Raw genomic sequence first — 72,089 nt, forward strand, 5'->3', positions numbered from 1 at the left:
CGTGGTCTGTGCATCGAAGCTGTTGTGTATGTCGGCGATCTTGCGGTGGAAGAACGAGGCGAGTGAGTTGCAGAGGTCTTGCGAGGGAGTGATGTCGTTGTTTCCGGCGCTGGGGTTGGAGAACTCTTTGACGATGCTGAAGAGTTCCTTGCTGTCGTGGGTGTTGTTGTCCAGTCGTTCTTTGAGTGCCGTCTTCTTGGTGGCGCGGATCAGCTGATGGTGTTTGCGGATGGCGTGCTTGAGGGCGGTCCTGTTGTCCGTGGTGTGGTTGGGCCGCCAGGCTTTCTCGAGGGTGGGGCAGTTCTTCTTGGATTCCTTGAGTTCATCGGTGAACCAGGGGGTTTTCTTGCTGCCATGTCTGCTGGGAGGGTTCTTTAGTGGTGCGAGATCATCGGCGCAGGCGGTCAGCCACTTGGTGAGGTTGCTGGCTGCTTCGTTGGGGTCCGTTGTGCTGGTGGGAGTGTTCTGGCTGAGGGAGGCGGTGAGCTGCTCGGCGGTGATCTTGCTCCAGCATCGGCGGGGGACCTGTTGCAGGTGGTGGTGGGTCGTAGTTTTTTTGAAGCTGAAGTGGACGCAGCTGTGGTCGGTCCAGTGGAGTCCGGTGGCGTGGCTGAAGGAGATGTGCTTGCTGGATGAGAAGACTGGGTCAAGCGTGTGGCCGGCGTAGTGGGTGGGGGTGTTCACTAGTTGCTTGAGTCCGAGGTTGGCGAGGTTGCCCAGCAGGGCGGTGGTGTTTCTGTCGTTGGTGTTCTCCAGGTGAAAGTTGAGGTCTCCTAGGAAGATGTAGTTGGCGGAGGGAAGGGCGTGTGGGCTGATGAAGTCTGCGATGTCTTCGCTGAATTGTGTGCGTGGTCCCGGTAGTATGTAGATGAGGGTGCCGCAGAGGGTGGTTTTGGGGTCAGTGTATATCTGGAAGTGCAGGTGTTCGGCGGCGGTGAAGGTTTCGTCGGAGTTGGTTGAGATGCGGATGGTGTTCTTGTGTATGATGGCGATGCCTCCTCCCGTCTGGTTGATGCGGTCCTTCCGGATGATCTTGTATCCGCCCGGGATGGCTATGGCGATGTCGGGCGCTGAGGAGGCGTTCATCCAGGTTTCGGTGAGAAAGGCGACGTCCAGTGCTGTCGTGTCGAGCAGGTCCCAGAGTTCCACGGCGTGCCTGTGGTTGGAGCGGGTGTTGAGCAGGATGCACTTCAGGTGGTTGCTGCTGGTGCAGGGCTTGGCGGTGGCCGTGCAGGTCCGGTAGCAGGCTTGGCAGGCGATGGGTCCGTGGGTGCGTCTCGGGGTGGCTTGGTAGCAGGCAGGGTTACGGCCAGTGTTGAGTGCGTTGAGTGTTGCGGTGTCGTAGGTCTGTCGGGTCATCTTGCTTCGGCGGGGGCCAGGGGTCCTGGCACTGGGCGCGGTCCAGGCGCGGACGGGCGCAGACCGGCTTACCTTTGGCGCACCTTTGGCGCTCAATCGTTGCTCCCGCTGCGCGGGTCCACTGCGCGGTCGCTCAGGGGGCGTCATAAGTAAGGAGCCGGGAGGGAGGAGCAGCTGGGTGACGGGAGCGGGGCGGCAAATGGAGTCGCAAGGGGGCGGGGCTGCAGGGAGGCAGCGGCGGGAAATCCAAGGGTCTGAGGGCAGCGGGTATCCCAGGAGCTGCAGGCGGCGCTCGAGGGAAACTGCAGGCAGGAGGCGGCAAGGCAAGGCAGGCAGGAGCGGCAGCAGAGGGTGGAGCAACCAAGCCCTGAGGAGAGCTGAGCGGTTAGTAGAGCAGTTTCCATGGAATGGCCTGCCCGAAATCCCGATTGAGAGGGGTGTAGCGTCTTCCAAATGAGTCATAAGTTGTTTATTGACCACCTTCTCTGCAACCTTAGCCAGATATGGTAGAAGCGAGATGGGTCACAGATTTTTTAGGATGTCCTGACTTACATTTGGTTTCTTCCTAATAGGCAGAACAACAGCTCTTTTCCACTTATCTAGCAGCGTATGTGAGGAGAATGAGATATCAAGGACATGTCTGATATAGGCTCAAGAATCTCCAAGCTTTCCCCCATTACCTTAGGTGGAGCAGGGTCTCTGGGACACTCCTTAGGTTCTCAGGAGGGGGGACTGTGAAGCCCCGTCTTGCTATCTCCCACCTGTTCCTCAAAATCAGCCCCACTCGTTGGGTTTCCAGAAAAAGATGAGTAAATATTCCACCTTCTGTGAGAAGTATTTTGCCACCCTATTACATTCTTCCACCGAGTCATTGCTAGATGCTGTCATGCTAGCAAGTGTGGTAATTTCCTTATAGATTTTAAAGAGTTCTTTTGTGGAATTCTCAGCTTTCCCAATTCTGGCCTTACAGTGTGTGGCTTTAGCCCCTCTAAGAAGGCTTTGATATTTCCTCTGTCCCTCCCTATGTAACAGTCTGTCCTGGGCCCGAAATCCCTTTCTCCATTGCCTCTCCAATCGCTTACAGCCTGCCTTGGCCTGCTGTAAGGTGGGGATAAACCAGGGAGCGGATTTATGCTCTCTATTCCTAGTTTTATTCAGCAGCAATGGTGCCACTTTATTAAGGGCATTAAGGCTACGCCTCTCTAGATTCTCACTAGCAGTCTCACTGTCGGAACCTCCTGGGGGGCCACCTACACTCAGCTCTCTATTACAGTTGTCCTGTGCAAAGTTTTTCCACTTCCTACATGGAAAGCTACTCATTGCCCCCTTCTGACTCTCATCTAAGAACGTATCTATAACAAAAGGCACCAAAAAGTGGTCCGACCAAGGGACTGGTAGTGGAGTCAATACCTCCACATTCTCCCAGCTTGCAAACACCAGATCTAGCAGGTGTCCTTGCTGGTGTGTGGGGGAGCAAGATTTCAAATCCAGATGCACTGACTGTAAGTCCTGGCGTAACTCAGCAGCCTCCTTGTGCGTGGGGTCCTTAAAATGGACATTGAGGTTGCCCAAAACCAAGAGTTTGTCAGGTCTAACAGCAAGGTGGGCAATGCCCTCCAGCAAACTCAGCCGGAATTGTCTGAGGGTCCTGGAGGCCTATAGATCAGGATACCTGTCACTGAGGAATTTGTGCCTAACTTTAATACAAAAGGACCAGGCCCGCTGTCACTCACCGAGATGGGATCCATGGTACATTCAAATTGAGCTCTCGTGATCACTGCAATCCCTCCACCCCTACCCACTGCCTTGTCAATTCTGGTTATCGTTTAGCCAAGGGGAAGTGCCTCTATGATGTAAGGATCTGAATTTGCCCCCAGCCAAGTCTCGGTAAGGAACAGGAGGTCGAGCTTTCCATCAACGATAAGCTCCAAGATTTCAATGTTATGTTTGCTGAGGGACCCGCAATTTAGTAAACCACCCGAAAGAAGCCTCCTTTCCCACCCGACTGTGATGGCCCCGACTCAAGTAAAGGAGCAATGATGACACATGCTCACTTAAGTGGCCACCATGCTATATCTACAAGCATCCTTCATTGGGGGACATAAATTCAACAGTTCCGCCCCACCATACTGAATTACCCCCTTAAATCGGCCAGGGGTTCTGGCCCCGGCCCCCGTACGGCCGCAGATGGGCGCAGACAGGCTTGCCTTTGGTGCACCCGCTGCGCGCGCCCGCTGTGCGCACGTTTGAGCATCCGCCTTATATCCCTAATGATTTTTCGGGGATGGCGACTAGAGCGCTAACCGTCCCCACCGGAAGTGCCTGTCTCTACCCTTCCGCGCCCTCCGCGCAACGGTGCTATCACCACGCCGGAACAGGGCGGAGGGAGGCTTCTCGGACCCCCTGACGATCTCCCAGAGCAGGTAGGTACACTAATGAAGTAACGTGATGACATGCGTTAAAAAAAGAAGTAGCATTTTTAAAAACAATATCGTGCTCAGAGTAAAAACAATTGCGTTCTTGTTCTCATTGCCCAAACAAAGATTAGCACACCGGCAGTAAGTGGCCCTGCCACAGCCCACTCACCACTGTAAGCGGTGTAAGTAATTGTACCATATACAGACAGTCAAGCACCTTAGTACTGGTTAGCAGAGGTAAAGTGCATAGAGTCCTTAACGCCAATTAAATTGGCTAAGAAAACAGGAAGGTAAAGGCAACATGTTTGGGAATGACCCTGCAGAGAGGGCAAACTCCAACAAGCATGAATTGGGGAAATTTGAATTCCTCCCCAATCAGACACTTTTGGTGCCTTTGCTTGGTCAAGATTTTTCCCATCAGAATTAGTCAATTTTTTGGAGCTTAGAATCATCCAGGGAGGCAAGGCGGCATGCTGTACCCAATGAGTGGTTCCACAAGACCGAATACCTTCACACCAAGGGTCATCTGAATTTTATCTGCTGGTCCTGAGAAGGATAAACTTGTTTTCGCAGCCCAGAGAATGTGTACCTTTGGCGAATAGGCTGGGGTGGTTCACTCTGGACCTTTGGCGGTCTGGAAGCCCATAAAGTCACAGTTTTTCAAGGGTGGTACGAGATGTCCAGTTAGGCAGAGCCCATGGTGACAGGCCTTTAGGACACACAATTGGAAGTCAAGATTCTAGCAAAGGCCACCATTAGGGTCCAGGACAGGTCCTGGTCAGCTGGGCACTTTAGGAAGAAAGCCTCTTGCATCTTGTTGTGAACCTGTAGTCAAAGAAGCCTTACAGTTCACTTCTTTGTCCTGAGTACAAAGGGGAGCGTGGAGAGGCCTTCAGGAATCATCGAATGTCACTGGCAGCAGGTCCAGTCTCTCCTGTGCTTGCACAGGTCCAAAAAGTGCTCTGATGAGAGTGCCTGGGGTGCAACATTTATGTCTGGCAAAACCTAGTTGGTGGGGGTGACTTCTGGGTCCTCTGTAGCTCCTCTGGGATAGGAGTTCCTAGTGGTAACCCTACCCCTTTTGCAGCAGACCCTGTTTTCCCTACTTCAAACAACCACACAGTGCCCCATACTTTAAAAGTGTAAGATCGTGCAGAGCCTGTGTGCCCACCATTAGAGGTCTGGTCATCGTAATGAGACGTCCCTTCCTCTGTGTTTACTTCAAACCAGTTCTGAGCACAGCTTTTCTACAACTGGGTTTGGTGCCAGCTAATTAGCAAGACAAAAGCCAAGGACTATGCTTTTGATAGTGACAATAAAGGTCCCCTTGAAGTAAATGATGCTCCTGGATGCACCACACCAGGTCACCTGACAGGGTAACAAACCACCTGAACACAAGCTATTGTCTCTGCTATGGAAACACTTTTCCCACCTCATCAGGGCTGGTGCTGGAGAGCTGATGTCAATTTAGCCTCCTGGAGCTTTGAGACGGTAGAAAGATAACTTTCAAAAAGTTTATCTTCCGTAATGTTTAAAAAAAATCTAATTCATCATTTAGATAGGCTTTTAAAAATTATTAAACAGAATGGTTTAATCATGTGTCTAGCTGGTTCCAAGCTATAGATGGCTGAATAATATTTATTCTTGCTTCCCGGTGTTTATGGGCCAGCCAGAGTCCCCTTATAGTGAAAATAGCCTTTAGGGCTTTGTCACTGTAGGGAAATGATGACATTGTTTTCTCTATGTTCCACTTTTACATGCAATGAACCCTACCTTTGTGGCTGTCCGATTTACATAGAAATTACTTACTAACATTTAATAATGTCAAAAAAGGTTATTTTAACAGGTTGCACTGCAGGCTTTACACTGCAGCTGCGAGGCTACACAGGGTAGGTACAAAGTCATGTTGGCCTTGCCATTGTAGGGGATGGCACAAACGGTGCTGCAGTCCCCAGGTGGCATTTTACTTCAAGGCTCTGTGTGCACTTTATGCAGCATGGGGTATGGACTCACAGGCAAAGTAAATGTGGCAAATATAAATGAGTCAATTTTAGCATGCTTAAAGATGAAGCACAAGCACTCTTCTCCTGTTTAGCAGGGAAAATTGCATAGAGTTCTAAAACCAGTAAATGCAGGGGGGGAGCAATAGAAGAATAATCTGTGGTGATCATGCAGAAAAGGCGGATTCCCTACACATACTATTCATAAGTGACATTTTTATTAAATTACTACTCCTGAGACCTCAGCCTACAAAACTACTGTAAACTGTCCCCATTCATTGATTTACTCACACACTTATTAACTTAAGCTCATTCTTTCATCAATCCCTCAATCTATTCAAGGACCTATTCAGGCCTTCCTCCGTGCATACACCTATCCATGCACTCAGTCAATATTTATCTTCCCATGCCCCCAGTCACTGATTCAATCAACAGTTGAATCCTATTTCAAGTTCATACACACTCACACACGCACACGCACACACACACACACACACACGCACACACACACACACACACAACGTCTCCAATCAATGAATGAGCACTTTCAATGATTAAAGAGCCAGGCTCACTGGCATTGCCACTGTTTTATAGTCATGTACTAATCCCTTCCCTTCAGCCATTCGAGTAAGAAGTTAAGAAATGTATTTCAGTAACCCCCATTAGGTTCATATCTTAAGAGAGTCTCATTTGTTGTCTATCCACAGTTCGTGGTATATAAAGGAGCATTCTAATTCCAACAATGCTGGCTTTGTTACAGAAGCAAGGTATAACCTAAAAGCTACACATGCAACGCCCGCCCTCAAAAAAGATAATGGAATAGCGAGTAGAAACTTCAGCTTTCACCCATGGAAGGATTTCATGCATTAGCACTAATGCTATGCAAAAGAGTTTAATGAAAAACATCTCAATGAGCTAGGCTTGCTTCAATTAGAATGGAACCAGCAGAAATTGTTCAATGAATTAGACAATGAATATTAATTAGTGAGTTTGTAGAACCTAATTAACCTCTTGATTGGCATCCGCTGCATGTATATGTTCCAATAATTTCTAACAGCAGTAGCTTGAGTGGAAACATTATGGAAATCATGTTCCAGATGAGTGTAGCCTCGAAAAAATTGGAAATGTTTCTACTCAACTATGTTTCTTAATGGATAGCATATTAGTCAAAAACGATTTCCTAATTGCCTATTCCAGTACTGTTAACGGATCATTAAAATAATGTCTATATATCGAATGGCCTTTCCGAATTGTAAAACCCCAAATATCCTGGAGTTTGTTTTTTAAAAGGATTTGCAGATGGTCTCAATCGATTGCAGTACTTTTTTTGTTCTTTGACGAAGCTAATGACGAACTTTCAGTATGTAAATTGCAGACATAATAACCTCTAAGTACTGGTTTAGGTTATTTTGAACGATGACTACAGGGACATTTTGAAAAAAAACAAGTGTTTTGTACTTCAAATGTACAGAATGTTTTACATTTAAAGATGAATAATATAAAGTTGGACATTGGAACATTGGAATATATTACTTATTAATGAACGTGTAATGTGATTCTACTGTTTGGTGTATGTGAACATGTTTCTGCCTCTACATCCTAAATAATTTGGTGACAGTTTGTCAGGTATTTTCTCGTCCGTAAACATGCATTGTGCATAATCATTTTTCTAAATTATGTTTCGTGGATATGAAAGGAACTCTGTGATCTTGTGACCATTTTTTCTTTCGTGATTCTTTAAAATTCTCAGTACATCAATTCTGAAACAGAATTGGCACTTCCCCTGGTCCATCCTCAAATCCATTAAACTATCTCATATACATATCTACACTCATCATTTCCTACCCCAGCGACCTTTTCTGCTAATCTCCATCCCTTACACCTCTCACCATGATGGTCACTCCACGTCTCTGGCTATTTCATGCTGCACGCCCTCTAAGCCCTGTCTTTAAAACATCGCCACCTTTTGTCTGTGTATGACAACTTGCAAAAATGGTACCAACGGTGAGTTTCTTGACACAATACCTGGGCATCTTGATACCGCGCCTGGGTAATGCCTGTATATGGTTTTGTGAATTGCCAAATGTATTTCCTGATACCTGCATCTATCAAAATAGTTACAAAGGTAAGTTATGTAAAATCGTTATCTCCACTAATACAGTTTCTGAATTTCTGACTTTGCATCTGCATCTGAGTAACTTCCCCTCTTCAGGCTATCCCAGTGCAAGTGTTGCATAAGACTTGCTGCCATACTGTGTCCTAGCTAAGCATGGAACACCACACACAAAAGTCCTATGTCTCTTAAGCAAAGGCTTTAAATAGAGGTTTCTGGATATCCATCAGAGTTGTTCAAATTCCATCAAACACTGACTATACTATGTTACAACTTCGACATCAAACAGATCATGCCAAAAGGGAGACTAGCAACAAGCCAAAACTCTCAAACTTGCAGAATAATTTGAGAACTCATCATTGAACCATTTCACATCCTTCAAAGACTCATTCAATCAACTCCTACGTATTAGAAAAATATATTTCTTAAAATTTGCCTACCATAAAACCACAAAGAATATCTAATAAAGCTTATCCTCAATGTCCTCGTGAACTTTCAAAACCTTCTCTTGCTCAATGAATCACTCTTCCATAGAACCAATGACGCTTCCAATAGTTGATTAAGTCTCCAATAATTGAATGTACCATTATGCACAAATTTTACAAAATCATATATTATGGCCTGCGGACCAAGGAATCAAATTATCTTCCTATTGGTAACCACTGTTTACAAAGCACTTACACTTTTTAATACTTGGGAGTAGGTCTGGCTGCCAATAGTTCTTGGGCGGATCATACTGTCCATTGTAGAAATAAATACTCTAAGTCTATTAACACAATGTTTAGTTTACCAGGACCAAGAGGGGAGGGGTTAATTTACCTATTTTTAAAACACAGTGTGCTCCTGTGACAGCTAAGGAACTAAAGTCTGGGGTTACTTGAATTACCATATTATACAAACTGAAGGAAATAGATTTGGCTACAAACTTTGGGGGGCCCTATTGCCTCGCCTATATATATTTTCCACAGTGAAATGAAGTTACTTTACATAGAAGATTACATTAGAGTTCGCCCACCCTTGTTTTGGTTAGCTGTTTGGAAAAACAAGGCGGCATCCCTTACAAGAGATATAATAGAAGATTGCCTTAGCCTTAACAAAGTGTTACAGCAAACAAATGATGGACGGAATTGTTCTTTTGCCCACTATGCCACCCCAATTTGGACCCAGCCATATGCAAATCAGTCTTGATCCCGTGCCTCATGGGAACACTCCAGACCAAACTGCCAGGCCAGGTCCTTCCTGGACCGGAAACAAGCACCATGTGACTGGTTTCAGGGTATGTCACCCTTCTTCCACCAGGCTAGCTTGAATCTGGTGGCACAGTGAGAACAGTTTGCTGTAACACTTAGCCTTAACAAAAGCAAGGGTATTCCATGCAGGAGTGAAAAGTAGTCTGTGCAGGGCCAGTTATGCTCATGTTTTTGATAGACCTAAGATCCTCGATACTGTAAGAATAAAGGAGATTTAGGCGGCTTTATCCAAGTGTTATCATGAGGAAAGATTATCTAATGAGGTTAGGAAATCAAGTGTGGCCCTGCATTTGTATTGTCACAAATGATAATTTAATAGCTGGGTATCTGTATAAATCCATGGGATTTTCCTGAGAGCTGGAACTGTTAAGTACTTATTATGCTTCCCCTTGCGTTTCAACCCAATTTTGACCCTTCTCCCTTTGCCATGTGATGGGAGATGCAGCTAATCTTTATTACATGTTATATTCTCTTATGGATATTGTATGATGTATACAAAGCTTTTCCTACTCTCCATTCTCAAGAGACAATGTATTATAGATTACAGGGAAGCATTTAGAGCACTTTTTAAATTGGGCGATGATGAGCTAATCTTCTCTGTAGGGCCATTTCTGAAATTTGCCATTCAAGCCCATAATTCGATGAGTACTGTATGATGTGCATGTGTATTTTGAATTGATTTGTTTCATACTGATGTTTTTATTTTATTTATTTCTCATCCTGCCTTTAAATGATGTGAATGCTTTAATGATGTTTGTATCTACACTTTTAAGGATATATTTTATCCAAATAAAGAATGTAAATGAAATTAAATGAAGTGATTTTACCCAGGCAATTATAACCACTTACTTGCCTTCTTACCTCATGTCTCAGCACTCTTCTCTCTCCATCACCCGCCTTTCCTTATCATCCCCTCACCCTTTTCTTTCCTTATGTCCTTCCTCCCCATTAGCTAACATACTCATCTTAATATTTGTATTGCATTTTCATGTTAGAATTTTTGTTTCCTATTTTTAAACAAAATGCTTATTTTCTATCAAAATTGTTATTTCATCTAGGAGCTAAACCCTTGGCATTTATTGATTGTTTTGTCACCCTCATCAAGCCATCTATCTCTTACATCCTTATTGTAACTCTAACTCTAGCCATTCCTACCACGTCTTCACCACCAAACCAGTGTTTTGTCACTTTTATCATTCCTTACTTTCTAGCACAGTCCCAACACAATCTAACCTTCTATCCTTCAACCTCATCTGCTCTATCTTACCATCTGACTTCTACTGCCTCACTCAGTCTATCCTTCCATTCCATCTTATAACTCTTTTTGGTATTCACAATTTATAAGTTAATAGTAAATTTATGATTGGAGAGACTTTGCAGTCGGGAGGAGAACTACATACATGAAAAGATAGATCAGGTCTATCTTTTTATGGGCAGAGTTCTCCACACTGACTGCATAGTCTCTACAATCATAGACTCCTTTGTGAATATCAAAAAAGTGTAAAATTACATAAATGTTTAAGTTTACCTTGGTGAATCAGGCCCTTAGTGTGACAATCTCTCAGAGGGGTAAATCTGTCCCACACCAGCTTGGTATATATCATAAAGTTGAAGTAAGCATCTGAATACACGTTCTCTCCTCTTGCCTTTCACTTCATCATGCACTGACGAACATACAGCTCTTACCAACTTTCCCTGTAATAAGTATAGAAGACTTGCTGTATAGTTTTATATATTGCCAATTCGACATACAATAAATAATAATGATGTCATCTTAACTATGTGTACTGAGTGTGAAATGTAAATTCAATACCACTGTTTCTTGTATGCAAAGACTGTGATAGTAAATGTACAACTTCAACAAACAAATAAATCACTGCTACAACCAGGAAGATATTAAAAACATTTGCTGTGATTTCCATACGTCATAAGATTTCTGTTGTATCTTAATGCATCCTCTTCAGTGTTCCATGTCTCCTCTGCTCAGCTAGAGTGTGAGGTTATCTAAAATCTAGCGAGTCTTAGTGGGATTAGAGTTTCAGTTGGAGATATGGGCTGCCCAGCAGGAGGCTCCTGGTGGGGCTTATTTAGCAGCTTACAAAAGAGCTTAGCTATCTACTTAGCTACTTGAAACTAAGATCTCATCTCTGTACAAATACCGGTTTTCTACCCGTTTCATAGGCCACCGATTATAGTTCTACATTATTTAATTTCACTCATTTTCATTTTCTATATATCTGTGATTGATTTTGTATTATAATTGCTGTATGTTTGTAAATGTTCTTGTAATTGTATTGCTAGCACTGGATCATACTCTTCGATTCTATTATTCTTGTGTAACTCCACCAATTTACAAACGTGTATGTATTATACCCTGTTTCATTTCTAAAAATGCTTATTGAAACTATTTGATCTTTGAAACTAAGATCTAATAAACCGTCTTATAATCTATACTACGGCCTCTGAACTTTGATTACAACAATTTCACATTAGTTGTATCATGTTTTCATCTTTATTGTGATTTTTCTAGCTGATATATCTGAATATGTTTCCCGTGTACTCATATTTTACGCCATCGTATAAATGCCACTATACCTTAGCTCACGCTCTCGTCATGCACTGCTAATTACCCCACATATATTTCAAGTGAAAGAGCAAGTGCCCTCCCTGATGCGTTTCGCTCCGCGAACGGAGCTTGGTCACATGACGCGTCAGGAGTAGGCGGTGAAATAAATGGTGATTAAAAGCCCAAGCGCCTAAAGAAACAGGACGCATGGGTTTACAATAAAGCAGACAAGCATTACATGAATATCGTGTCGACCATCAGTACTTAAATGCATCAAGTATACATAACTAGAGACACAAATTAAAGCATAGGGCTCAAATAGGGTGGAAAAGGCCAGGTGGTAAAAAGTGCAAACAATCAAATGCAAAACGAGTCCTTTATAGTAGAAATATACCATAACCAGCTTGTCATTAACGCTAGGAAACCCCAACATAAATCCTGTATAATCTCCCATAATTTCAACAGAGAAAATACCATACGAAATTGAATATCAATTGCTAGTGCAAAATGAGGTTCCTAAAACAAATACAAAATGCTCGGCCTAATACAAAACCACCGTATCAGAAATGCTTGAAAGCTAAAGTGCAAATGCTTGGATAGACCATATATTAAGATGTTAAATACATGGAATGTAATAGGCGGTAGGAAACTCATGTGAAAACCTGCGAAAACAATATAGATATACACATATATATGTACCATTTAGCAATAATAAATCCTCATCCAGAGAATTATACATCAAGGATAAAAATAATGTGTATGAATACATGTATCATAATCAGAGGGAACATAATTCATTATTCAAGGTTAAGAAAGGCAACATCTAATTACAGAAAGTGGTGTAATTCATCAAAAGCATTTAACCCATTGGGGGACCTGGTATCAAGCAGTAGAATAAAAAATGCTTCTCTTTGACGTAGAAGCTTTTCACAGTCACCACCCCTGCCTGGATTAGCTACAGAGCACAACAAAGTATACTTCAGATCTTTCAGTTTTTTGTCATGAACTGCTTTAAAGTGGCGGGCCACCGGATAATTCATGTCTGAATTGACTATGGCCCGGATGGGTTGCAAAATTCGTTGGTATGCTTGCAGTTTAGTGCTTCCAATATAAGAGAGGGAACATGTGCAGGTTAGTTGATAAACTACATAATCACTGCGACATGTAAGATGTTCTTTTATCGGAATGGCTCTCTCATTGAAAGGAGATGTATAATGCGTGCCGTTAACTGCAAAAGTGCAGGCACGGCACGAAGTACATCTATAAAAGCCAGGTTTGTTAAACCAAGTGGTTTTAGGTGAGAGCTCAGGCTGGGTTCTATCTAAAGAGTCTTTCATAGAAGGAGCCCTCCTAAAAGTGATGGCCGGTGATTTAGGCAAGAATAGACCAAGAATTACATCCGTTAATACTATAGGCCACTCAGATCTGATGATCTTACTTAGCTTAGAGGTTTGGGAACAGTACGTGGTGATAAATCGAGCAGTACCCAGACTAGACAAATCAGAAGTCATTTTGATTTTGGGAGTCAAAAGTCCCTCACGTGGATGGGCTAGTGCCTTACTAAGAGCCCGATCTAAATATATATATATATGTGTGATCAAAACTTTCACGTATAGGGAGGGTATAGAGAAGGAACAAAATATACGATAACAAACTCACACAGATTTATATTTACCTAAAATGGTGTGAAGACCAACTCTGGCCACGGGTCAGTTGAAGAACAGAAAACCCCAAAAGTTGCAGTTGCCAGTAGGCCAGCAGGTGCAGATCAGAATCAGGACAGGGAAAACCAGATTTGGATCAGGACAGGACCATCAAACGTTAAGACCGGCACCCACGTTCAGTTGCAACGCCTGCGCTACTCCCTCTCTGCAGCTAACAGCCAGAACCCCGATTGGGTTATCGAATTCACCGACAAAGTGCTTCGCCAGCACCTCAGCTTCCCGGACCCCGATTGGGTCAGCGAATCTTCTGACAGAGTGCTTCGCAGCCCCTCTGCTCTCGATCACCTATTGAGTGCGTTGGGTCAGTGACAGGTCAGCTATTCGGACAAGTCGGACAAATTAACTAACTAAACTTACCCTAGTTAAACCGTTTTCCAGGTCAGTTTACCACCCCCAATGTTGCAAGTGTAAGAATCCCCAAGTTTTATTGGACAAAAGAGGAGGAGAGGTCATCACACCATAGCAAAAGAAACTTTCTACGTCTAATATTTAAATTAATGTTCCCGCCCATCATTTTATTTTTCACATGACATCTTTATTCCAACCGACAATAAATGTTCTATTGGTAAATACATAGTAATAACTTTTGTACATTAGAGCTTCCTCTGACAGAGGTAAAGGGTCAGCTTCCCACGATTTTCGCAGTTCATTCTGATGTTGGCAGAGGTTCAATGCCATAGCGTGTAGACTCGGGTGGATTTCAGCACTTGTGCAGTACAGTCTTCCAATATGAAGTCACATATCATCCCAGGCCCAAAGATTACGATACATGAAAGTGAAAAAGAAACAATTTTAGAACACAGAATAAATGATTGTACTGTATACCACTTATTTCTACTCTATTCCCATTACTTTATTTTTATCTATTGCGTTATGATTAAGCAATACGAACAGCTTAGCAAAAGTAGCAGTGCAAGCTTCATGCATGCGGTTACACAAAGAAGCCATTTTAATTAATAGAACAAACATGTTGTTTGATACATTAAGGTTATAACCAGAGGGCTGAATCCAAGCAAGTCACGTTAAATGCGAATCCTTGCTCCATCAATGGAACAATGAAAGCCATTACAATAAAGGCTTTTAGTACGCCTACCTCATAACGGAACTTTATTTGTTGGAAAAACCTACGTTGTAATGCTTCTGTCGGGATTCGGACTTTGTTGTAAAGGATTGTCATTGTAAAGCACATTTCCCATCTCAGAGGCCTGCACTACATTCTCTTGATTCTGGAGCAGACCTGGAAGCCCTCCTTCTCCCCCAGCACTTGCAAGTATCTCCCTAGCCCTCCTTTCTCCCACGAGACTTTCCTCAGTGCAGAGAAGGATCTTGAATTCACCCAGGGAGTGATGCTGGGGTAGAAGGAAGCCAGGACAATACAGTGTCCTCCATGTCAAAAATGAGTGACAAGAAGAAAAGGATTAGGGATGCAAGCTGGTCCTTCTCAAGAGATTAGAAAACTACACAGAGGATACCAGCCAGCTTTTTGTCAGCCCATTTTCATGGATTTTAGGCCCATTGTTAGACCTTGTAGTTGAATAGAGAGACATTTCCTTACACTACTTAATTCAAGAAAGCATCTGCACTTCTACTTTTGTTTCTTGATTTGCTCATCTCTTCCAATGTGAAAATGCAATTCTCTACTCAGATAGCAGATGAGCTCTGCAACTGATACTCAAGACTTGCAAAGCATTTCTGGATGAAACACAGCAGCCCGACCCTTCGACATTTCCACTGTACTTCACTTCACACTGAGAAGGACTTGCAAGGCAATCACAGGCAATGACGAGTTGACAAAAAATGCTTTTTTTTTGTAAAAAGCACCCTGTGATAGCGCGCATGGTGGGCTTGAATGTTGCAACAAAGCCTGTAGGGGCATATTACCAACGTTTAGCGATATTTACCGCTAACGATGCTTACCAACGAATTTTTTAACGCTAAGCATCGCCGGAAATTATCGCAGAGATAACTTGCTATTAGCAAGGTTTATCTCAGTAGAGATAAAAATCCTCGCGCTAACTGCCAATTGAGAGATTATCTCTGGAAAACCAACGATAATCTCTCGAAGTTTGGCGTTAGCTTGATAATAGGGGCTCACAAACTTAGCCATGATATCCACCTTCCATAGGATATCATGGCTAAGTCAGGAAAATACCAGGTGTAATAAAAGCAGTGCTAACCGTGGTTAGCGCTGCTTTTTTTTTATCACTAACAAGGTTAGTGAAATCCTTGATAATAGGAGAAATGTCGCTTAACAACATTTCTCCCATTATTTTTCTCTGGAACGCCCCCTTTGCATCTCACTAGAGATGCAAGGGGAAGCTTAGAGAAAAAGGGTGCTAACATGTGAATTTGCGTGTTAGCACCCTGTTGCTAATAGGGAGATATTTTATCTCTGCTTACTTGGCTTTTAAAGCCATAAAAGCGGAGATAAATCCCTTGATAATATGCCCCGTAGTGCCTGCAGTAGGAGAAACCATTAAAGAACAGAGGGGCATATTATCAAGGGGGTTTATCTCTGCTTTTTTGGCTTTAAAAGTCAAGAAAGCGAAGATAAAATTATCTCCCTATTACCTAGCTGTCGCTAACACCAGTTAGCGACAGCTAGTAGGAGATAGCGACCATCTTGGGGCCCACTTTGCATGTCAGTGATATTTATCACTAATGACATGCAAAGTGAGCGTGCCAAGATGTTAGCGACTGAAAACAGTCGCTAACATCGCTATCTCCTATTACCAACTTTTGGAGATATTTGCGCTAAGCGCGAATATCTCCAAAAGCTAACACCTGCCCTGAGCAGTTCTTAGCCATGTTATCCAATGGGAGGTGGATAACATGGCTAAGAGCATTAGCTCGGTAATGCATGAATATCGCTGACTTTTCAGCGATATTCATGCATTGCGACGTGGACTCCCCCCCCTTTCCCCGCAAGGTTTATTTGCGGTAAAAATCACCGCAGCTCTGCTGTAAATTTTTGTCTCTAACCAAGCAATAGCGATAATTATCGCTATTGCTTGGTAATATGCCCCACAGTGCTTACAGACTAATTAAGATGTGCTGTCTAACAACCAAAGTAAAAGGGCCAGTCCTCATGAGAGGTTACAAATGAAGACAATGCGGTATTAAGGAGGGATTAATAAGCCTATTAACGATATGGAAGCCAGCATTTACTAAGGGCAATGACACAAGCCAATGACAAATATGGGCGGAGAGTGGGCTGGACTTAAAGTCCATTCTCAAATACAGCATGGCTCGCAGAGCACCACATGCGCTGCCCAGGCTCAACCTAAAAATGAGACAATAAATAAATAAGTATTTGTAAAGCACAAACTACTCACCTTTATAGGTCTTAAGGCACTGGAGGCCATCACAGAAATTAAGTGAGCTATTTCCCAGAGTCACATGGTGCTGAGCTGCGGATCGAACCGGAAACTCTGTAGTCAGCTGCCCTGGCCAGTGCACCACATCTCTCCACTGACAGCAAGACATCAAGAATGGATACTTACCACAGATTCCTCTGCTTCCGATGGGCTATCCTCAACTCACACTGATATGTTTTATTTTTTTGAATGGCTTTCCAAATTCTTATCTTGGCTGAGACAAGTTTGTTTTTGCCATTATGGATTACGGAGTTTGCAGTCTCTCAGGACATGCTTCACGAGGATGCGTACTCTTTCTGAGAATAAAGAAAACGTAAACACATTACTTTTCAATGATCTAAGTGTATTTATTCTTATGATTACCTCACTTTCGATGTATTTAATGGTTGCCCAGTTTGAAAGGATGAAAGGCTGTGCGCTCCGCTCCACTCACAGAAGTCCAGATCGAAATTCCTGAAATGTAATTCACTTAACGTTATTTTCCATTTAAAACCTCTTCAATCAGATTCTGCATGCCAGCATCCTTGTTGCTATTGATTTATTTCAATTAAGAGTCTCATGTTCAAGTAGTGCAATTAGCCCCTGTCAGCATTGATCTGTGTCTTTTCACATTTATAAATAGAATCACACTGCTTTTAAGTGTTCAGCATGCTCTCTCTTGTTTCAGCATACGATATAGCCGGCCATGAAAAGCAAGCAAACAATGACCATGATTTAGACATGTTCTTTATTGCGAAATCTTCCTATTCTAGAGGATGCTGTAAATCTGAATGCAGGATGATCGCTTTTGGCCAAAAGGACAAACGCTGTACTGTCGGATGTTGGCGGTAATTACACAGGAAATTATTCCATATGTGGTAATTCTACCAATGACATGAGGTCTCTGCCTGCTTCATTCATTGGGGCAGATTTATGATAACTGGCGCATCCCCAGGGATGCGCCAGTTATTTTGCGCCGCTGCTCCGCCACCCATGGTACACCGCATTTACAATGCGGCGCACCATGGTGCAAAAACGGCACAGATGCGTGACGCATCTGTGCCGTAAAGGTGGCGCATTGCTGGAGTTGCGTCGCAAGCACGACGCAGCTCCAGCAAGGCTCGGGGGTGACCCATCTTTACAATGCTGCGTCAAGACCTACACCTGCTTCAAGCAGGCGCAGGGTTTTGACGCAGCATTGGCCTGAAAGTGACTGAGTGAAATCTTATAGATTTCACTCAGCCACTTTTGCAAGGTGCATCTGCCCCGGAACGCCCAACCTGCGCCGGAACGCCCAAGGTGGTGCAGGGCTTTACAACGTGACGCATCTGCCTAGATGCATCACGTTGTAATGGGTCGTAGGGATGCGCCACGTTTACGCCGCAGTTGCGTGACGCAAACGTGGCGCATTCCCAACATAAATCTGTCCCATTGTGTTTTGGAATTTGGCCGCCTCTAATCAGTGTTCGCGTTTGACGTAGGTTACGTGTTTGCGTTTTGAGATTACGGAGCCCTTCTCAGACTGAAAAACTAGCTATGTAGCTTGAGTTCACGCTCTGTGCTACACGTATGGCCACGTTTCCCGTATTTCTATGAATACGTTTGCGCGATATGTTTCTACCTTGGGTATTCTCTGGTGTGTTTGTTTTCTTGTTTTCAAATCAATCATTCATAAACCATATACATGAATACAATGGAGTACATGAACAAAGTTCTGTTCAGAAGCAAGTAGGTTAATTTACTCTTCTTGTTTTCTGCGTTTCAATAACTGCCTACATTTTGCTGTCTTCAATATAAACATTTGTGTTCTTCTTACAGACTAACAAAATATGCTTCACCCTGGGCTTTCATGAGGGCCTGGGGTTTTCTCAAGGCTTTGGAGATAGCCTCTTAGTGTGTACGCTGCATAAACAAGCATGTGCAATGCAAAAGGTCTCTCATTTGTGAGAGTTTAAGCTATTGGCATTGTAAGTGACAATGCCTGTTTTTTTTAATCTGTTTTGCTAATTAACACATAAATAACAGGCATTTTCATTTACAATGTCAACAGCTAAAAGTCTTGTAAATGCAAGACCTATTCAAAGAAGCGGCCACCATTTTTCCCGGCTGCTCCGAAAGGGAAAACGTGCATGGTGTGCTGAATGTTGCAGGAAAGCATGTTGTTTCTGCAGTAGGAGCACGGCATTAAAGAAAATAGTGCTAACAGACTAAAAAAGACATACTGTGTAACAACTGAAGTAAAAGGGCCAGTCCTCATGGATGGTTACAAATGAAGACAAAGAGGAATAAGACAAATTTTATAAGACCCACTAAGTTATCTTACCAAAACACCTTACCTTCACAAAAGTAGATACAGAACATTCAAAGCACAGATATAAATGCCTGATATACAAAACAATTTGCAGGCGCAAACGTTGTGATTTTCAAAATCAGTGGGTTAGTGACCATAAAATCTTTTTTTCTATATGCTAAGACCCTTTTGCAATTCAGGAAATCCTTTCCAAACAGCTCAAAAGGGTTTGTGATTCTTTCCCAAAGCACAGTCAGGAGGGGATATGAAAGGGGCATCTCCTCCAATTTTTGATTCGCAATAACATATGCCAATACTTTGTAACTTTAACTGTGGTTGCAAACTATTGAAGAGCTATCGACCTCTCAAAGGAAGTGGGAACATTTTCACTAAGGAGAAGCTATCCCAGTTGAACAGTTTCCTTTCGGGAATGTGTTGGGAAGCCTTAGGTTGTAGGTCTTGGTCCACTGGACTACTTCATGGTTTCCCCATATGTCCTTCCAAACAGGAAACATTTTTACATTTTTTTTATAACAACACCTGTTCCTTTAACCTCTTAAGCGCTGCTGACGACCAACGGTCGTCACGAGCGCTACCTCCCCAGTGCTGCGCACGTCCATTGGACGTCCATTCAGCACTAGTTCAAATGGACAGCGCAGCACTGGGGAGGGATATTTACACGCAGCTAAGGTGCTAAGGTACACACACTGCCTTAAAAAATATATGTTGCCAGTTAGGGAGATAAAAATCAGGGATGATGGTCTTTTGTTTTTTGCTGGGAACCATCTCTGTATTAGTAACTAGCAGCCCGCCCCAGCGTTGCCTGGGGCAGAAAGGGGCTGGGGGCAGCATTTGATGCTTGCGTGCCATCCCTCTGTGCACACCCGCTTCCGACCCCCTCCCTCCTCGACTCCCTCCCGCCCCGACTCCTCCCGCCCGTTCCTCAGGGCACACCCGCTCCGACCCCCTCCCACCCGACTCCCTCCCGCCACCCTCCCGCCCGATGCCCTCCCGCCCTGACTCCCTCCCGCCCTGACTCCAATGTGCATTTACCTTACCTGAGCTGCTGCTTCTTTCCCGCGCTCCTCACTTCATCGCAGCTCCATGTCTGCCGCTCGTCATGACGCACCTGAGCCGCCACTTCTCCCCGCGCTCCTCACTTCTCCGCCGCTCGTCATCACGCACGTCGTGGCCAGCGCTACGTCGCGGCCAGCACAGCATCGCGGCCGGCGCTACTTTCAGGGCACTACTTTTTTAAAAAAGTTACATTTTTAAACTTACGTTTTTTGTTTATTTTTTATCGCCTATGTCCATCTGCACACCCTTACAATTTCTACAATGTATCGGGTGTGTGGATTGGTGCTGTGGTTCCCGAGTTTACCTGGCTCAAAGGTGTGTGTTCTCTCTTTATAATAGTAGTATAGATTATTCACAGGGGATTGCCAATTGCAACCTGCCTAATTAATATTTATTATGCAGATGATTTTGTGACCAACTACTGCTGGATATTTTCTGACATAACTTATTAGTACATAGAGTACATTGTGCATAAAAGGCAGGTCAAAAAATGTTGATGTGCAATTTGCATCCACTATTTGTGTCATGCTTTTCTTACACCAGGGCCATTGAGAGGCAAAGGGTGATATGGAAAAAGACAGGTTGAGGAAAAGACAGGCCAAGACTTTGAGATGTTTCAGTCAGTGATAATGTGGGTGCTAGAGGTGCTTGAGGAAAGAAAAATAGAGACTAGAGAAATAAAAGAGGAGGGAAGAGAAAATATATGAAAAAGGCATATTGAATGTGGACTGATACAAATAGAATGTTAGAAAAAGGGAAACATGAGGACGAAAGGGGAAGAAAAAAATAGCTAAAGGAAAGAGAAAATGAATGAATCAAGTGAATGGCTGAGAGGGGAAACAAAAGAGTATCGAGAAGTGTGTGTGTGAGAGAGAGAGGGAGAGAGTGCAGTGAAATAGAAAAGGGATTGCGAAAAGGCTGTACATTTATTGACATGTGTGATGACATTCATAGGTAAGGCTTTGTTGAAGCAAGAAGACAAAAAAAATGTCAATGGAAATTCTTACTAATGTTCCTTTGGCTATAAAATGCCAACAAAAATCAACCACATTATTTTTAGATATCACTGAGATTAATGAGATATAAAACTACTGCCTACATACAATATTTTGTCCATACTCATAGGTTCAGATTTGCAAAAATATTACAGTGCTATGTGAAAACCACGACTGAATTGTAGAAGGAACCAGCTACTGATCCTCACTGCTTGGTTCATGCCATGGTCTGTGCCTGAACCCGGTGAGTGTGCATGCGTAAGATTGAGAGCATTGACATAGAAAATAACACTGGAACAAAATACACATTGCAGCAAAGGCTATACCACGTTAATGGGAAGGTCTCCCGTATTTACAGCATGTGAAACTAAGCAATCGCAAATGAGCACAGATCCTGAAATAGAAGTTCGGTGACAACCCCCCCCTAACATGTTTACTACTCTCCCAACAAATCTCAACAGTCTCCAGCTGTGTCACTAAATGCTGTGTGTATGTTTACAAATCAATGGTGCACTAGACGCGAGCAGTTAATTTGGTTACTTATTGGCCTACTACCCCTGCTGCTTGATAATAGCAGGGCGCTGAATGAATTTGAATTTGAATTTACAAGAATTTATAAAGTGCGCATATACCCGGCGGTTTCATGGCGCTAGAAGATGCTTAACCCAGAGGCAGAAAGCGGGGGAAATACTGAGATGGGAAGGCATGTGAAAAAAGAAAAGTCTTAAAAGCCCTGCGAAATTCAAGGTAGGAGGGAATCGATCTAACGTGCAGGGGGGGGGAATTCCAGAAAGTGGGGGCTAAGACAGCAAATTTCAAACCCCCTGACCTGCTTTTTTTAAATCGGAGAACAGAAAGAAAAAATTTAGTAGAGGAGCGGAGTTCTCTATTGGGGCAATAAACATTAATGGCGGATGAAATGAATTCTGGGGCAGTCCCACCCCACAGCCTGAAAGGTATTGCAGCCCAACTTAAAGAGGGCCCGTTCTTTGATTGGCAACCAATGTAGAGATTTAAGTAGGGGGGTGGTATGGTGAAATCTAGGCAGCCCATAAATCAGGCAGGCAGCCTGATTTTGGACTAGCTGAAGGCGACGGAGGGCATATGCAGGGGGCGCCATTGTACACTATGTTCCCGTAGTCCAGCCGGGAAAGGACCATTGCCATTAAGATCAGTTTTAGGGCAAGGAGAGAAAAGAACCGGGAGATTTTCCTTATAGTGCAAAGGGGAATAAAACAGGAAGAGACAACTGAACTGATCTGAGAATGGGGAGTGAGGTGTTGATTAAGTGAGATCCCAAGTGTTTTGACTGAAGAAGAGGGCGTGGGGGTAGTGCCCAGGAAGGTGGGCCAAAAGTTGGGCGACCAAGGACTGGCAGTGCTACCAGTAACGACAAGTTCAGTCTTGTCCGGATTTAATTTAAGATGATTGCAGTTCATCCAATCACTGATGAGCAGCATGACAGATTGGAAGTTGTGGATACTAACAGGAGAGTGTGAAAGATGAAAAATAAGTGAACAGGGTGAAAATGAGACTGCGAGAAGCCTAGGTTTCATGGCTAATAGCCACAGTATCACATGTGAAGTTATGACACACATCAGCTTGCAGGGACATGCCAGTGTATGTCTGGATTAAAAGCATTGCACGTACAATGCGACTGCGATTTCCAACGCAATTGCAAATCAAACAAATCTATTGGCATCAAAAGGCATTTAAATAATAGCCTTTATTATCATTCTACTCAACAGCATAATAGTTAATGCGAGGCATTGTCATTTTTTTGTAAACGATGCCATGGGCTTAAAAAATAAAAATGTGCTGTTATAAGGCAAAACAGGCTTGGAGTGCATAGCACTGTGTTTGCCCATGCCTTTGCATCTTGGCGTTACAAGTGTAGTCCATTTTGCCAATGGAGTGTTTTTGTTGGGAGGGTCCCTTAGAGTGTGCTCGTATTTTGCAACCTTCAGCTTTAGTCAAGTGACCGGAGTGCCTGTGGGTGGAGTCGATACCTCGCACATTATTGTGGCATTAAAAGAAGAGGGTTACAACTTCTTGCAAGCAGGTGCATGGTGCCCATGACAGACCGCCCCAATGTGGGTGATGTGCGATGATGCCCCGGTTACTTACCGGTAATCTTCATTACTCCGAGTATAGTCTTCCTCGCCACATGAGTTACATAGTGAGCTTTAGCTCCACAACAGAACCCTCCAAAGCAAAAAGAAACCACCTCCCACCCCCTCCCAACATGGCCGACCAGTCCCACCTGACCTCTATAAGAGGCGGGCCGGCCCAACCAATCAGCCTGATCTACCAAGCAACCAATGAAGCCGATAGCCAGACAGGGAGGGGGCGAGGGAACTCATGTGGCGAGGAAGACTATACTCGGAGTAATGAAGATTACCGGTAAGTAACCGGGGCATTACCTCCTCGTTAGTCTTCCTCGCCCCCTGAGTTACATAGTGAGCAAATACCCAAGCCAACAAGGCTTCATTGCCCACCATAACAACAACACCACCCGGTGATGCAGAGAAACCAACCCAAGGTTGATGTATAACAACAGAAAAGAAAACAGGGATCACAGGAAACCTGAAATCAAGACCTCCAGGAAAAGAAGGCCAACCCGGAGTCGCAGCTCCAGCACTCAGAATGGCCCCAGCGAAGTCCCCCCGGGACGGCCAGAGACCCACCTACCAGGCGGGGGACGACCACGCCGAAGCCAGATAAAACTCCACAGAGGAGACACCCACTAAGGGGGCCCAGGGAACAGAGCCACACCTCGCGGACCGACCCCGGGCCCCCGCCGGATCCACCGAACCCAGCGAAGCGTATGGAAGGATGCCAGCCTGCGTAAGCCCGCGAACCAAGGTGGAACGAGGGCAAGCGGCCCGAACGAACCGGGCCAAAAGACACAACCCAGGACATCCCACCGGGGAAGGAAAGACGTGCGGCCAAGAGAAGGCAAAACAGCACGCCGAACAACCAGCACGGACAAGGGAGGAACCTCGCCGGCCGGGAAAAGCGGCAAAATACCACCTGAGTCTGAGGCCCCAGGGAAGGAACCCCGGGAAGGACACGGGGGACATGCCAGAGGAGCAACCCTGTCCGGCAAAACCCGCAAGAAGGGCGGGGAGCGGAGGAACGACCCCCGCACGCCCATCCGCCCAGCAGACACCATCGCCACCAGGGAAAACCACCTGAACGGCGAGGAACCGCAAAGGCACCGAGGGCCGGGGCCCAAAAGGGCGGACCCCGAAGAGCTCGTAGAACGAGAGAGAAAACTCCTGTGGTACGCCTCACGAATTTGCGAGACACCCCTGCGCAGGGGCCCTGCAAATCTCCTCTGTAACGAACCAATATAAGTATATGTGCAGCCGAAGTGAGCACCCAAGGGGGAGACCGGCAGAGCGCCCGTGGGCGAAGGAGAAATAACATCGGAGCCAAGCGAGCCACCAGGGAGACCAGCCCGTCGAACATCGGACCGTGGAAGGCCCGCAAGGCAGCCCAACGGACCCACCGGGACCAAGCCCCGCAAGGGGTCCACGGAGGCTGGGACAGCACCAAGCCGACCGCGCCAACGCGAGAAGGGCGCCCAGCGCCGGGCACAGGATCAGGCCTGCAGAAGGAGGCGGGCCAGCCGACAAGAGCCGGCTCAACACTGACGCCGAGAGCGGGGGACCCAACCATGGTACGGGAAGATCCAGGATCGGTCAGGAGGCTCGAACCGCCAGCTCGCCCAAGGAGAGGGTACCCGGGGCGGTTGACCCCGCCGGGATCCAAATACCGGAACGCACCACGACAAGCGTGTCAACCACACGCGGGTGCCAGGCAAAAACTGCCACCTAGGGATACCTCCCCCGCCCAGGCCGGAATCGAACCCAGGCCAGTGAGGGCCGTCTGCACCAAAGGCACAAGACTCACCCGTGAGCTAAAGCTCCCTAGTTATTCACCCCTGCAATGATCCAAAAAGAGACCACGTGCCGCCGAGGCGAGCACCCCGGAGCATCCCGGCCCTGCCCAAGCGAATCCAGCCGAGGACCCGCGATAACAGAGGGCACGGGGGAAACGCGCACATCAGCCGAATGGCCTCGCAAAAGACCGGGCACCCCCAGGACCCAGGTGGAGAAACCAGAATCCGGGCAGGAGGGCCGAGACCCCCACCGTGAACAGAGTCACCGGAGGCAGACCGAGACGAGGCCCCAGGCGCTGTAGCACCACCGGGGTCCGGGTGATACCAGGCAACGAAGGAAGATCCGACTCAGTCGATCCGCCTTCCCCTAGTCGGACCCTGCGGACAGGACAGCCCGAAGGGCCAGGACCGGCTACTCCGCTCAAGAAAACAATCCCCGAGCAAGGAAACCAAAGGGAGCGAAAACAGCACCCCCCCCGAAGGCTGTCACAGCTCCACACCACCAGGTCGACTGTCAAGACCTGGGGGCATTGAAGCACAGGCGCAAACGACGGCAGGTCACCCTGTTAGCCAGGAGGACCGCCAGCAACTTCCGCGTTGCGTGACTGCCGGAGACCCAATCGGCCCGGCGCCCAAGGGCGCCCCCCCCTGAACAAACCAGAGGGGAGGACGGGGCCCACCGAAGGAGGACAAGCCCGAGACGGGCACCGAAGGGACCACCGCCCCTAGAGCAGGGAGCCGACGGAGGGGAGACACCGCCGAACCAGACGAGGCCAAAATCTAACACACGTCCAGACGGGGAACACCCCGACCCCCGCCCGGTGAAGAAGAACCACCAGGCGGGCCAGGTGCCAGTACCCCTAGCCGGCAGCCCCTGGGAACCTCAGGCAGACACCCCACCCGGAACCAACCGGGCCCGACACTGCAGAAATACTGAAATCAGACGAGATCAGGCGCAGGCAGGGCGGAATTGTCCTAGACCCCACGGGCCAGAAGGCAAACCCAACGGAAGCATCCGCAACCGAGGGCGGGATCCAATCGTAGGCCGCAGCCAACAGCACCTGGTAATCCCAGGCGGACTCCCCTCCAGTCACCAACCCGGCCCGACCCTGCTTAACTTCCGAGTACGGACGAGATCAGGTGTTTTTAGGGTGGTATGGCCACAGGCTCCCGGCAAGCCCTTCAGGGTCGACCATGGAAGGGGCCGGTACCCCAACCTCTCGATAAGGAGGGACTCCGCGGAGAATCCGCAAGGCCAGCCAGCCCGAAGAGCCCAAGAACCGTGCCAGCCACGGCCCAAGAAGGGACGAAATGGAGGCGACAGCCCCCCCCCCCCCCGGGAACCCCCTGGAGCGGGACGGCCGAAGCCAGGATCTCGGGATGACCAACACGGGAGCGGCCCCACCAGTACCAGACCGGGAAACGCCGAAACCGGGGCCCGGAAGCCCACAAGAACGCACCTTGTGGCGACCGACATCCCGTATCCGGGAGGAATGGCCGAAGGGCCCCTCCCCTGCCAGGGCGGGACGCCCCTCAAAGAGGACAGGCCGACAAGGACGCCGGAAAGGACCCCGCATGTGCGCGACCTCCCAGCCAGAATAGCGCACCACACGACTGAAAGGGTCGCAAGGCGTATGTACAAATGCCTCCGCGGAACCGGCATTCCCCCCGAGGCGACCACTCCCGGACACCCCTAAGGAGGAGGCCAAGCATTTAAGTATTTGTACTGCGTTGGCCGGGAAACGAACCCGGGTCAACTGCTTGGAAGGCAGCTATGCTCACCACTATTCCTATGGAGAGAAAGTAGCCAACTAACATGATCAGGACCTTTTGAGCCCAAGCCCCGTCGCGGCGGGGAATCGAACCCCGGTCCCGGGCTAGACCACTGTATCAGAGACTGCTGCTCTAACCAATGGGCCACAATACTCCACCAGGGCCATACACCCCACCGGGGCCACCGAGAGGGCGACGAGGCGAGGAGGGGGCAGGGCCACCCGCCGCACAAGGACCTCGATGGGACAGCGCGGCAACACCAGGAGACCCCGCAGAAGGCGATAGAAGAGGAGGTTGAACCCCCGCCACCTGAGGAGAGGCATCGCAGCACAGAAGAGCACCCCGCACACTAGGCCGGCGCTCCAGAAACTCGCCCACCCGACGGGTCAGGGCGAGTCCACACCGCCTAGAAATACCCGCCGAGGCGGTGAAGTGCACCCAGTACTCGGGTTAAAACGCCGCCTCAAACAAACCTCAGACTGTAAGTCTGCTGTCAGTGTCTGCACGAGGCGAGGACAAGAAATGTATCACACCACACATGTCTTCATTAAGTAGGTCAAATGAATTAAACATGACCTCAGCCTCACGCTAAGCGTGTAAAATGGACAAGCCCCCTTGAAAATATCCCACCTTGGGATACTCCTACAGCACAGGCCGGATCCGAACCCTGGCCTGTGAGGGCTCGTCCCCACCAAAGGCACAAGCCTTACCTTCGAGCCACGGCACCTTGGTCCCTTCCAGCCGGAACCACACTGACGCGTAGTCCGCTGCCCTAAGACGGCAGTACAATTCGCTGCGCCTGCAGGAGATCGGCGTGCACGGCTGACCAAGGCAAACACCGGCACCTTCGGAAATCCAGCCCCGCCCACAAGAGGCGGGAGCCCGCCGGAGCCAACCCCAGCGCGGCAAGCAGCCGCGGGCCGTTGGGGAGGAGGAAAAAAAAAAACTCACGGACGCCTGTGTATTATGGACAAGGGCGCCACGTTTTCCGAGACCCAGGCCGGTCTGATGGGAGCACCCGGACCCGGCCAGCTGAGCCCCCGAGGACCCGTGGACAATCGAGGAAGGACCGCGCCTGCCCCCGCCGAGTAAGTGCCGTGCTCCATAATGCCTACGCAGTGGTCACCACAAATCAGCTGTGCCCTAGTACACCGCATGGGACAGACACAACACCTAATATGCAGCGAAAAAGTCGTATGCAGAAGCGCTTGCAGCCCTGAAACCAAGTAAAACGCTGTTCCAGGCAATGGCACCATGTGACGCCCGTTCACAAATTGAGGCGCATGGAATCATGGCAGGCAGAATTACAACCTGAAAGCTGTGACACAGCATGTGAAATCTGAGTCCCACGCAGTGCTAAAACACATAGCCCAGGCAGTCCCAGGAAAACACGACACCCATCGGGCAGCCCAGCCACCCGATGGGCGTAACATGCAAACATCATCACAGAGTCATGCAAGCACCCATAGGCGCATAAATGCCAAAGCGCAGGAGCCCCAAAAGCCCACACAGTGGCCCGGGCCCTTCAGTAACGACCTGGGGATACACGAGGATGCCCAAACACCCCCTATCCCCTGCCGCCCCCCCCCCCCTATAAACCACTGGCACGCTATAGCAGCACCTAACCGGCCCCACAGGACCGGGGGCAGGAAGAGGGGGGGGGATTTCTAGGCATAAGGCACCAGAGACCGCTAGAGCAGGTCCACCACCTTAAAACCCCAGGGCCAGCTCACGCCGGCCCATCTTACCTGTACCGTGCTCTGGAGAGAGTCGTGCAGAACAAAAAAAACAGGCTGATTGGTTGGGCCGGCCCGCCTCTTATAGAGGTCAGGTGGGACTGGTCGGCCATGTTGGGAGGGGGTGGGAGGTGGTTTCTTTTTGCTTTGGAGGGTTCTGTTGTGGAGCTAAAGCTCACTATGTAACCCAGGGGGCGAGGAAGACTAACGAGGAGGTAATAATCTTTTAACAAATGGGCTACAGGCGGACGTCATCTTTAAGGGTGGGGAAGATAAAGACATACCACTATAACATACACCTCTCTCCTCTTAAAGCGGCAACTTCGCTCCTTTTATTATGGATACTTTTTGAGAACTTTGTTTTCGTAAAACAGCAGAATGCATTATCGGTGTGGTGGTTGGTTTCACAGATGCCGCCCCCGAAGGGAGCCTTGAGGGTCGACGCCATACCCGGCGCCGAGCCTTGGTCGGAACCGGTTTTTCACGCCAAGAAGCAAGAAAGCTCCAGCGCCCCCCCCCCCCCCCCGCTGCAGCGACCAGAGGGGCGCCGGCCCCCATTGGGGGCCCGAGCACATTACAAACCCCCCAATGGGGGGAAACCAGGTACAAGGCGGGAAAGCGCTGGGGGGGGATATAAGCGCTGCTATCATAGGTAAGCTCATATCTTTGGGAGCGGGGGGGCCAGCAGAGGTGAGGAAGTTGTTTTGTGGATGAGGCGAAGCTCTGTCAGAGAACGGGGTAAAGCCTGTCGTAGGCTAACAGAAGCAAGAGGACGACCAATGCCCATCCCAGTTCCCCCAACTACAGGCAAGCACCGTTTCTGCAACGAGGACAAGTGACATTCGGGTGCCTGCCGCTGGCAAAAACTTCCCTCTCTCCAGCTCACCCATCGTTCGTGAGGTTAATTCGTAGCAGAGCAGTGACAGTAAGGAAGACCCCCCAGCACCGAAGGACAAACGTTGTGAAGCGTGGAAGGAAACCGGGTGCCCACCCCAGCTCCTCAGGTTGCCCAGCGAGGTGGTGCGTGGCCAGGGAAGGCAAAATATTGGTCCGGGTGCAGGCGAAAGGAAAAGGATGACGGGGAACCCACCCCAGCTTCCACTGCGCAAAAGGACAAACACCTCTGCGGACATAATGCCAAACTCCCAACACCCTAACTGGAGCGGAGGCTGTGTGGGTGACGGATGGGAGCATACCTGGTCAGGCGGCCCCTTCCGGCGGCACCGATAAAGCTCTCAAGGTGGGAGAACGCCCATCGCAATAGCCGCACATGAACAGCTGATCCGCTCTGCACCAGGGCTCCGGAGTCGGGGGCGCACGCCTCCAGGGAGAGGAAGCAAGCGCAAGAACACCGTTTTTTTTTTTAAGGGACAGGTGCCTTGTGATAGGCATCATGAAGCGAAACCAGATGATTTTTAAAGTGACCTGGGACGCCTTTGGGCATTTCAAAGGATTAGTTCTTGGTGCATTAGGCACATTACCAAGGCAAAAGCATCAAGTGGCTCACCACACTCGATCCCAAATTGGGGGGCAGACATCTGCGTTGGTGCATACATTGGAAGCAGCACCTCGCAATGAAACAATTAAGTAGCAATAGCAGGGAGATTGCAAGTGGGAAGCTGCTCTGGTAACGCTGGAGATGGCAAAGAAGGGGAACAAAAGGCAGCAGGAGGACCTTAACGACCTGCTGCGGAGGATTTGGAGGTCCACGGCAGAGACTGGCTTCAGCCCCATCTGCTGGAGGACGCCGGGGAAGGGCCATGCCACCAGTAGCAGATCGTACTCAACACACCTGCAGCCAAATGACAGAGGAGGGCATCAGCCAAGCCTTCAGAAGCAGCAGCTCCCAAGAAGTTTTACCCTAAAGAATGCCCAACCACCTGTAGCCAGCACGGTGGCAGCGGGACCGAGCAGGGGGACCACGGACACAGTGGCGAGTTGTGAGCTTATCAGTGCAATTATGCAAGAATGCTTCAAAAGTAGGGAGCCTCTTTTAATGAAAAGTTTAGGCATACAGGCAGGGGTGATTAACCACCAGGGGCACAGGGTTAGCTAGCCTCATACCGCTGGCGGTCAAGGAAGGAATTTGGAGGAAGTAATTCATTGATACATTTCATTGCTGGAAATACAGTTAGAGGGGCTTGACTTGACCACCTGCAATAAGAAGGATGAGGTTAAAAGGTATAGAAGAAAAGAGTGTAAGGAGAGAAATTTTGATATTTGGCTAGACTCATTCCGAATAATGGCCTGCATAATAGTGGAGAAATTGCTGCACTGCACAGCCGACCTATGGCTTTATGAAGCCAATATCCATAATACGCAGAGACAATTCCCTGGCGATGCATGGCTGGAATATGATAAAGGGTTCAGGCTAAAAATGCAAACACACCCAGAAATGGAGTGGAAGGGGGAGGATGTATCTGGTTTCATTGACAAAATGATGGTGGCTAGGGAGGCCAAATCATGGGTAGGAAGAAACGAACAGTCCTTTCGGGGAAAGGGAGGCCTTTTCAAAAACCCAAACAATTCAGCTCATGGGAAAGCACCACACAGCAACGGGACACCGGCAATCTGCTGAAAGATCGAAGTGAATGACTGCACCTAAGGGGCATCATGTAAATTCCAGCATGTCTGCTCCTCCTGCGGGGAGGTCACCCGGCAGCAGGGTGCAAATGCAACAAAGATGACAAAGGAAATAAGAAAGAGAAAAAGAAACAGTGAATCAGACAAGGGGGGCTCGAGGGAGACAACTGGGTTCCAAAATTACAGACTAGTACAGTCCCCCATTAACATACACTTTTTGCCCAAGCTAGCCAACGGTTACCACAACAAGACAGTAGCAGAGACTAGTTCACGGTTTTGAAGAAGGCTTCCCAATCCCGTTTACAGGCCCCCTCCCGCCAGGCAGTGCCAGAAATATAAAATCACCGATGCAGCCCCCGGGGGTAGTGGCAAAGAAAATAGAGAATAAAAGGGCCTCCTCCCCACTCACATGGGTAGTCCCCAAAAAAGAGCAAGGACAATACCAGCTAATTCACCACCTGTCATGCCCAGATGGTCCTTCAGTAAATGATGGAATCAGCACAAAGGTATGTTTGGCAAACTACGCCACAATAAACAATGCCATCGACCTACTAGTTAGATCAGCAGGCCGGGGGGCTCCAAAGGCAAAGTCGGGCAATTAGTCTGTCTTTCACTTACTCCCAGTTCACCCCTCAAGCTTTCATCTATTCGGTTTCCAATGGGAGGGTGACCTCTATTTTGTCTAAGCAATGCGAATGGGGTGCTCAGTATTGTGCGCCTATTTTGAACTATTTAGCACCTTTATCGAATGGGCACTACATGTCAGGCATCCCTCGAGTGGGAAACTCCACTACTTGGACGATTTCCTTTTCACTGGTCCTTCGACGTCAGCCGAGTGCGGCGACACCTTGATGGCATTTGTAGATTTATCTGGGGAACTAAGTATCCCCCTTTCAGCAGAAAAGACAGTTGGCCCCTTGACAAAAATCACAGTCCTAGGAGTAGAGCTAGACTCAGTCGCCAGGCTTCCTCCAGAAAAGGTGGAGGATTTCAGGGAAAAAATCAGGAGCCTCTGCGAGTGTGAGAAGGCAACACTGAGGGACCTCCAGAGACTCATAGGCAAGCTGAACTTTGTAGACAGGGTAATCCCAGCAGGCAGAGCATTCACCAGGCGTTTGACCCGATTGACATGTGGGGTCACCCATAAGCACCATCACGTCAGGCTCGGGCAGAAGTCAAGAAATACCTATTGATGTGGGAATACATTCCTTGCAGACTTTAATGGATTACTGATCTGGAGGGAAGGCTGGGTAACTAGCAAACAGATCACACTGTACACAGACGTGTCCAGCAGCACAGGTTTTGGGGCAATCCTGGGCAAGAAGTGGTGCACAGGGCAATGGCCTGGCAGAGAGCACTGGGCGGGCATTACCAGCGATATCACCTTTCTGAACTATTCCCTATCATAGTTGCTCCCACTGTTTGGAAGTGAGAATTGCAGAGTATGGTCCGGCAACAAGGGGGCAGTGCAGGCGATTAACAAAGGAACAGCCAACTGCCCAGATACACTACGATTAATGCAAAGATTGGTTAGTTTACAGCTGGAAGGCAACATAGACCTGAGAGCGCGCCACGTACCAGGGGAAGACAACGAATTTGCAGACGCCCTCTCCAAGGCGCTGATGGAGAAGGTCAGGGAATTGGCACCTGGCGCAGAGCAGGACATGACCCCTTTCCCAGGCCAGCAGTCGGACCTGGCGGGCTACATTTATCAGAGCTGGTCAGCCAAGCCCTCACCCCGGAAGCTGCTAGGAGATACAAAACATATATTGGCACTGTAATGCGGGTGGGGAGTATCCAGTCTCTGGGCAATAAGGGGGCCACATGCAGAGCAGCAGAACAATTCATTACATTGGGCATTTAACTCCCAGAAATCCAGGTCATAGATTTTTTTGGGGGGGGGGGGAGTGTCCCTCAGAGTGTGCTCGTATTTTGCAACCTTTAGCTTTAGTCATGTGACCAGAGTGCCTGTGGGTGGAGGCGATACCTCACACATTATTGTGGCATTAAAAGAAGCGGGTTATAACTTCTTGCAAGCAGGTGCATGGTGCCCATGACAGACTGCCCCAATGAGGGTGATGTGCGATTATAATCTTTTAACAAATGGGCTACAGGTGGACGTCATATTTAAGGGTGGGGAAGATAAAGACATACCAAAATAACAAACACCTCTCCCCTCTTAAAGCTGCCACGTCTCTCCTTTTAATATGGATACTTTTCGAGAACTTTGTTTTCGTAAAACAACAGAATGCATTATGGGTGTGGTGGTTGGTTTGCTTCAACTGACTAATCTCAATGAACAGCTCTGCTTTTGTAGCTGAAAAGCCCAGAAACAGCTTTTGTGATACCCTGCAGTGAGAGAGCCACCTTTCCGTACACTTCAAGATTGCATAACTAGATTGTAATTATGAGTGCTTTATATAAAAACAACAGGTTTTATAGGTGCAGCTGATTTTGTAGTGCTATAAAAAGTGTTGACATCTCCCACATCCGATATGTAGAAGGCAAACTCAGCACATTCATGATCTAAGCGTCCCACCAACAGCTTGAGCAAGCATGGCTACTCATACAGTCCCCTCGTCCACATGAGTAGCTAGCGTTTCTTTGATGCCTCTCCGGGCCCGCGCTGCTAGCGTGTTTGGTGTAGAGTGACTACAGTAGTTTCGTCTGAACTCGAGTGCAACCTACGGGAGGTAGTGGTGGCTTTGTCTGTCATTGTTACGTGTCCATAGAAGATGAAGGCTACAGATAAACAGAGGAGTTACAGGGTCTCTCTCCCAAGGAGCGATCTTAGAAGATGGCCCCTGACCTCAAATGAAGACATAGCACTGGCAGTAGGTAACTGAACGCTGAATGGGAGGTGCCATGTTTTGTATTTCACACCAAAGACACTGTGTGGAGTTGGGCGGAGAATTAAAGATAACAGCACTAGAACTGCGCCTGAGCGCTGGGGCAAAGAAAAACAAGCACTGTCATAGCCAATAGGTCTCGCCTTTGGGACCTTATAAGTGTTTAGCTATACAGCACATTATCTTTTAATAACCCAGCCACACAATGTTACGCCCTATGATGTTTAAGGACGCGATCCCTGTGTGTCATGGACAGAAACATGCTTTCTAATGTACCGTGGTAACACTGGGATGCAGAAGTCAATGCAGACTATCAATCTATGCAGTTCGACTAGTGGAGATGTCTGTTAAGAAACACAGGTATTCCGCTCATGTGGTAAAATGCTAGTGTGTGCAAATGGTGGCTGCGCATCATACTGTAAGTACACCAGCCGGAACATGTGAGGTATTCTAGAAGAATTCCCCATCAGAGACCTGTCAAGGGCTTCTCCCATTGCTTAATGAGCTGACAAGTCACTAGTGGAACACACTCGGGTCAGCTCCTGATTTAGGTGTTTTCCAAACCGTCATATTTAGGGCCCCTGGAACTGTGCGGCAGGGTACGGCCAAATTATGCGGCTGTGGTGACTAAATTAAGTGGCAAGAAGTGGCAAATTATGTGGCATCATCCGGCACATTTTCTGATAGGATTAGTTAATTTTTCTGTCTTTTTTTTACACTTGGTAACGCTGTCCGGACATAGGTTGCACCTACTTAGTCCCAGTTTAACACACAGACCTTGATCATACCTTTAACAAAACCAATACACACTGTGTTGGGAGTAAAAGGCCGCATTTTAATAAACAATTTAATTCTCATGGCCCCCTCGCAGGCGGCATGGCAAAGATTTATTCATGTGACGTGCTGGCGATGAAGTAAGTAATGTTTTTTTTGGTCCAAGTTCCCGAACCCTGTAATGGGCTGATATAGCTACTGCCACTTTTAATTCCAATTGCCCCTTACCTTTTTACCCTCAACAGCACATCTACAGCACCCCATAAACACTTTAGAGCAAGACGATTAAACATGCCACGTCGCCACCCACACAACATTGCATGCAGCTGCGTAATTGGTAATAATACGGCTCTACGAGGCAGCCTTATTGGTCCGGGCAACAGAGCAGAATGCAATAAAAGGCAAGTGATTTTGCGCTACAATAATAAAGATAATGCGCTAAACTGATATATTCCACCCAGCAGCTGTGCAGCACCAACTATGACTGTGCAGCGCACTACAGACAATTTTTTAGCAGTTTTATAAAGATCGAACTCAACACAAAGGTATCAGAGCGCTTTACATGAGCACCAGTTGGATTACAGATGGAGGCATTCATTTTTAGGCGAGGGAGATTAAGTTATTTGTCCAGAATCACAAGATGTTTTGAGTCTCCAGCCAGACTCAAACCAGCTTAAAAGTCGGCCTCTCTAGCTGTTAAGCCACACATTGCCAGTGAGTGGGAAACTTGACTCCTCTTGGCGCCTGCCCCACATTCATGTTGGCACCCATCCCCTGAGAGTAAGAATGATAGCAGTTTGCTGTACAAATGTTGGGAACAAGACATGACACCCAGTCACCTAGGATATAAAGTTTTGGGCTGAAATACTTCTGAACTTTGTGTTTACTGTTGCGCAGGATGACTACAACAGTCTGCAACACTAACATGAAATTGCAAGCAGAAAGAGGGTTCGGATTTGAGGGCACTCCAGACGTACCACATGATGTAAACGCGCTAGGCAGCTGTCAGCAGTGCATCTGCTGTGTGCAGTGGCGCTGTGCCCCCAGAGCGTGAGGTGGCAGTGCACTCTGTCCTTTACTATGCAACTGGCAGGAGAGCAGCCTTTCCCTTGTGTATGGGCTATCAGCATCCTTACTTCCTGCTCTCTGGGTTAAAGAACACAGGGTACTTGGAATGGGACTAGGAGGCCATGACCTCTGATAAGCAGACATAGATATGACGTGCTTCTTGATTTTGCTTTTAAAATCAACAAAAACTATTCTAACTCAGCAGAAAGGAAGGAGAAGGAATGTCTGGAGGCAAGTAGGCCTGGCGTTAGTGGAAATGCAGCGATAAACCCATGGCAGCAGGCAGCACAGATTATCAGTGTCACATATACAAGCCACGAACTTTGAAACCATTACGCTGGTCCGCCATTAGTTAAACGGAAGAAAGAGCAAGATGCAGCTAAGAGAACGCATAATATCTGCTGAGCTGAAACAAAGCACACATGCTTTTAGCAAACTCACGTACACAGTTTAAGACCAAAGAGAGAGGATGTGAGCAGATATAAACAAACACACAACAGCTCACGCCAAGAGAAAAACAAACCAGCACGGCCACGCGGCGACCGTGCAAATTAGAAAAATGATCCTGAACAGATGGCACCCCTGCTCGTAATGGCAAGCCGTTGGCTTGGGTGGATACATTTACTGGGAAAGGTAGGACATGCACCCGCCTTTGTCCAATTGTGTGCTGTCTTTTTGGAAAGATGCACGCAAAGCCTACTTGAAATAATAATGGAAAAAAAACCATATGCACAAGCGTGTGAAAAGTCAAGAGTGATTCCAAGAGTTCGGTTTCCTAGAGCAGCACGTGCGCGCTGCGCTAGGCTAGCCCCAGGGGACTTTGGTGTTACAGAAGTGGCTGTAGACTCTTGTGCATCCACTTCTATGACACTATTATCTCTCCTCCAATGTAGCGCCAGCACTGTCTTGCGAGGGCATTCCCTCATTTCCATGGAGGCGTGGCCTCATGCAAATATGGAAATATCTTTGCCTTTGCATCCATATGATATTGTGGACGTGTGGGCAAAGTCAAACAAGCTGTCAGGAGGAGCACTGACAGTGTGCCTCAAAAAGGCGAGCAGCCCTCTGGAGAGGACAACGAGGGTCCCAATGGACCCCCCAATACAGCCTCTTGCAAGTGGGTGCAGTCACTCACTTGCAAGAGGCCCCCTCATCAAAGTGCAGGAGGCAAACCGCCTGTACTGGGAAAAATGGACTGACTTGTAAACAATTGCTTCATATTTCACTTGAATGTGTTGCCCCTGGGGCAGCTGCAGTCCACTGCTGCCTTGGGAGTGGTACATTCTTTGTAATACAGAGCAATGTCCCTGTTTGCCCCCAGCGCACCTGTCAAAACAGGGAACATTCACTGTATGCATAATGCAGCCCCAGTGTTGCCCTAACAACTGCTGAAATGTAGGAAAGAGGTGACGACTCACCTTTTTAAAGAACAATTGATCACAATGCATTAACCAACCCATCCCAAGCTTCTTCTCCTCTTGTTTGTTGTATTTATGCTTGTTTCCTTTAATATGGACAGTGCTCCTCTGCCTTTTGACTAGGTTCACACTATAGAAATGACATATTCTTGCATACATACAAAGGCATATTTGTCAATTGTTACATATTAGCAGGAGTTTTTATAAATACTGTAACACAATGTGTAGAACACAATTGCTGATGGCTGCTAGACCTAGCCCTTTCTGAAGTGTAACCCCCCAAGACCTTTTGCCTGCCTCCTCCCTGTTTTTTCTGACCTTGTTTTTGTTGGCTTTAGTTTCACGTTTATTGTGTTTTGTTTTAGACCTCTCCTGAGATCAACAATATAAATATGTTCACTAAATGTAATTATTCGTAAAATAGACAGCTTCAAGACAATGGTAAAAAGGCATTAAAAATGTAAACATATTATAGCAAATAAATTCATTTAGTGGTAAACAAATTAGATCAATCAAATTGTCAATTCTTAAGAAATTGCATCTGAAACATATATGTTTTATAAAATGGTGCAGAGCCTTAGTCAATAGTTCACTTAGGCATACAAATAAAACATGTGCTAATTCTTGAACTCCTCCTTTACAGAGGTCACAAGAGCCTGATCTTCCAGTGGTATCCCCCCAGTGTCTACTAAATGTTTTAATGGGAGGAGCCTTAGTCGAAGCAAAATTATGCATCGTCTGACTCTTTGGTTTAGTGTAAATCTTAGATATTTTTGACTGATTTTAAATGTTGCTTTGGCTGCATAGAGCTTATAACGAGATAGATGTGAGCAGTGTTCATTATCAAGATAAAAACTTAACATTAGAGTTGATTTTTTCAGAAGAAACGTTAAGAGTGTGGATGACCAAGACTGTAAGAGATTGATGGCACTGTGAAAATGTTCTAAAGCTATCTCAAGGTTTTCTTTGAATGAGGACTGACTTAGACTTCCCTTAAAAGTTTATTGATATGGAAGTGCTCTTAGGGAGCCTTCAGAAGCATAGACATAGTTATATGGCCATCTGATTATTTCCCAGGGCCCTAGTGTAGAGCTGGCTACTGAGAGTTCTAGGCATAATACTTGAAAATGCGTGGCTTGGCTCATTGTGGTAATCTTACCTAAAAACTTCCTTCATTAAGATATAAAAAGAAACACTTTTTTATAGTAGTATACTCTAATGCATCAGTAAAAATAGAGGGTATCTTAACGCAATAGATTTCTAGAAGGGGATAATAGTGTATTTTTCCAGAGGATGAGTAAAATCTTTTTATGGCACTCAGCTAGGCTGCCGCCTTCCGTTCTAAATGCTCAAATGACATATAGGTTCCAGTGTCTGACAAAACACTCTCCCCAGATAGGGATACATCCTTGCAACTGTACTGGCCTCACTCTAGGCCTCCAGACAAAATTACTGGAACATCTGCTTCCTCTAAATAGAACCAATTTTGTTTTCCATATGTTTACTTTTAGGAAATTAGTATCCGAATACCTAAAGAGAGCATCCATGTTATGGTGAAGACGAATCGGTGTGAGGTCAAAGTTGACTATATTGCCAGAGTACATTTGATAAAAATGTTTTGGGATGTTATTAATGAAGGGTGGTTGTTTACTTCTAGAAAGCTATCCAGTAATCACTGTTAGACCAGGGTTTTTCAGCAGGTTTATCCCCAGACTTTTTGATTTTTGACCTCCTTTTTTACCCTGTTTTGTTGGTTTTAATACTCTGGGCACTTTACCACTGCTGATCAGTACTAAAGTGCATATGCTCTCTGTGTAAATTGTGATTATGGATTGGTGATTCCATGATTGGCATATTGGATTTACTGTTAAGTCCCTCGTACAGTTCACTGTATGTGCCCAGGGCCTGTAAATCAAATGCTGATAGTGGGCCTGCATCACTGATTGTGCCTCCAACATGAGCAGCCTGTAAATGAAACTCAGACCTGCCACTGCAGTCTCTGTGGGCAGTTTGGTAATGCAATGTCAACCAGCCAAGTGGGTGCACTTGCCAGGCCCTAACCTTCCATTTTCTCACATGAAGAGACCCCTTAGGGTGCAGTTTTTGTGAGAGGTAGGACATGTACTGATGTGTGTGACATGTCCTGAAAGTGAAATAGTGAACTTCGTTTTTCACTATTGAAAGGCTATTTGACTCATTGGATAGAATGGGAGTTTATTTATAATGTCTTATAAATATACTTTCCCATTGATAGAAAGATGGAGTTTATTATGCCAGAACTCAGAATATAACAATTCATCTTTTAGTAAAGATGATTTTAATATTTTGTGTTCTCGCTTAGCCATCCTTTGTACCTCTGCTGATTTGTGGATTGACTGTCTGGCTGTAGAGTGACAGGGGATGGGTATGTGCATTCTCTCAGACGGCCACTGGTGGGGGTTGATGTGTGTGCTGCCTTTCCTGAATGATATTATTAAACAAAACAAGAGCCAATACTGGAGTGTCAATTTCAAGAACTGATAAATTTCAAACAAAAGCTGCTTTGACTGAAGCAAAAACAACCTATATTCCTTTAACCACAAACAAGTTTATTCTAAATTGTTAATCATACTTTTTTTCTTTTTGAGCACACTATTCGTCGTGCATGGAAAATACAAAATACATAATACAATAGATTTTATATACAAAATATACAGACAGATAAACACACAATTTCAAACACACTTGGCCATACATTCATACACAATGCATTCACAACAACCGTGAATAAAGAAACAATGCGTCCGAGCATCGGTCATTCAGTTCAATGGAAAATGTTTCTTTTCATGTTTTAGCGATCTGTTATAGTTGTAATTATAACAATCTGTCTTAGTAAACCAAATAAATGCAACAACTGTTCCAACGTGAAAATGGTGACCAGATGCGGGACAGAAAGCTGGTCGACGCGTTTCAAACCCCTTTCAATTTAGTGGGGGTTCTCCTCAGGACCGGATTGGTTCTGAAACAATAAAAAAGGCTGGCTTAGGAAAATTTGTTCAGGGTTTCGATGAGTGGAAAAAAGGGGGGATCAACTCCCTGTGTTCAACAGCCGCTCCCTACCTTAAACCAATGCTCTTAAGAACTCAATCAATGGCAGGCAGGTAAGAATCCAAAGTGGAATTGTATTTCCCAATAGGAGTGATCAAAGCCGCTGTGTGAGGGAAGACAATACAAAAGACTACATTTAATATAGTGTCATCCCTTCCTCAATTTTTATTAGTTTTTTTGGGTACCCTCTGTGAATGAGTCGATTTTTCAATTGTTCAGCATGTGTAAAATATTCTTCTTTGCTAGAACAATTTCTGTGAATTCTCAAAAATTGCCCATAGGGCAAGTTTTGTTTTAAACTGCGAGGGTGATTGTTGGTAAAATGCAACGCTTTATTCCTATCGGAAGGTTTCCGGAATAATGTTGTACTCAGACCTCCCTCCGAAGGTTCCACTTTAACATCCAAGTAGTTGATAGATTCATTTGATGCTGAGACCGAGAACTGGATGTCAGTCGTTCTCGAGTTCAGCCAACATACGAATTGACCCAGGTCATCATGTCCTCCTGTCCAGACCATGAATATGTCGTCAATGTATCGCATGTAGTGTGTAATGCTGCCGCCGAAAGGATTAGTTTGATATATGAATTTCTCCTCAAATAGCCCCATGAACATTATAGCTAGCTCCGGGGCAAAGGGGCAACCCATCGCCACCCCTTTAACTTGATAAAAAAATTCAGCATCAAACGTGAAGAAGTTCTTTTGCAATGCAAACCGTGCAAGGTCAAGGATGAACTTGGTCAGAACTCTTACTGGTCTTTCCCTTTTATCCAAGAACACAGTTAAGGTTTCCAATGCTTGTTCTTGAGGTATCTGGGTGTATAGAGACACCACATCCAGTGTAACTAGGAGTTGTCTGTTCTGATCAAATTTGATGGTAGAAATGCGGTTTAAGAAAGCAGTGGTATCTTGGAGATGAGCAGGGATGGTCTGAATGAAGGGTTTCAAAACTGTGTTCTTGGATAAAAGGGAAAGACCAGTAAGAGTACCCCCACTAAATTGAAAGGGGTTTGAAACGCGTCGACCACCTTTCTGTCCCGTATCTGGTCACCATTTTCACGTTGGAACAGTTGTTGCATTTATTTGGTTTCCTAAGACAGATTGTTATAATTACAACTATAACAGATCGCTAAAACATGAAAAGAAACATTTTCCATTGAACTGAATGACCGATGCTCGGACGCATTGTTTCTTTATTCATGGTTGTTGTGAATGCATTGTGTATGAATGTATGGCCAAGTGTGTTTGAAATTGTGTGTTTATCTGTCTGTATATTTTGTATATAAAATCTATTGTATTATGTATTTTGTATTTTCCATGCACGACGAATAGTGTGCTCAAAAAGAAAAAAAGTATGATTAACAATTTAGAATAAACTTGTTTGTGGTTAAAGGAATATAGGTTGTTTTTGCTTCAGTCAAAGCAGCTTTCGTTTGAAATTTATCAGTTCTTGAAATTGACACTCCAGTATTGGCTCTTGTTTTGTTTAATAGTATTAGTTGGACTCAGCCATCCTGAGTAACGAGTCAAGGCCCTTCTTGATTCTCTAGCCTTTCCTGAATGAGTCAGGGCTGAGCTGAATAGACCTGGGCTGCATTTAGAGTAGGGGGAGGAGATGTCCTTGCACCTGAATAGGCATTTTCTGCCTTACACAATGCTTTCTCTACCTCCTGCCAGAAAGCTGCACAAGACAGGACAGAACTGGTTTTGGCTGGGCAAAGAACTTCTCTGCCACCAGAGAACAAAGGATTTGTGCCATAAAGGTGGGTCCCAGACCCCTGAACATTAGGTTACTTCTGGGATTGAAGAGGAACTTTTACCAAGCAGAAGAGCTAAACAAAAGTACTCCTCCTTTGCTGTGTTCTGTCTGGGGTTGGCCGGGGAAAGGACAAGTACTTTGCTGTGTTCCCCGCTTGAGGAAGATCTCCACAGGCTTAAAGTAGAGCTTGCCTACTGTTCTGAAGTATCAGGGACACAAAGACTTCACCCCCAGCCACCACCGTGAACTCCTTTGAAAATATAGTATTTTTAAAGCGCAAATAATTACCCGAAGGAGTCAAGGCACTGGGGGCCATCAGGAAGATTAAGCAAGCTAGTGCCCAGAGTCACATGGTGATGGGCTGACTTGCGGCCGTCACCGGGGATCGAACCGTGAGCACCGTGTTCCAGCATCAGTTGCCCTGCTCGCTGTGCCACACCTCTTCGCTGTGCTGAGAGTTCTGATCTGTCAAGAGGTGCCTTCCATTGTTCTGGGCCTCTGGAGGTTGTATCTGAGGCTGGAAACTGCAAAAGACTAAAGAACTGTGAAAATCAACGCATCGCCTGGTTGGGATGCAACGCAGTGGTGCGAGAAGAATTTATGAGGCATTGCAGCAGTCGAAGAATTGACCCAGCACCTGCCTGATGCATCTGCCATGCGACGAGTCCTGTGCACCGATCTCATACATCAAAGATCACCACACCGACTCTGATGCAGGACCTGTGTATAAGAACCAACGTATCAAGGGGACACAGCTGGAATCCTCACAGCGCATCCCAGATCTTCAATCATTGCATAGAGGCGCCAGGTCTGTCAAATCACTTGGGGACGCAGTAAGAAACCAACACATCACCTCCCCATGCAGTAAGAAACCAATGCATCACCTCCTCTCCTGCGCAGAAGTATGGAACAGATGCATTACCTCCCCCGGAGTAAGTAACTGATGTATCACCTTCCTTGTGTGTAAGGAACCAACGCATCACCTTTCCTGCGACCCTTTTTTGCTTTTATTTTTGACGCATCCAAGTTACTTTGTGATGAAAGTGTTACATCCACCATTTTCTATGAACAGAACTATTTCTACCTTTTAAAAGTCATATTTGGATTACTATATTGTGGATTGTTGTTGTTTTTGTCTTGTTTGGTTTAGATAAAGAGTACTTATTTTTCTAAAGTGGTGTTGTGTCGATTTGTAGTGTTTTCACTGTATTACTGTATGTGTGCCTTAAATGCTTTACACACGGCCTCTGAGATAAGCTGTCTACTCGTGCCAAACTGCCTAGGGGGTGAGAAGGGGTTATTTTGGAAGTGTATCCCCCTTACCCGGACAAGGAAAAGGGTCCCTATTTGGATTAAGGTGCAAACCATTGCCAAACAGCCCACCATTTATAACAGCCTCCAAGAAATAAATAAAACAATAAAGGGCTGAGTAAACATCCTTGATTTAGTCTATTCTAAGTGAATATCTCCTGGGTCAATCCCTTGTCCCTAAGCATTCGTACTCTACACCTTGTAGATGAGTGGAGGACTACTATTGATCTTAAAAGAGCTGCTGGAATTCCGCTGCTCACTAGTTTTTTCCACAAGGTGTCTATACACCCTGTCAAATGCTGTAGAGAAGTCGACAAATTCACTATATACCACATGCAATTTACTGATCACAATTGTCAACTATAGTTTGCAAAATTACGATATTATCAATCACTGAGTGGTCTGGGCGAAAACCTGCCTGAACCATGGAAATGGCTCTTTTGGATAAGTCCCAGTCTTTTAGTTGTTCTAAAACAGTGGCTCTGAAGATCATCCCTGTTGCGTCTTGGATAGCAATTTAGAAATAGTTACTTGGAGACTAACGGAAACCTTTTTTTAGTAGTGGTACAACAACAATTCCCATACAAGATCTTGGAATCGGCCTGTTTTGTAGCAATAGGTGAAAATAGGAGTCAGAAATGTGTTCCATCCTTCTGAATTGCTCTGTATGACTTTTATGAGGATCATATCTGGACCCAATCCTGCAGTCACTCTCGCCTTCCTTATAAACTGATCTATTTGTTTTTCTGAAGGAGCCATTATTTGTTGGATTGCTTCATTTTGTAACATAGTCTTTAAAGGGTTTTTTATTGCACCAGTCGGCCGGGTTAGGAATGTACAGTTCACTTAGATATTTTACCTATTCTTTTTGAGGAACTGGTGTCGCAATTGGGGGATTTTTACCTCAGTTCACTCTTGCAGTTAGCCACCAGAAAGCCTTGCTGTTTTTTTGCAGGACAGCCTCTTGTAGATTTACCCAATATTTGTCCATTATATCTTTATTGTAATTCATGAACATTTTCTTTAGTTAATTCTTAAAAGTTGAAAATTCTTTCTTCCTAGAGGAGAAAAAATCAATATGCTGAAGTCTAATTAATTTATTTATGAAAATCAAATGTGAACCTTTCAGTATATCCTATTTCCTTATAGAAATAACTTTTAAAGGGACTGCCTTCCTTTGTAAATTGTGAACTTCTGTAGTGAGAGTATGTTCAAAATGTAGAACTGGTTTGCTTGCTTCGGTTGCTTGATTAGAAAGTTGAGACTCAATTGACATATTGATTTTTCTCATGTTATCAGCATTCCATATTATTACACCTTGTTTTTGTTGTATTAGAACACCTCTGTTTCAATTTGAAAGAGACCATATTGATATATTCTGCAGATTTAAATCTAGGTCCAAGAGAATGAGTGCATGGTTGCTATTACATATGAATTGTGTTCTAAAATGTTGAATGTATGGAATAAGTCTTGGCTGCTGATGACATAGTCTAATATGGACCTTTTCTTGTGAAGTTTCCTGGGATGTTACCTTCCATTCAGAATAGTTCAAGTTATACCCTTTGTAAGTTCCAGTATCAACTTTCATTTTTTATCTGCCTTGCTGGAAGCTGGCAGAATAGAAGATGGTATGGGCCAGGTTTCTTCGAGGGTTATATTCTGATATACTTTCAATGAAGTGTTGGATATTTTCACGTTAATATCCCTCATAATTAGTACCTGCACCTTTACACTTGCTTGTAGATCTTTTCTATTTGATTGAAAAAATTGTGTTCAGGACTGGGTGGAACATAGATATTAAAAAGGAATAATGCCTCAATTAGGCGAGGTCTTTCATTCCTGAATTTTATCCTAATACATTGAGAGTTAATATAAACAAGATAGATTATTTCAAAGTCCCACCTTAGCTCCTCCAAGGGTAAAATAGACAAGCCTCCTGTTGCATGGCCTTGTCTTACCCTCATGGCCAGGATATCAAAAACAAAGTACATATTTTTGATCGCACTTTCCTGTCAACCAAGTCTTTTGGATACAAGTGATACCTGGAACATTGACCAGATGGTAGGATAATTTTGCTGATCCCATGCCTTTGATGTTCCATGAGATAGTTTTGAGGATTTTGCTAATAAGGGAGCTTTATTGCTCTTCCTTGCCTGTTGCCCTGCAGGTTATTCAAAAGCCAAGACCAGGACGCGTCCTTATGTGTATTTTCTTCATTTGGTACACTGTTTTTCCATACATATCTATCTCTTTCTTGGAGTTTGTTACATAAAGGATGTGTTGATTTGCACTTTGATTTTCCAGGTGGAGACTAGAAAGAACAGTTTAAGATTTGTATCCTATGCCGACTACATCAAACCCATTTTTGTGAAACTTTTCTCTTTCCTGGAGCACTAATGTTGGGATCACGCTTCACCAGAATTCGTCATGTGCCCTAGTTGTACCGCGCTAGTCAGGGAAAGAGACACGCTTTATTTCCAAGGGGGTCAATGATTGTAGATTGTGAACATTATATAAGAGTTTTAGGATCCTTTGATGGTTCATGGGGTCTTTACCTTTGGCAAAAAGATCAATTAGTTCAAGAATACAGGAATCATTTTAGGGGCAGTTAGATTTTTTGGTTTCACAACATGGGTTGTTTATCACTGGAGACTGCACAGGGGGGTGAAAGTCCTGGGACAACTTTGAGATATTAAAACCTAGTGCCAGAGGGTTTAGATGAAAAGATGTTTCTTCTCTGGGTAGGGGGAGGCATAATCCTAGTTCTTGTAGGGACTCTAAATTGAGTGCGTTTTCAACCTTATTGTTTACATCAACTTTTAATACGTCTTTTGGTGAGTCTTTAACTGAGAGATTGTGTTGTAAGAACCTGATTTTATGAGCTTTTCGTTTTTGTGATTTTAAGGTTATTTCTACTCTTTTTCTTTGCTGTTTTCGATTGTATTTTCATGGTGGATCTCTTTAAGAGTTGAATACTCTTGTAAGATTCTTCTGCTTGCTCATGAAATAAACCGGGGTCAATTTTAGATTGCAATGAGAAGAGTGATTTCTTTTTGTGGTTGAATTTCGGATAGCAATGAAAAGATTTTAAATCTTAACTATGATAAATGTCTCTGACTGGATCCTTAAATAGTTTACGGAGCGAGCAGATAATGTCTACATTTCTTTTTTCCTGTTTGCAACCTTCTGTGTTTATTTTGCTAGTTTGAGTAGCAGCTATTATTTTTTGGAACTGTACTTCTGTCTTCTCCTTAAAATGAATTGTTCCTAGACCAAAATCTTCCCTTTCTTGGGTTTCAATTCTCGGTTGTGGCTTGAGGGTAAAAGATTTGTTGTAGTGATCCACTAGAAATTGTAAAGTGTTTGTTTGTATTTCCAATAAATGATCAGAGTTCATTGGGTTTATTTCGAGCAATGCAAGAATTGATTCCAGTATCTTTTGCAAGTTGAGTAATGATTCAGAAATTATTGCTTTAATACTGGAGTGAGCAGATATATATATAGTGGAAAGTCCGGCGAGTGTGAGAGGTCTTTTATGAAGACAGATAGATTATATGGGGAATTAGTGATTTCCAATAATTACTTCAATATGAGAGTCTTGTCTTTTAATGTCAGCTTCACCTCCATTGGGTGGGTTTTTCTCAATTGGCTTTGGACTACCTTTTATCAAAAAGCCACTTGTACCTGGCAATGAGGAGGAAGGAAAGAACTCAGAAATGGTGTGTGTTCATGTTATGGTGCCTATGAGTTCTGATCTCAATTTACTCTTCCTTAGTGGTTGTGCTGTCCCCAGTCTCTTCATGAATATTGTGAGGTTTCTCAGTTTTTTAAACACCAATACAGATAGGGGTTAGGCTGTGTTGACGGAATGAAGCGTTGCCCAATTTCATTGATAATTGCTGTATCTGAATAACAGTTCCTCAGCTTCTCGGAGGGTTGCTTCTAGCAGAAAGAGGTAAGGAACATGCACAAGCCTCTCCGGCCTGGTACCAGTCCCCTCCGTATAGCATTTCAATGCCACTGCAAGGGCTCAAATGGGGCTAACTTGCCGCCTTGCTTCTTTCTATTCAAGCTCTGATCTTTTTCCACTCCTGTCTGTCGATAGCTGCCACACCTCCCCTTTCATTGGGCCACCTGAAGTGAAGAAAGGGGCACAAGAGAGCTGTTCTCCGATATGTTTGGCTTTGTTCCGGTGTAACTACTCTCCTTTTCCCCTTATTCCTTCTTCCCCCCATTTTAGTCATCCAGGTACAGCTTGGTAAGGCAGGGCAGAGAGGGTGAAATAGGTTGTGTTGATTAGTTTTGGGCCGCTGCAGTAATAGCAATACACTTTATAGTTCATAAAGTCAGCTTGGCTTCTAAAGCTGGATATTTACAATTCCCAATATGAGGACTCCATAAGCTCCAACAGTCCAAGACTCTGCATAAAGACAAAATACAGCCAAGCAGACCAGACTAAATGCAGCAGAATGGAGTATTGGGTAAATGTAAGTCACAGCTGAGTTACAGCACCAACTACTAAAAATCAGATGCAGTGTGAGGTTGCCAAGTTATGAAACTGCCAAGATGCTCCCCCCGTGGATATAAGCTGTGGGCTATGGCCCTCTGCAGGTGCAAGCTGCACCGGCGCTGTGCTTGTTGCTTCAGTGCCAAAAGAGGGACAGCAGGTCTGACCCTCCCTTACCACCCTGCACCTGCACCCCACAGTCTGACCCTGTCTGGCCTGGTCAGCTGGTCATCCAAGTTCAGCACCCTGCTTCCAGCTTCATGTCTGCCACTGTCTGCGGTGGAAGCCGGAGACTGTGCCGTGCTGAAGCCAGTGGTCCTACTGGGGTCGGTAGAGCTTGTGGAGCCATTGTGTCCAGATATCATTGAGGCTGCTGCCTGGAACACCACCACCAAGCATCCGGACCAAGAACTCTATTGCTTGCTGGTGTGTGAAGTAGCAAGGTCTTGCAAGAATGAAACTCAGAAGTGCACCTTAGATTGGTTCACCTTGCAGTAGTAGGGTTGCTGTAAAGGCAAAGGTACCCGGGACCCAGCAATCAGTTTCAGACTCTGTTGCCTTTAGGACTCTTGGCCCTTTATCCATGCTTACAGTAGGCGGCCCTGTAGGAGGAATGGACTGTGAAATGGCCCATCATGAGCTACATAATCGCATTTTAGGTGCACTTGATAAAACGGCCCCAATGCGTACTGAGAGAAACACGAGGAATGTGAGGAAAACCTCCCCTTGGTTCACTCCGGAACTTCAGCTTGCGAAATCTGCCTGCAAGCAGTTGGAACGTGAGTGGCGAGTCAGATTCTGTCCAGAGATCAAAACAGACTATAAGAAAAAGCAAAAAGAGTACTATAAGGCTATAAGGGTCTCTAAAGCTACACATTATAAAAATCGTATTGTGGAGGCTGAAAACTCTTCGAAGGAACTTTTTAAAATTTTTTAAGAGATCTCGGTAATCTCGAACAATAGTGGGCCGTCCGCAGATTCTGTGGAAACCTGCAACAATATTGCTCATTATTTTGCAGGCAAAATTTCGAACATCTATGCCAATTTTACGGGGAATTTGATCAATGGCCCTGATCTCGACAGTAGCAGGGAGGTAGGCTCATTAGATTATGAATTACCCAGCTTTCATGTCCCTGCTGCGGAAACACTAGTTACTGTATGCAAGAAAGTTAAATCAGGCTCCCCCCGTGATCCGGCCCCCCCCCAAAATACTCAATGCCAGTCTGGATGTGCTAGAGCCGCTGTTCAGACATGTTATCCAGCTGTCTTTCTCTTCGGCCACCCTGCCAGGTGACTGGAAGAAAGCCATAGTTTTACCGATAAAAAAAAAACCTAATGTAAGTCAGGATATAATGGAAAATCTCCGCCCAATATCTCTTTTACCTTACTTAGCTAAAGTGACGGAAAAATTGGTAAACACTCAGCTCATGGAATATTTAGAGTCAAACAATATGTTTCATGGCTCTCAGTCTGGCTTTCGTAAGAACTACTCCACTGAGACTGCCCTGCTGAGAGCAACCGAAACTTTACGGATTGGTGCTGATGAGGGGAACACTATGGCACTTATCATGCTAGACCTCAGCGCTGCTTTCGACACCGTAGCACACTCCACCTTGCTGCGGTGTCTGAGCAGCGCGGGGGTTACTAAGGCAGCTTGGGGATGGCTCAAGGACTTTCTCTCGGACCGTAGTTTCCAGGTTCAGAGAGGGATGTTCCTCTCCGACAGCGTGGCCTTAGAACAGGGGGTGCCTCAGGGCTCTGCCCTGAGTCCCACCCTGTTCAACCTGTATATGGCTCCATTGGCAGCGGTTGTTCAGTCATACGGCATAGATCTTGTATCTTATGCCGATGACACGCAGCTGCTCATCTCCCTGTCACAGTCACCTAAGCTAGCAGCGGCCAATTTTAAAACCTGCATGAAGGAGCTTGCTGGCTGGATGAATCAACACTGCCTTAAGCTCAATGGGGCTAAAACGGAGGTGCTAGTGATAGGGGGAGATGGGGCAAGTTGGACTCAGGAATGGTGGCCGCCCTGCCTTGGCTCTCTGCCCATCCCATGCAGTGAGGCCAAGAACCTGGGGGTCTGGGTAGATCCTAAACTCTCGTTTGAGAGTCATGTGAACAAAGTGGTGGGGAAATGCTTTGGGGTTATGAAGACCTTAAATCGCACTCTGGACCTACTGCCACTGGAGGCCAGACGTATTATGATCCAAGCGCTGGTTACTTCTCGCATGGACTATGCGAATGTGCTGCTATTAGGTACTACGGAGAAGAACCTGAGGAGACTGCAAGTGCTGCAAAATACGGCGGCCCGGTTAGCCCTCAGACTCCCCAAAAGAACAGCATCCAAGCCTACTTTGGCTGCCCTTCATTGGCTGCCTGTAAAGAAAAGAATCCTTTTTAAAGCCCTCCTCTTTTGCTACAGGATAGCCTCTGCAGAAGCGCCAGGGTATTTGAAGGATCTGGCCATCCCCTATCTACCCCAAAGAGCACTTCGCTCGGCGGGTATGGGTCTCCTGACAGTTCCTCGTGTTAGAAAGGCCAGGATGGGAGGCCGCTCCTTTCGGGTGCTGGCTACCACCCAGTGGAACAGCCTTCCACTTGGGATCAGACTAGCCAACAATGAAACCATGTTCCGGAAACTCTTGAAAACACATCTGTTTGCCCTGTAGGGATAGATGCCCCTCCTCCTTTCTGACTCTTACTCCACAGCGCGGGGACACGCCGTGATGGCGTCACCAGGCGCTTTAGAAATTCCTTTATTATTTATTATTATTAACCAGAGCTAAAATGTATGTGTCCTCTCCCTAAAACATGGTAACATTGGCTTATCCACAGTTCGCATATTTAATCTACTCATAAGTCTTTAGTAAAGTGCACAGTATATGCCCAGGTCCTGTATTATTAAATGCTACTAGTGGGCCTGCAGCACTGACTGTGCCATCCAATTTGGTAGCCCTTTAAACATGTCTCAGGCCTGCCACTTCAGAGCCTGTTTATGCAGTTTTATTCTGCGATTTCGTACTGGCAAGTTAACCTACGTGCCAGCTTCAAGCCTTCCCATTTATTACATGAAAGTTACCCCTAAGGTAGGCCCTAAGCATCCCTATGGGCAGGGATCAGTGCATTTAAATGGTAAGACATGCACTTTTTGAGTTTTACATGCCCTGGAAGTGAAAAACTTTTAAATTCGTTTTTTACTACTGCAAGGCCTAGCTCTCTCATAGTCTGCTGCAGAATAAGTGAAATCCAGCAATCAGAAACCCAGTCCCAGCCCTGAGGAGAATCCTATGGCGGGATTCGAAACACGTTGGCATAAAATACCATAAGGGGCCAAGTTTAGTTTACAATTTATAACAACAAAGAAAATAATGTAATAAAAATACACACCCTTTGTTGTTTGGAAAGTGTATTCCTCTTTGGTCTGTAATCCGTATTTGCTATTTTGTATGTTGTTGGCATGGACTACCTTTCTCAATGTGATATATGTTTGTTGATAATGCCTGGAATATCAGCATAGTTGTTTGCAAATTAATTGTTATTTGAAATTCGCGTTAATGTCATGTAAATTGTGAAGTGTTTTGACGGACAGAATGTTGAACAATGTCAAACATTCACTTCAGTATAGAGATCTATGCCTAAATCCATAGTTTTTTTTTGCTTCCCGTGCTATTGCATTTTAAATGCACCGCACAGTTACTTAGCAGAGAAAAGTGTTTTACCTTGTAGGAAAATACGAGGGCATATTACCAAGCAATAGCGATAATTATCGCTATTGCTTGGTTAGAGACAAAAATTTACCGCTGAGCTGCGGCGATTTTTATCGCAGATAAACCTTGGTATTACCAAGGTTTATCGCAAATGCGATAAAAATCGGCCGCAATGCATGAATATCGCTGAAAAGTCAGCGATATTCATGCATTACCGAGCTAATGCTCTTAGCCATGTTATCCACCTCCCATTGGATAACATGGCTAAGAACTGCTCAGGGCAGGTGTTAGCTTTTGGAGATATTCGCGCTTAGCGCGAATATCTCCAAAAGTTGGTAATAGGACATAGCGATGTTAGCGACGGTTTCCAGTCGCTAACATCTTGGCACGCCCACTTTGCATGTCATTAGTGATAAATATCACTGACATGCAAAGTGGGGCCCAAGATGGTCGCTATCTCCTACTAGCTGTCGCTAACTGGTGTTAGCGACAGCTAGGTAATAGGGAGATCATTTTATCTCCGCTTTCTTGGCTTTTAAAGCCAAAAAAGTGGAGATAAACCCCCTTGATAATATGCCCCACTATTTCCAAGGTATTCAAGTCACACCTAAAATGTCCTTTGTAAGCCCACAGGGCAGTACAGGTCAGTGTGCTAATATGAAAAGGTAGACTACACTAAATACTGATGTTTGATTGCCCTCAAAGTGAAATGACACCTAAAGCTATATCACTGTGTAGGTTGAATAAAGTGTTTACCTGAACAGGCCTGGATAGGATTAGAATCTTTATTTCCTACCTATGCTTGCGTAAATGTTGAAAAATGCTTCAAAGTTATTCTTACTTGATTATTTTCCAAAATCTTATTTGATGAAGAAATCATATTTTTGATAACATTAATGGAAAAGTTATTTAATGAAAATGTACTTTAGGCTGCCTCAGCCAGAACTGACTTAAATTTAAGCACCATGTCTATTTTTTTATTAGATGGTAATGAGGTAAAGAATGTTGCTCAGTGTTTATTTGCTATATGCGTTCTATGGTGATGCTTCCTGCACCTTCTGGGAAATCATTTTTCCAAGTAGGATAGAAAATGGTGGACGTGTTATCATGTATAGGGCACACCTCCGGTTCAGTGGGGACAATGGCTGTATTCTGTTAGTCAGACCTGGAACTGACACCTTCATTTGTTGCATTAATTTGCTGTAGTCATTTATTTGAATAGCACTGTTTACATTGTTGTCTATTTGCGATTAGCTGCACAGTCTTGATTGCTTTGCATCATTTTTTGTTTTTGCTTTCCACTGTAAAGGCATGGACGTATTCTATTCTATCTAAATGCAGATTTCCAAAAAAATAATGAACTATCGTTGCTCAGGAATCGCCATTAAGTGCTGCTTTACAACTTCTACTGGACGCTGGAACGTGCACCGATATTGTAATTGCTCCTTTACATGCAGGGTACTACCATAAATGATTGCCTATTAATGTTAATCCACTTTTGATGGCCTCCTTCTAAGATCTCTCCGGAGGGTGCTACGCCATTAGCTGGAGCCATTTACAAGCAGGGGAAGGGCTGTTAAATGGGTTAAGAAATCAGAATGCGTTCTGTGATTTTGGGAAGAGCTTATCCCTTCCAGGAGGTGTAGAACATTCTGCACTACGGCTGCCGTTGGCCAGGGACCAAGAACATCTTCCTATCAACAGAATGTGAACACCTTGCTTCCCAGCCCCACAACAGCTGCTGATGGTAATTCACTCCTGCCAGCCGGTGACAGTGATGATGATAGCTGAGGATAATGATGCACAGCCGCTGAACGATAGTTTAGTGAAGCTAAATATATTGTGTTACAAGCTGTGGAGCCGTGGTAAACCCAGCTGGTGAGCGTGATCTATTTATGTTAAAAAAACAGCCCCCCAAGCCTTCAAACTTTTAAAAATTACTTAATTAAGCAGCCATGCGACAGAACATGACTGAACCTTTATAGGGTTTTCTGGACTCGCTCCGTTTTTCTTTTGGGATGCTAAAGGTAAAAACATGGCGACAAAAACATGCCTCTCTTTTCACCTTAAATATATATGTAATGGAAATTAATGAAACTCTAGGAAATTAAGTTCCATCTTGATTGCTACTCACAACACCCCATTCATCAATCAAGCAATGCATGTTCTATTTCTTGAATCTTTAAGTGCGAAGGGGAGGGAGAAGGAGGTGTTTCAATGCCAGCAGCTTGTCTTTGAAAGTGCTCTTGAAATACTTGCAACCTAGTTATACTGTTAGAAATTCTGACAACAACATGTTTTTTGCAAAAATGTGACACTCGGTGCATCGCAGACGCAACTGCACCACTGGTTAGTCATATTGAACGAAATATGACTTAACCTTAAGGAGTTCACATATCAGCTTCCATGGATGAAGAAACTCCAGCTTTGCGTGGCTCATACATTGCTGATGTTAAAATGTAAAAGTAGGACATTTTGCCGCTTCCTATATTTACTGTAACTTAAAGGAATATGCAATGTTCTGATGATACTCTGATCCCACAAGTCCCTGCTCTCCGTACGTATTCAGTTCACCATATAGAACTGCTTACATATTATTGCATTACATGTTTTATTATTTCTACTGATATATACATATATATATATATATATATATATATATATATATATATATACACTGAAAAAACCATAGGTTTCACACCAGTTATAGTTAGGAATTAGCATTTAAAAAACCTATTAAATTCACTGAAAAAACCATAGGTTTCACACCAGTTATAGTTAGCTGGAAATTTTACTGACATAAAACCATTGAAATTCCCACGTTATAGTTAGTTGGACTCACTATAACTTGCGCGCCTGCAATGCACTGCTGATGACGTCACATATTATATCACTCATGACATGGTCAGTGACATCACTCATGACATCACTGATGACACCATCCAGTGAATGTGTGTCTTTCTGAAAAATAAATATGTTTTTTATATGTATATGTAAAGGTCGATGGAAAAATAAATGTTGAAATAAGTGTCTTAATGTATGTTTTTTTATATGTGTGTGTTAGTGAGTGAATGACTGTCTCACTAGTGTCTTTATCAGTAACTACATATGTTTTAATCTAGTATATGTGAGTATTGATGTATATAAGTGAGTATTTGTGAGAGTGAGAAATTGAAGAGTTCCTGTTTAAATAAGTATGTGTTTCTATAAGTGATTGTTTAAGAGAGTAAGTATGTGTAAGTTTCTTTAGAAGTAATGTGGTAGTGTGTATAGTTGTATAAGCAAATAAATGGATGTTCAATAGTTTATTTGCATGTGTGAGTATGTGTGTGAGTAACCTTTGGATGACTGTCGGTGTGTAAAAGGATGTATAGGTGTTTCACTACATATGATGAGTGAGTATATGCATGAGTGACTATATAGAACTGTTGGTGAATGAGTGGATGTGTATATAGATGGTGGTATTACTGAATTGGTTATTGTAACTGGTATGGGTATCTCTATTTTTTTGAAAATGTTAGTTTCTATTTTTGAATATGTGTTTCAAGGGTTACATTACACTGAAAGGAGGTCTGTCACTCTGTCACAAGGATGGTGTCATCAGTGATGTCATGAGTGATGTCACTGACCATGTCATGAGTGATGTAATATGTGAGGTCATCAGAAGTGCATTGCAGGCGCGCAAGTTCTAGTGAGTCCAACTAACTATAACGTGGGAATTTTAATGGTTTTATGTCAGTAAAATTTCCAGCTAACTATAACTGGTGTGAAACCTATAGTTTTTCTCAGTGAATTTAATACGTTTTTAAATGCTAATTCCTAACTATAACTGGTGTGAAACCTATGGTTTTTTCAGTGAATTTCATAGGTTTTTTAAATGCTAATTCCTAACTATATATAGGACCTCAAACCTATGAAATGTAATATGTTTTATAATGAATCCTATATTTTATATTTATATAATACTATTTTATTATTTTTGTTTATTTTTTTTGCCCTGGTGCGCTCCCGGGGCGCGTAACGGGGAGCGCCCCGGTCAGCGAAATTTTGCCGCGCGCCCCGGGGTGCGTACCGGTGAGCGTCCCGTTAGCGCTATTGGCACGAACGAAAACATCATCATGACGTATCGCGTAAGCGCGCCCAAAAGCACCCACGCGCATACGAACACGCTACGTAAGCGCCCCAGGGCGCGCTCTGGGGCGTGCCCCAGGGCGCGTAGCGTAAGCGCGTCGGGTCATATGACCTGAAAATAACACTTTTCATTGGTTCATAACAGTTTTGGTTTCATAATGATGAAACCCCTGGTCTTGTGACCTGAAAATAACACTTTTCATTGGTTCAGAACAGTTTTTTTTCCAAATGATGAAAGCCCCCACCTTTTTTCCTCATTCTCACTTTGTACTTTGAGTGAGGAAGACCTGTTTCCAGAGCTATTACTACATATTTCTACTCAGAAATGGCTACAGCAGCAGCTGGATCATCTGCCCCACCACCACCACCACCACCACCACAAGGACCAGCAGAACATCTCATTGGTGGTCAAGAAGAAGAGGAGGAGGAGGAGGAAGAGGAGGAAGGGACAAGGCAGTTCCTGCAAGAAAACACTCCACCATACAAACCTAAGGAGCACTTCATATGGGAGATTTTTAAAATCCCAACTGGTTTAAAAAAAGTAAACTCTGCAAAGGTGACCTGTCTCATCTGTGGTGCTGTGCTATCCAGGGGGAACCCTACAAAAAAATATTCCTTTGGGAATCATACAATGATTCCGCATATGCAGCGTTTGCACCCTATTAACTTTTCAGCAGCAGAGATGAGAGAACTCTGCAAAAACCTACCCCAATCATCTGGCACAACCTCAACAACCAAAGAACCCACTCCATCGGGTCCAGAAGCATGTCAGTTGATTTCAAGTATCCAACCAAAGTTTGGTGGATACAAAATTGTTTGTGTACATTGTAGGAAATTAATCACTTATGGTGGGCAGAGCATTACACTCATCATGCTTGCTGGTGATAACCACAAATGCACAAAGAAGCCTTAATTTTTTCCTGTTTTTTTTTTTGCTCCAGTTGAGCCGTTTCCAAATCCCTGTTTTTTGTTTTTCCCTATAAAAAATACAAAAAACATACAAAACTGTTCATAAAAGTCAAAAAAAGTAAAAAATGTTCAAAAAAACAATAAAAAAACATATAAAACAACAAAAAGAATTAAAAAACAGTTCATTTTAGAACTACCTCCAATTTATAAAATAAGGCCTCATTTTTTTTAAAGTCTGTCATTCTTTTTTCCCCATGGTACGCTCCCCGGTGCGCGTACCGGGCGCTCCCCCCGCGAAAATCGAAAATTTCATTGGTCATTTCCCCCTTTGTTTTTGCCACCTCTTGTGTCTCAATTTTACGGAGACACAAGATGGCGGCCGCTCCGGACTGTTTGGAATGTTTACAGACACCCGAGAGCCAATCAGCTTTCCGTGCGCAAGTCGCGGGGTGCGCCCGGTGCGCTCCCCGGTGCGCGTACCGGGGCGCTGCCATAGATATATATATTTTTTTACCCTAAATTACTCAAAAACCACTGGAGTACATATCTTGAGACATAGCAAAGGCACATCGGGCTACCAGTCCCTACAATTTTGCCAAGTTTGGTGGAAATCCATTCAGCCGTTCGGGCTAAAAGTGAGGTTGACCGCCCTATAGAAATTAACATGGAGAAAACACGTTTTGGGACCCCCCTTTTATCTCGGCCCCCGCTTGAGGAATCGCCCCAAACTTTCAAGGAAGGACCGGAGCTACGTGAGGCAAATTTGTGAAAACTTTCAGGCAGATTCGTCAACCGGCGCCAAAGTTATTCCAAATAGAATTTTGAGATTTTGCATTGAAAAAAATCCTAACTATACCTACTGGCGACCGCCAGTAGGTATTATATATATATATATATAAATATAAATATATATATATATATATATATATATATATATATATATATATATATATATATATATATATATATATATATATATATATATATATATATATATATATATATATATATATATACACATATATATAAAGACAAACCCTCCCAGGCAGAGGAATTGAGCCGCACACGCACACTTTGAAGAATCAAGCAGGTTTAATTGAATTCAAAAGCGCTGGCGTTTTGTTGTCCCTGATGCATTTTGGTCTCCCAGACTTTTTTCAAAGGAGAAGCCAGGAGCGTGATTGAGGCTTCAAAGAACGTCTGAAACTCCATTTACTTGGTATTTAAAGGGAAATGTTTGCCCCCTGGTGGACGCCTTAAATGGTTTCGTAGTTTAGCATTCTGGTATTTGTAGTATATATATATATATATATATATATATATATATTACCTACTGGCGGGCGCCAGTAGGCAGTTATAGTTAGGATTTTTTTCAATGTTAAATCTCAAAATTCTATTTGGAATAACTTTGGCGCCGGTTGACGAATCTGCCTGAAAATTTCCTCAAAATGGCCTCGCGGCGCCCCGGTCCTTCCCTGAAAGTTTGGGGGAGATTCCTCAAGCGGGGTCCGAGATAAAAGGGGGGTCCCAAAACGCGTTTTCCCCATGTTAATTTCCATGGGGCGGTCAATTTCCCTTTTAGCTCGAACGGCTGAATGGATTTACACCAAACTTGGCAAAATTGTAGGGACTGGTAGCCCGATGTGCCTTTGCTATGTCTCAAGATATGTGCTCCAGTGGATTTTGAGTAATTTAGGTTCAAAAAAATATATATATCTATAGGCGCGCCCCGGTACGTGCACCGGGGAGCGCACCGGGCGCGCCACGCGACTTGCGCGCAGAAAGCTGATTGGCTCTTGGGTGTCTGTAAACATTCTAAACAGTCTGGAGCGTCCGCCATTTTGTGTCTCGGTAAAATCGAGACATAAGAGGTGGCAAAAACAAAGGGGGGAATTGACCATAAGGGGGCAGGGTAGACCCCCTCCTGACCCCCTAGGTTTAATGTGGGGGCTAAAATAGGGTCCCGCGGGGCATTTTAAAAAAACATTTTTTTTTTATTTGCGCGGGGGAGCGCCCGGTACGCGCACCGGGAAGCGCACCGGGGAGCGAAGCACGGGGAAAATTCAGGACCATATTAATGAAGGCCTTGCGACAGTTTTGCGCCGCCTGTGCGTCACTTTTTGTGACGCACCAGCGGTGTAAAAAAATGCGCATCATTACGCTATATTTAAAAAGTGACGCATCTAGGTAGATGGGTCACTTTTTAAAACCCTGCGCCACATTATACCTGTGTCAGGTATAGTGTATGCAGAGGGGGCATTCCCCCGCAAAAAGCTTGGTAATAGCGACGCAGTGAAATCTATGAGATTTCACTGCGTCACTTTTAGGATGCTGTTGCGTCAAAATCTTGCGCCTGCCTCACAGCAGGTGTAAGACTGATGCAAGACCTTTCACATGGTGCTTTCCTCATGTGAAAGGACGCATTACTGGAGTTGCGTCACTTTTGTGACGCCCTCCAGTAATGCGTCACTTTTGTGTTTACAGATACGTCAGAAATACTGACATATCTGTAACTCCTTGCGACATGATTCGTCATACATTAAATATGACACATCTGGAATGTCGCAAGGGGTGCGCACAGAAAAGTGACGCATCGCACCAGCGGTGTAAAAAAATGCGCTTCGTTGCGCTATATTTAAAAAGTGACGCATCTAGGTAGATGGGTCACTTTTTAAAACCCTGCGCCAAATTATACCTGCGTCACGTATAATGTATGCAGAGGGGGCGTTCCCCCGCAAAAAGCTTGGTAATAGCGACGCAGTGAAATCGATGAGATTTCACTGCGTCACTTTTAGGATGCTGTTGCGTCAAAATCTTGCGCCTGCCTCACAGCAGGTGTAAGACTGACGCAAGACCTTTCACATGGTGCTTTCCCTATGTGAAAGGACGCATTACTGGAGTTGCGTTACATTTGTGACACACTCCAGTAATGCGTCACTTTTGTGTTTACAGATACATCAGAAATACTGACGTATCTGTAACTCCTTGCGAGTTGATTCATCATACATTAAATATGACACATCTGGAATGTCATAAGGAGTGCGCATAGAAAAGTGACGCATCGCTGTTTTCACGTAGCGATGCGTCACGTTTCAGAAATGAGGCCTCCAGTTTATTCACTGTGTCACCTCTACGACCCTTTCTTGCGTCAATACGTCCCTTTTGCATACATTACACCTGACGTAGGAATAATGTGGCACAGGGGTTTACAAAGTGACGTATTTACCTAGAAACGCCACCTTGTAAATATGAATAAATAAGGTGCATTTTTTATTGGACTGATGCGTCACAAAAAGTGATGCTTTGGTGGTGTTAAAGTGACGCATGGCTTCATAAATGAGGCCTTCTGCCTTCAACTCCAGCAATGCATCTTTTCTTATCCTTCCACTTCCCTGTTCCTTTTCAACATTTTCTTTGAATATCAACATTCCCCATATTCACTCTTCTTCTCCTTACTTTCTTTCCTAACACTCACCTTCTTTCAGTCCTCCTACTTCACTTCCTTTCTCCTCTCATACCTTTCTGTTCTTTCCTACTCATTCTCCTTTCCATTATCAATGTACTCTATTTCACTTACTCTTTTTCATTTCTTTAAGAATATAGCTCTTTGATGAGAATTGGAGGTAGTTCTGAAAAGAACTTTTTGTTTTCTTCTTTTTTCTAAACAGGAACAAAAACAGGGAATGGAAACTGCTCAACAGGAGCAAAAAAAACAAAAAAAATTAGGGGTGGGAAGGGCAGCGATGGTTCTTCAATGCTCGAACCATGAGCTGGACACTTTGCTCCCCATAGGTGAGGAGTTGATTGCAGTATCTGCATCTGAGGACACCATGGTTAAATGCAGGTTGAATGTTTGGCACCTGCTCCTGCGATTGCCCCCTCCCAGAAGAAGTTGCTCCTCCGGTGGATGTAGAGGCCCCATCACTGGGAACCTCTTGTGCCAGAGCCCTGACACTTTTCAGGGCAAAATTCTGGGGGTGCTTCCTCTGGACATGGCGCAGCATCATGAAGTTTCCAAATGAGTACTTTTTTAAGAGGTTACCCCGCGACAGCACTTCTTTGCAGATCCTGCACTCCACTTTTGGAGCATTCACCTTTTTTTGGTCAGGTGGGATTTTAAAAAATTTCCAAATAAAATGTTCCTTAACTTTTCGTTGAGGAGGCTCTTCATTGATGAATTCTGGTTCATCCTCACTGCTAGATTGTCTGGCAGCCATTGTAAAACCAAGAAATATCCAGGAGCAAAAAGGCAGGTCTTGCAGTCACAAAAGTGAAAGAAGAAGTGAAGGAAATGGGTGGGGATTTCATTCTTTGTAAAAAAAACTGTTAGCAACCAATGAAAAGTGTTATTTTAAGGTCACATGACCCGACGCACTTACGCTACGCGCACTGGAGCGCCTCCGGGTGCGCACACGTGGTGCGAACGTAGGCGCTTCCGGGGCGCATACGTGGCGCGAACGTAGGTGCTTCCGGGGGCGTATACGCGGCGCGAACGTAGGCGCTTCCGAGGGCACTTACGTTGCGCGCCGAAGTGACGTCATCATACTTTTACGGAAATGCATAATCATTTTCCTTATAAAAAAAAAAACTGATTTTATTTGTATGGTACGAAATGTTTTGCATTATTATTAACTTTTCATTCATATTTTTTTTCCCGAACGAAAGTAGCGCTCTGGGTGCGCTTTCCGGTGAGCTTACCGGTGAGCTTACTGGAAAGCTTACCGGAGAGCTTACCGGAGCGCGCACCCAGAGTGCCCCAGGAAAAAAATGATATAAAAAACAACTTAAAAATTAATACTTACACAAAACAGCAAATTGTAAAAAAAACATAGGTTAGAAACTCGATATAGAAAGGAATTAGCATTTAAAAAACCTATAAAATTCACTGAAAAAACCATAGGTTTCACACCAGTTATAGTTAGGAATTAGCATTTAAAAAAAGTATTAAATTCACTGAAAAAACCATAGGTTTCACACCAGTTATAGTTACCTGGAAATTTTACTGACATAAAACCATTGAAATTCCCATGTTATAGTTAGTTGGACTCACTATAACTTGCGCGCCTGCAATGCACTGCTGATGACGTCACATATTACATCACTCATGACATGGTCAGTGACATCACTCATGACATCACTGATGACACCATCCTTGTGACAGAGTGAGAGTCCTCCTTTCAGTGTAATGTAAGTCTTGAAACACATATTCAAGAATAGAATTTAACATTTTCAAAAAAGTGGAGATACCCATACCAGTTACAACAAACAATTCAGTAATTCCACCATCTATATACACATCCACTCATTCACAAACAGTCCTATATAGTCATTCATACATGTACTCACTCATTATATGTAGTGATACACCTATACATCCTGTTACACACTGACAGTCATCCAAAAGTTACTCACACACATATTCACACATGCAAAAAAACTAATGAACATTAATTTATTTGCATATACAGCTATACACGCACTACCACTTTACTTCTAAGAATACTTACACATACTTACTCTCTTAAACAATCACTTATATAAACACATACTAATTTAAACAGGAACTCTTATAATCTCTCACTCTCACATATACTCAGTTTTATAAATCAATACTCACATATACTAGATTAAAACATATGTCGTTACTGAAAAAGACTATAGTGAGACAGTCGTTTACTCACTAACATACACATATACACACTCATACATCCATACAGTCCTGTACATATGCTGTCTTCAAAACACATACAAACAGTGAGTCAGTCACCAACCCATACAGCCACTTATACACAAAGTGAAACACTGATACATACATTTCAATATATAAAAGTTACTTGCTAATATATGTATTCACTAAGATACACTTAATAAGGCAGTTAACCAATCAATTCTTTTAAAAACAAACATCCATTTACACACTTATTTAACCATTTATTCTTGCATCGTACTTTACAAATACATATAAAAAAAAAATTATTTTTCAGAAAGACACACATTCACTGGATGGTGTCATCAGTGATGTCATGAGTGATGTCACTGACCATGTCATGAGTGATGTAATATGTGACGTCATCAGCAGTGCATTGCAGGCGCGCAAGTTATAGTGAGTCCAACTAACTATAACGTGGGAATTTCAATGGTTTTATGTCAGTAAAATTTCCAGGTAACTATAACTGGTGTGAAACCTATGGTTTTTTCAGTGAATATATATATATATATATATATATATATATATATATATATATATATCAGTAGAAAGAATAAAACATGTAATGCAATATATATATATTACCTACTGACGGTCGCCAGTCGGTAGTTTTAGTTAGAACCTAGTTTCAATTGGAAATTTGCAACATTCTATTCGAAATAACTTTGGCGCCGGTTGAAGAATCTTCGCAAAATTCTCAAAGAAAATGGGGCGCTCCACTCCGCTCCTTCCCTGAAAGTGTCGGGGTCATTCTTGAAGCGGGGGCTGAAAATAAAGGGGGTCCCAAAATGTGTTTTCCCCATTCAATTTTCCGTAGGGACCTTCAGACACGGCTACAGCCCGAACTGCTAAACAGAATTACACCAAATTTGGCAAAAAGGTAGAGTTTGGTTCACAGATCACACTTTTTGTTAAATGGTGTATATCCGTTCAGCAGTTCCTGAGAAAATGAAAAGTAAAATCATAGATATATCAATAGACGGAGTACGGTACCCGTACCCTCCTGAGCACAAGCTTTATGCTAATTGACTGTCAACACTCCAAACCAGGAAGTTTTGGCATCCATCTTGAGCCTCGATAGAACCGAGGCATGGGAAAACAGAAAAAGAAACGCGAAAAAAGCGAAAAGGAGGTCATGCAGAGAGGTGTAATGAGGCCACGCCCCTTTTTACACCTCTCTGCCACGCAGCCCCCTGGCACATACTGGAGGTTCCTGGTGGGCTGTTTGGCCCCCAGGGACCATCAGTATTCAAGGGGATTTAGTTCCCTCTCTGGAAACGCGCCAGGGGGCTGCGTTGCAGAGAGGTGTAATGAGTCCACGCCCCTTTTTACACCTCTCCGCAATGCCACCCCCTGGCGCATACTGGTGGTTCCTGGTGGGCTAGTTGGCCCCCAGGAACCCCCAGTATTCAGGGGGATTTAGTTCCCACTCTGGAAATGTGCCATTGGGCTGCGTTGCAGAGAGGTGTAATGCGGCCATACCCCTTTTTACACCTCTCTGCAATGCAGCCCCCTGGCTCACACTGGAGGTTCCTGGTGGGCTAGTTGGCCCCCAGGGAACCCCAGTATGCATGGGGATTAAATCCCCAAACTTAGAAAGTGCTACAGGGCGCGTTTGCACAGTGGTGAAGGTAGGGGCAGGGCTTGAGGTGATATGTGTGCAAAAATGCCCTGTGGTGCATTTTAAATTGGGGAATTAATTCCTCTTCAATCCAGAGGCTAGATGGCCCACAGTGGACCTCAGGATTGAAGAGTAATTAATTCTCTAACTTAAAAACAGCCACAGAGCGTGTTTGCACACATGTCACCTCAGGCGCGCCCCTTTCCTTCACTATTGAGCAAACTATTCCTCTAAAATTAGCCGAACTACAAATTCCGTTTTACTCACCTGTTATCATGAGAGACGTCAGTGCTCCATCTTTGAGCCCAGTACGGACCCTGAACAGTAAATCTAAGTCCGCCCGCCATCCTATTGGAATTCGGGACCGCCCGCCATTTGGGCAGGGGTCCCGAGGGGGGTATTAGGATGTGCCCGCCACAGTGGCGGGCACATCCTGCATTTATAGGTTTGTGGCGGGCGGTGCTCTCTGCACCGCCCGCCACAAAGCTATAAATGCATTCATGCATTTGCATAAACAAAGCGGCAGGCACTGCGCGGTGCCTGCCGCTTTGTTTCTGCAAATGAAGAGGGGTACCACAGGTACCCCCCGGGTGCAGCCCCCACCTTTCCTTCACTCTGGGGGCCCGCAGGGGGCCTCCAGAGTGAAGACTGCATGCCTTTCCGTGGCGGCATCGCCGCCGTGGAAAGGCATCTACATAAGCCCATCAAATATGGCTGGCGGTGTCTATTAGACACCGCCACCATATTAAACCTTTTCAACCCCGGTCGGAAAAGCGGTAGACGGTCTTTCCATACGCCGCGGTCCCCCGCCATCCTAATATGGCGGGGAAAATTTAGGTGCGGATGGCGGGCGGATTGTCCCCGCCAGGCTGGCGGCGGCTACCGCCAGCCGGGCGGGGGCAATCCGCCCTCCATCCTAATGGGCCCCCAAGTGTCTATTTTTTAGGGCTGGGCGCTTAATTCCATTCTGCTTGCGGAATTTGCAGCATTTGCGGAATTTGCGTAATTTCGCGTTCCGCAGCAAATGCGAAATTGCCCAAAATACTGCGTTAAATGACTGCGTGACATTTTTTGCTTTTTAGCATTCTCAAATGCGTGTTTGCAAGATATTTAAACCCGAGCATGCAAACAGCGATTGCAAACAGTAAAAAAGCAACGCGAACAGACAATTCTGCGTGTTCGCAGAGATTTTTTACTGTTTCGCAAAGATTGCGTAATGCGAATCTGCAAATTTCGCCCACCCCTACTATTTTTGAAACATACAAATATTCCTCTAAAATCAGCCGAACTACGAATTCCGATTTACTCACCTATTATCAGGAGAGTCCTAGGTGCTGCATCTTTCAGCCCACTACTGATCTGGAAAAGTAATTCTAACCATACTTACAGTAACTTGAATTTCCTTCCATAGGCTAACATTGACTGGTTTCACTTGGAAATTATTGTAAGTGTGGAGTTTTGGAACTTTAAAAAATTCCTCTAAAATCAGCCGAACTACGAATTCCGATTTACTCACCTGTCATCAGGAGAGACCTCAGTGCTGCATCTTTCAGCCCAGTACTGATCCTGAAAAGTAATTCTAACTATACTTACAGTAACTTGAATTTCCATCCATAGGCTAAAATTGAGGGGTTTCACTTGGAAATTCTTCTAAGTATGGAGTTTTGGAACTTTAAAAAATTCCTCTAAAATCAGCCGAACTACGAATTCCAATTTACTCACCTGTCATCAGGAGAGACCTCAGTCCTGCATCTTTCAGCCCACTACTGATCCTGAAAAGTAATTCTAACCATACTTACAGTAACTTGAATTTCCTTCCATAGGCTAAAATCGACTGGTTTCACTTGGAAATTCTTCTAAGTGTGGAGTTTTGGAACTTTAAAAAATTCCTTAAAATCAGCCGAACTACGAATTTCAATTTACTCATCTGTTATCAGGAGAGACCTCAATGCTGCATCTTTCAGCCCACTAGTGATCCTGAAAAGTAATTCTAACCATACTTACAGTAACTTGAATTTCCTTCTATAGGCTAGCATTGACTGGTTTCACTTGGAAATTCTTATAAGTGTGGAGTTTTAAAACTTAAAAAAATTCCTCTAAAATCAGCCGAACTACGAATTCCGATTTACTCACCTGTCATCAGGAGAGACCTCAGTGCTGCATCTTTCAGCCCACTATTGATCCTGAAAAGTAATTCTAACCATACTTACAGTAACTTGAATTTCCTTCCATAGGCTAAAATCGACTGGTTTCACTTGGAAATTCTTCTAAGTGTTGAGTTTTGGAACTTTAAAAAATTCCTTTAAAATCAGCCGAACTACGAATTTCAATTTACTCATCTGTTATCAGGAGAGACCACAATGCTGCATCTTTCAGCCCACTACTGATCCTGAAAAGTAATTCTAACTATACTTACAGTACCTTGAATGTCCTTCTATAGGCTAGCATTGACTGGTTTCACTTGGAAATTCTTATAAGTGTGAAGTTTTAAAACTTAAAAAAAATCCTCTAAAATCAGCTGAACTACGAATTCCGATTTACTCATCTGTTATCAGGAGAGACCTCAGTGCTGCATCTTTCAGCCCAGTACTGATCCTAAAATGTAATTTTAACTGTACTTACCAATAACTTGAATTTCCTTTCATAGGATATCATTGTCTGCTATATAAAATATATATATATTAAAAAAATATAAAATAATAAAAACAAATATTACAATTTCAATATTTTTAAAAACATTTTTTTCAATTTATATTAAAAATATGTAATGAAATTTAAAAAATAAAATATCCAAAAATAAATACTTTACAACAATGTAGTAAATAAGTATAAAAAATATAACAATTAATACATTTAAAAATTAAATTGCGGGCGCGTGAGTTATAGTTAGCAGAACTAACTATAACAGAGGAATTTCAATGGTTTTGTATGAGTGAAATGTCCACTATAACACCCCTGAAACCTATGTTTTTTAGAGAATTTCTAAGGTTTTTTAAATGCTAATTGCTAACTATAGCATGGCTGAAACCTATGGTTTTTTCAGTGAATATATATATATATATTCACTGAAAAAAACATAGGTTTCAGCCATGCTATAGTTAGGAATTAGCATTTAAAAAACCTTAGAAATTCTCTAAACAAAACATAGGTTTCAGGGGTGTTATAGTTAGCTGGACATTTCACTCATACAAAACCATTGAAATTCCTCTGGTTTAGTTAGTTCTGCTAACTATAACTCAGTCGCCCGCAATGCACTGCTGATGATGTCACATATTACATCATTCATGACATGGTCAGTGACAGGTTTTTAAAATGATAATTCCTAAGTATAACCTGCCTGAAACCCATGTTTTTTTCATTGAATTTCAAAGGTTTTTTAAATGACAATTCCTATTTATATTGTTGACCACTTCCCCATATTTTCAACAAGAAATCAAATCTGCAATGCTACCTAAAAAAACAAGCAATAGTTACACTTACCACTAACAGATCAACATCAACATTTAACTAGTGTTAGGACCTCGACTATATATTGCGTGAATTACATCCAACTCATACTCATATTTAAAGAGCAATAAGTGATAGAGGTACTAATTATACACTTCTGACACCCAACAAAATCACAATACCCAACGTCACCACCACTACAACCACCCCTCCTCACCCCTCTCTATCTCAGAGGCAGCGCAAAACAGGACAACCAAGGCTTTATTAGGGGAACGTTCAGTAGTCAAAAAACATTACCCCCAGTGCGGCCTCTCCGGACCATGCATCTTCGCAGGTTACGTACACGTTCAGTCCCAAAGGTACTACTAACTCAGTGCACCATAATTTATCACCACTTGGCCGTATTCAGGCAGAATTCAACCCACTCTTCATTCATTATTTGCAGAGTGCAGTACCAAACTAAATAAAACGTCTATCAAACTCTATACAATATCCCTTTAGTAGCCTTCCTTCAAAAACGTCTTTTATATCAGTTCTAGGTTTAGTTGAAAAACAAAATTCACGCTGCAAGTTCAAAGGCACACTCAATGGCAGTCTACACTGCGGACAGCACAGGTCACAACTCGAACTATAATGTCCCTGAAACATACACATTTTGACTATGTATTCCATACATGTTTCATCTTTTATTTCAATCGTGATTACAGATTATGCAGTCCAGTAGGCAACAAGCTGACTACCACACATACCACTAACTCAGTGCACCATAAATAATTGCCATGCGGTCTTATTAAGCAAAATTCAGTAACCAAAAGACACTCTCAGCAGTGCGGTCTGCCTAAACCACACATCATTGCAGGTTCCACACAAACCGACCCTACCTTAGCAGACCACAACTCATGAACCCTTTATGATAGAATCTTCTGTGTATTACTTCACATGTAGTGCTCCTACCTTTGTACAGCAGAAGTTATAAACCATTTACGATTGAATATCTATGTATGATATCATGATTACTATTCTACATGTTACCACCAGCAAAGTAATAAAATTGAGTTGAGCACATGTGCCCGTACACACTTTAACTATCTATTTGTGTCTGTGTATTTATTATGTTTGTAAAATGCTGCTCCTAGGCCCGACCATATTATATTGTGATATAAATAGCTTATACAACCATCTTACCTCTGACAGTAAGTGTGGGCTATTCTTACTTTTTTTTTTTGCTTATTTACATAGCGCAAAATCAACCCAAAACGATATCATCAATTTACATGAGCACCGTATTTACAGTACATTTTCAGGCACGCGTAGATTACATCATTACTCTAGCCTCGAACACCGATTTCCAGCACAAAGTTCAACAGTATACCTGAATGACTACATACATATATATATTATCTGCCTTTCATGTGCCAAAAACTACAACTTAAACCTTTCACAGCCCTGTATTACTACAGCTACAACACTCCACTGAATGAACAACAAACAATCATAGTCGCAGAAATGCATCATGGCCACCATCTTTTATGTATGCAACTATGAATGAATATAGAGTCAGTGATACCCCGTACCTTCCATGTTGGCCATGTTGTGGAACGCTATAGATATAATGACAAATTTGCGTTTAAGATAGACACTTGAATCACTTGATTTCTCATATAGCTCACGATGGAACTACGCCCATAGCTCCGGAATCATGGTTCAGAGCCTAGCGCAGCACTGACATACGTCAGGCCAGCCCGCTCTGCTTCCGCTTCCAGGAAAACACAAAAATGCAACATTGCCCAGATTTCCATTGCACTGATTTCTTAGTTCCAGGTCTAGTTATCAGAATGGCACACACACACTCCCTCATACCTGGTATATACCCACACCACACCCATCCAGCACATGCGTCACTACAAGTGTGACCCTACCAATAAAAAAGACGGGGCGCACATGCTCAACGCCATTTTACAGTTGCTCCCATCACAAGCACTGTGATGGCCCGTCCTAGTCGTTCAGACACCTCAAGTAGGCCCAAAATACTGACCAATCTCTTCCCTTGCGCAGATTTTCAAAAACATTTCATTTGCTGTTCTGTGCTTAACTGTAGCTTCCTGTGCCTAATGTTGAATGGCTTGTTTTTTATATGTGACCTTATGATACCCTCACCATGTACAAAGCCGCTTAACATACTTTATTTTACAATGCTTTTCAAAAAACAAGTTGTGGTAGGGTCTTTTTAACTTATACTGTTTACTCTGCTTACGAGATTGTTGACTGTGAAGGTATTTAGAAATATTTTTCGAATTTCTATTCTATCATAATCGTGCCGACTTTTCTCCTTTAGCGTGGAGTACTGTGTCCTTTCATTAAATGTATATGTGAACCAGCGTCGGCCCCTACCCCGTTGAAACGGCCTCGTAACGTAGGAAACCCGGCCTCAGCACTCGAACCTACAGCATCCCTGGCAACCCGAGCTCCAACCCTCTGTCCTCCCTTACAGGAACCAATGAGAACAAGCGGACGACCGGAAACACACTCCCTCTACCCCGGAAGTCCCTCCCTCTACCCGAAGCCGGAACCAGGAAAAGCGGATCCCAGTGACAGAAGAGCGGTCGATGCGGCGGACTCGTGGCAGGAGACAGCGAGCGGAGAACCCGAGAAGGTGAACAGAGGAGACGAGGAAGACGGAGAATCCGAGCGGATGACCGGAGGCAAAGAAGAAGACGTCTAGACCGAGGAATGGTGGAGTCCCCAGGAGGTGGCTGGAGAGTGGCCGCAACTCGCGGAAGAGTTGCGGCGGGGCATGTGAGTACCCTGTCTCTTTACTTCATTGGAAGGCGTGTGTATAGTTGTAAATAGGAAACACTCCACTTTGGAGTTGCGCATTGACGCCACGGAAAGGCATTGCATAAAGCACTTCATAATATGGCTGGCGGTGTCTGATAGACAACGCCACCATAATATTCCTTTTCCGCACCGGCCGCAAAGCAACCGGGGCGGAAAAGTGGCGGGCGGTGTTTTACTCCGCTGCGGTTCCCCCGCCATTGTAATATGGTGGGAGGGAATTCAGGGAAGGATGTCGGGCAGATTGCCCCCGCCAGGCTGGCGGTGGCAACCCGCCCGACATCCTAATGGGCCCCTTAGTCTTCACCACCTTAAACCCCTATTTTCACTGCATTTTCACTCTATTAATATTCGAGTATTTTAATTCATACCCGAGTACTAATTTATTTAATTCCATTAATCAGTGTTTTCATACATTTCTGTAACTAATATTTATAATCTTTATTTATAGTTCCTGCCTACATTTTAATACACTACCCCACCCAAAACCCCTATTTCCCTGCATCCCATGCCAGAGATACTCTCTTTTATTCTTCAACTATTTTAATTCATACCCTGGAATTAATTTGTATAATTCAATTAATCTGTATTTTCTTACAGTTATTTATCTAATATTTATAAATTTTCTTTATAGTTCTTTTCTTGATTTTAGTACACTAACCCACCCAAAACCCGTATTTTCCCTGCATCCCGTTCAAGAGATACTCTCATTTAATTATCGAGTATTTTAATTTATAATCGAGTATTGTTTTAACTAATTACACTAATGCTTTAATAAACTAAATGTTATATTATAAAATATTAACTATGTATTATTTTTTAAAGCAAGTACTTATTTTCATTTAAAAAAACTAAAAATTGCGTTGTAATTTAATAAGCGTTGTAATGGCATGCGTTGTAATAACATGCCTTGTAATGGAATATACAATGTCAAAGTTTTGTTGTAATAGCATTACGATGTATGGTCCGGACAGACCGCACTGGGTATAATCTTTTTTGACTACAAAATTTTCCCTTATTAAATAAAATCCAAACCAGAATGCTTTTCCACATGCATGTTAGCATGTCCCATGTGGAAAAACAATGCCGGCTCCCGAAGGATGCGGGGAGCTGGCGAGACCGTGGGGGCATTTTGGCTCCCCAAATGGTCCCCAACATTTTTTATAAAACCCAGGGGATGGGGTTCCCTGGGATATTTCAAATTACTGATAGGGTCTATATTTTTACGGTAAAATTATAAGTCGCGCACCCAGCGTGGCGCTCAGTGCGGCCCCCTTGTGTGCACGTGCTGGATGCACAAATTATAATCTGTAGGGTACACGACTCCAGCGCCTTTCGTGCACAACTTCTACGCGTTTGGAAGCCGGCATTGCTTTTCCACATGGGGAGCTACTAACATGCAGCTCCCCATGTGGAGAAGCAATCTGATTTAGATTTTGAAAGAGAGAACAGATTTCCTTGCTATGGGAGGGCGGGATGGACTCCAAGGGACACTGAAGGAGCCGGCCCTCCCACAATACATTATCCCCAAGGGAGTGGTGGTCCCCGGGGCTTTGGAGACCTTGCAGACCCCCAACCATTTTTTTTGTAGCCCCGGGGATGACTTTGCCCTCAAGTGCAACTGGAGAGGGGGCCACGCAGTCCCCCTCCCACAATACATAAAGCCCCGGGGTTGGTGGTCCCCGTTGCTTTGGGGACCTTGGACCCCTCCCCCCACCATTTATTTATTTTTAGCCCTGGGGGTGACGATCCCCAGGGCTGTAATGTTATAATTTTGCCCCCGGTATTTAGCCCCCCCCCGGGGGCTAATTA

General features: G+C 44.5%; 1 non-coding gene and 1 pseudogene across 1 annotated transcript; both read right to left on the reverse strand.

The window, feature by feature from the left end:
- Positions 1-24,424: 24,424 nt before the first annotated feature.
- On the reverse strand, positions 24,425-24,531 carry LOC147712032 (U6 spliceosomal RNA). The gene has a single exon (XR_015296263.1). It is a non-coding gene; the product is annotated as a U6 spliceosomal RNA (small nuclear RNA).
- Positions 24,532-26,103: 1,572 nt separating this feature from the next.
- On the reverse strand, positions 26,104-26,222 carry LOC147712033 (5S ribosomal RNA; annotated as a pseudogene).
- Between the last annotated feature and the right edge of the window lie 45,867 nt (positions 26,223-72,089).

Source organism: Lissotriton vulgaris, chromosome 5 (assembly GCF_964263255.1).
Source record: "Lissotriton vulgaris chromosome 5, aLisVul1.2, whole genome shotgun sequence".
NCBI lineage: Eukaryota > Metazoa > Chordata > Amphibia > Caudata > Salamandridae > Lissotriton > Lissotriton vulgaris.